This window comes from Frieseomelitta varia, unplaced genomic scaffold (genome assembly GCF_011392965.1).
Source record: "Frieseomelitta varia isolate USP_RPSP 00005682 unplaced genomic scaffold, Fvar_1.2 scaffold_728, whole genome shotgun sequence".
In the NCBI taxonomy this organism is placed as follows: Eukaryota; Metazoa; Arthropoda; class Insecta; order Hymenoptera; family Apidae; genus Frieseomelitta; species Frieseomelitta varia.
Window position 1 is genome coordinate 78,064 of NW_025110510.1, and position 66,810 is coordinate 144,873.

General features: G+C 42.6%; 1 protein-coding gene and 1 long non-coding RNA gene across 2 annotated transcripts; one reads left to right on the forward strand and one right to left on the reverse strand.

Annotated features, from left to right (window-relative positions):
• Nucleotides 1–33,421: 33,421 nt before the first annotated feature.
• On the forward strand, nucleotides 33,422–37,700 carry LOC122535484. The gene is made up of 4 exons (XR_006308176.1): nucleotides 33,422–33,434; nucleotides 34,583–34,592; nucleotides 35,295–35,319; nucleotides 37,507–37,700. It is a non-coding gene; the product is annotated as an uncharacterized LOC122535484 (long non-coding RNA).
• LOC122535483 (fork head domain transcription factor slp1-like) lies at nucleotides 35,346–37,462 on the reverse strand. Its single transcript, XM_043667054.1, has 2 exons — nucleotides 35,999–37,462; nucleotides 35,346–35,941 (listed from the first exon to the last, which is right to left on the reverse strand). The coding sequence occupies exon 1, from the start codon at nucleotides 37,401–37,403 to the stop codon at nucleotides 36,036–36,038; it is 1,368 nt and encodes a 455-aa protein (XP_043522989.1). The 5' UTR covers nucleotides 37,404–37,462; the 3' UTR covers nucleotides 35,346–35,941; nucleotides 35,999–36,035.
• Nucleotides 37,701–66,810: the final 29,110 nt, after the last annotated feature.

The following is a 66,810-nucleotide window of genomic DNA, read 5'->3' on the forward strand; positions in this document are numbered from 1 at the left end:
ACGGAGCTAGAGGAGCCGTGGACCAACGGGAGAGTAAAGGCCGCCGGACGATGGGAGTGAAACGGAAAAAGGAGAAGGAAAGGCGAGCATTAACGTCTTTGATGTGCCGCAAAGTCGAAGATGAGTCCTCTCATACCCCGAAGGCTCGCCGCTTGTCACTCAAGTTCTACGCTGATCGCCGGACGAACCATCGAACTGTACAACCTCCGATACTTGGATCCTTCCAACTCTTGCTCCTCTCCGTCTACCTGCTATATCCTGATATTCGCGAGCCTTTCATTCCAATTTGTTCATTCCGATTCATTGACCTGATTGATTGCTCCGTTTGACAAATTTCAATCAACAACGTTCAACATTCTACTTGTCTGCACATGTGTATATATCCGTAAATTAAAACGTCAAATCTGTAGACGTAGACGTATAAACGATTAAACTCGCGTTTAATTTAACGAATCGTAAAATACGAGCAAATGCACCTGGCCATAGGTGCACGTATCTGTATGTACAGGGTGGAAAGAACACTTTGTCCGTGGCTGTGCATGGATGAAATTTATGGTTTTGGACGCGTGGATGTATAATGTTTATATTTCGAATAATGTTAGTTTTTTTTTTTTAATTTGATTACTTGGATTCTCACTGATGCTGCAACTACGATAAATCAAATGTTAGCGAAACCTAATCCAAAAGCGGAGAAACTTTTTTGCCATTTCTCAAAACAGCTATCTTTATCTTCACGACGAATAGAACAATTTTTGAATCTTGAAATTCAAAGTCAAGATCAATTTTCCATTAGTAGGATTTCTTTACACGTATGATATTTCCATCAAATCAAAGGTATAGAATTCATCTGTAATAGCCACGGACAAACTTGCCTACGTACAAGGTACATATGGAAATAATTTCGAGAGAAACGCGTGGTTTAATCGATCGTCCTTTAATCGATCGCCTCCGCAGGAAGCGGACGCGACGCGCGATCGTGGCGAGGGAATTCGCAGTGGTTGAAACGCGGGAGTGGTTCCAGCAGGAAACACGAGGGGGTTAGGGTCGGAGCGAGCAGGTAACACGATGATAATTGGGTCGTAATAAATTAATTCGCTGACAAAGCTCGCGGGACGAAAACAAGGAGCAGCGGGGTAACGGGGCGAAACACGAACGCGAACGGGAGCACAAACACGAGGATTCAATAGAGTCTGCTGGGATAAAAGTTTGTTGGTCTGGGTAGAAACGGAGTAAGCTGGTAAGCTGGCAAACGAGAGCGAGAAGTGAGAGCGGAGAGGAAAGAGGATGAAGAAGAAGGAAAAAGATAGACATAGAGACTCGTAGAGAGAAGCAAAGAAGAACAACTGCTTGTTGCCTGTGGAGGTTGTTGAAGAGGCTGGTTGGTTCGGGCGAAGGAAGGCTGCTAAGGCTAAGGCTAAGGCTAAGGCTAAGGCTAGTAAGGCTAAGGCTAGTAAGGCTAAGGCTAAGGCTGAAAGCTGAAAAGACGTCGCGTCGGCCGCGGCACGGGTCTCCTTCGTCAGGGATATAAGGTTACTTGTGGGAAAGATGCCTACGTTTTATTATGGCTTGTTTTGAGCTCTACCAACTCTTTGGTACTATAATTACGCGGTTATTGATAAGTCGATCAGGTTACCGTCGTCGCGTCGTGCGAACCTCTCCTCGGACGCGCGCACAATGTTCCCTCCGAAACGTTCCTTGCTTCGTACGCCGGAACAATGAGAGAGCCAGCAGCCTCCTCCTCCTCCTTCTCCGCCAACCGGATGATGATCGTCGCTCCGCTCGATCGTGCCTCCGCTCCTACGTATGCACGTATGTACATACGTAGTACATATGTACTTACTTTTCCCCTTTCTTCTTCCTTTCTTCTCGCTTTTCGACAAACTTGGACCATACTTTTCAGCTGTTTCATCCCTCGAGAATATTTACTCCGAAGCATCGGGTCGTCCAACGAGTTCGTTCCAACGCTTTCTGTAACGCTCGTGTTTGCGGTAATATTCGAAACGTATCTGCAAGTACGTGATCGTCCTCATTTTACAACCTCTTCTCTCATCTTTTCAGAAAAGACGCGACGCCGTCGTTGTGAAATTTTTGTACATTGTCGTTAAAATATTCCTTGCTAGCTAAAAAAAAGTGTTGCAGCGATAACCTAAGGAGGGAGGGATGAGTGCGACAAAATTTCCCAACCAAATTCGCGTAATTTTCTTTTTTTTTTTTCGCATATTTTGTATCACACGTAACCTGGCGTTATCGCGATTTTTTTTTTTTTTTTTGTCGAAGAACTTGCAAGAATTTTCTCCGGAACATTTCTCTTAGTTCGTCCAGCTAAGCTCAGTATTTCACTGAATTTATTGTTAACAATTAAAATTGAAATAAAAATGTGACGGACCTCCGTCCTAGGAGATCGGGCTACCTTCAGCGTGAGAAGGGCATGATCGTACGGATAGAAGCGGGTTATCTCGTTCGTCCATCTAAATATGTAAGCTACCCAAAGCGACTACTCATCTTCCTCTTTGAATATTTTGTCGTTGAACGCTTGACCGTGTGTAACCATCGTATTAGTAGTATTTCTTCTCGAGTCAATTCACCTCTGATGGATCGAAACGGAAAGATTGAAAAGAAAAAATAAAGATCGGTATGAAATGCCAAAACGAAGAAAGAAAGAAAGAAAGAGAAAAACGTGTGTATCGATCGTTATCGATCGAGTTTTATTTCTATAGCTATTTTTAACGACAGCGACTTAACCTTCAGATGTAAAAACCTCCGTGGCTAGGTACATAATTTCGTAAGAAGAAGAAGAAGAAGAAAGGCTAAAAATATTTGGATACTATTTTGTTGCTTGTAACAAAACTGCAGCAACGTCAAAAATCTGCGATTGTAAAAACATTGTTCAACATTATCAATCCAGTGAGAATGTACGCGACAATTGTGTTGCGTCGCTGTCTATGTTTCTCGAGTCTTTCTACTAAATGCAGCTGTTTATCGAATAGTGAAAGCCAAAGAATTATACGAGAGTCGCCACAACAAGTAGAAGCTTCACACTTTCAAACGAGATCAAGTAGATCGTCACGCGATCTTTCTTTACAAAGTTGTATCGTAAATTTTCTTTTCTTCGAAAATTGTAAAAATTCAACTACAGTTAGAAAAAATGTTTCAACACGCTCTTCAATGTATTTATTAACTCGATGGAGTGCGTACTGCTGTAGGTATGTACGCACTCAACAAAATAATAGCAATGGGAGAAAGCACACGACCCGAGATGAATATGCACGTACAAGACAGAGAGAGAAACTGTTTCGAAACAGAAAGACAGATAGATAGATAGAGATGAATTGGAAAACAGGACGAAGGAACCGCTGACCTGTTTCCGGCAGTAGGCTCGAGACAAAACGGTTTCCAAACGAAAGGATCATCAGTCACTTGGTAGTCGATTTTGTTCCCGATAAATTCATAAACTCGTGTCGACAAGAGGAACTGGAACTTCGGGACGCCACCCGCTGTCCACCATCTACGAATACGATCTACGCTATCCAGAATCTAAAAATTTGAGCGTACTATCAAGGAAAGTATTCCAGCACTTGTGTCACTTTTGCAGCTCTGTTCCACTGTACACAGCCACGTACTGTATGTGCGTACCCTTGCCACTCTTTTCAACGCTTTCCCGGCGGGATATTTGAAACGACAGTTGCCTGTAAGAAATATTATTATTCAATACTATCATTGCAAATAACTGGACAATTTTATTATCCCAACGCTGTAACAATGACCAATTTCAGGCTTTCGTTTTTTTTACAAGTGCTTAAAATAATACAGATACTCTCGTCAAATTCATGTATTTCAATTATCATCTAAATGATAATAATTTATCATACGTAGACACTCTTGATACGATTGGACATTTTGCACGGTTTGTACATTTGTGTATTAATATTTTTGCCAACCAACCAAGGTCAAGTAGCTATAAAGTGAAAATGCTAATTTAAGGAAGAAAAAAAAAAAAACAGACGACAAACGGTGACAGATAAGCGGAAATATATGAAAGATGTTCGAGTTGCTAAAACGAAGAGTCTTTCATAAGAAGATGTGTGTGTGTGTGTGTGTGTCGCGTGATATCGACGTCAAGTTTAAACGTTCGAGCCTAGTCCTGTGTGCACCACCTGTGCACTAAAGAGGCTTTTGTAACAGGCATTTCTTAAGGTGCATTCGATCCCGACCTTTCGAACCGTTAACACGTGAATCCCGGATAAAAAGAAAAAGAAAAAAAAAAGAAAAAAAAAGAGTGAGTAGCGAGCGATCGGCACCTTTGACACCTCGGCTCATGGATGTTCGCCGTGGCAAAGTCCTGCTTTCGGAGCACCGCTCCTTCTCCGTTCTCGTCTTCTTTTGCTCGCGGCTCGTCCGCGTAATTCTTCACGAAAGCTTATGAAGCGTTACTCGATAATTTCAGAAAAACAAAAAAGAGAATCAAATTAATAATTATTAAATTTAACAATAATTAAATTCCATCCGTTTCTATCGTAAACTTGCACGAGGTGTTGTGCCCGAATTTCGTGCTTGTACCTAATTTCACTCACCCACAATTTTGCAAATGCACATTTTTACAGAGGGGAGGGAAAGACGTGGGAGTATAAGATGGTAATTTAATATATATCTTTAGATATGATGTCGTCGCACAGTCTAAAAATGTCTGTTTTATTTTGCATACTTTTGCATAACGCGTATGTCTATTTTGCGCATATCTATTTTCAGGTATTTTCGTATGCAAAATTATCTTGCACACGTTTATCGTACTTATTTCACAAAATTTGCAATTAATTAATCTTAACTTTCGAGTAAATTTATTAGATACGTTCGTGTTACGGTGTTGTTAATATATATGTGTTATTAATCACTGCGAGAGATTATCGTCAGAAGATCAAACGCTTTTCAGATGAGAAAACGTAACGTGTGGAATTTCAAAGATTGAAGTGAGACCAGAAAATTTATCAGTAGCGAGAATCCAGATTGTTTCAGACGACTAATAAAAAAATTGCATGTGATATTTATATAATTGTGTATGCTGATCGATAAATAAAATATTTTTCAGACGCACAAAAAGAGCGAATAAAACGACCGGAAGCAAGGGCACACTTTTTTCTAATAATCTAAAAATGCCAAACTAATCTAGAAAACCAAATTTTTCACGTACTTTGACGTTTTCTTTATTCGTAACGATACATTACGCAATCACAATAGCAGTGATCGTCAAATAATAATAATAATAATAATAATAATTTCAAAGTGAAATCTTTCAGCAAAGATTAGAAAAAAGTCAAGAACAAACGTTGAAAATGGCGGAACGAAATTTGGGCACTCTGCCCTAACGTGAACGATCAGAGAACGATCAAGGAGCAAGTATGAAGTAAATAGAGAATAATTTAGAAGTAACTAAGTATAAGTTTTTCCAAGCTTCTACACTGAAGCAACAAGGAGGGAAAGAAATTGTTTCTCGAAGAGGTGAATCGAGGAAATCAGTGTTATTATAGTAGAGTTAGAGTGAGAGACGAGTAGCAGGGTTAATTCGATGATGATGGTGGATGAAAGTGGATTTTACGGGTCTGTAGGAGAAGTGACGTCGGTGGTGAGATAGCGGTGGGTAGCTTGTCAACATATTTTTCGTTTATAACTGCGCGGGCAAAGGGAGCAGGGGTGTCGCGTCGCATAATGCGCGCTAAAGGGGCGTCCGAGGTGTCCAAAGGGGGTTGGAGAAGATGAAAGAGACCGCTCGCTCGAAAGATCCCACGGCGGCTTTCGCTGTGTGACACAATAGTTGTGCTACTCGTAATTTCAGAACCTTCGTCGAATCGCCGGAAACTGTCGGTCACCTGCTGCTCTGCTCGTGACTTTATTTGCTCCTTCGTCATTCATACTCTCCATGGCCCTATTATCCGCTTCCTTTCGATTATCGTTTCGTTTGCAAATCGACGAAAGGGACGTTCGATATACGTACGTAGAATCGATACCAGACCTATTACACTTACATTTGCTATACGCGTGTCTGAACGTGTACCCGCAAGTGTTGTCCATCTTGTTTAATTTCGCCACTATCCTTTGCCACGTTCACGATGGATATTTATCCGGATATAACGACGTTTGTTCATTTTATCAAGAGACGCGACACGGATACCGAATACCAAACACGTTGAGATACATGTACCATGCATAAGTCTCGAGACAAGAGAACATGGGTTCACGGTTTACGGCGATGTTCTGGCAAAGGTACGATAACCCGAATGACTCGTCACAATTGTTAGCTACGTGATTGAGAGAGTTTAGACAGCGAAAATCTACAAGTTTCGTGTAAAATTACGTCCCGGAGTAATTAGAAAAAAGGCATCGTTCGCGTTCGAATCGGCTAGTTACAAGCTGCTCCGAGCTGTAAAAAGAAACACACGCGACCCGTAGCAACAAGGAGGATGCATCAAGCCCGAGTATTGTGCATCCGAAACAGGTTTCGTCCGACAGTTTTATTGGAGCGTGAGCGACTATCACGCGTGTAATGGAGGCATTGTAACGGCCCGTGAAGGAATAATGCTGTTCAAAAGTCTACGTGACGCAACGTCCTCTTTCAGGATTCCTCTCGTTTCGTTTCGTTTCGTTTCGTTTCGTTTCGTTTCGTTTCGTTTCGTTTCGTTTCATTTCGTTTCATTTCGTTTCGTTTCATTCCGTTTCGTTTCGTTTCGTTTCGTTTCGTTCTACTCGGCTCGTTTTCACTTCGGGCCGGGTCTCCACGGTGATCGGCAACCTCCACGTGCGAGCGACCACAAAGAACGATGCGGGTGTCTGTCCCGTCTGATAATTCCATTAGCCTGATGTCGCTGACGCTGGTAGAGTAGATTGATTCGATATCGAGACGGTATCTTCTTCTTCGTCTTCGTCTTCGTCTTCTTCTTCGGCAGAACGAGAAGAGTCACGCGCTCGGGGCACAACACCGAGATTCGCCACAACGGAACACGGCTCTCAGTTCTCTCCTACTCCTTTCCAACCTTTTCATCGTGCAATTGTTAATAACTGTTAATAATCTGGTAAACTATTCTAGTTAATAATCTAGCAAATTAAATCTGAGAAACTAGTAAAGAGATACGTTGATGAATTTTATAGCTTTTCGACACGATTAAATACGATTGGCCGAAAAATAATTGTGTTCTTTGTTTTTCGTGTGCGCAAATGAAACTTTTCGCGAGAAACAAAGGTTCGATTAACATATGGTCTATTTTGTTCGATCATTTGCCGACATTTAGGTTGAAAGCGGTCAACAGGTCCACCAGATCTAAATAAAAATATCGAGATTGAACACGGAATCTAAATGTCGAGATTTAAATCGAAACAGCGCTCGAAGACGAAAACACGATCGAAGTATTAAAATTTAAAACAAATCAGCAATCCAAGTCATATTCTAACGGATGCACGTTCTTTTCGACTGAAACGCAGTTTCAAGAACGATTCGATATCCTCGTCGGCAGTGAAATTTAACAGATCAGTTCCGACACTGTCGTTGTTTGAATGTTTCTTCGCCATACACGTTAGATAACACGTTCTTCTACGAACTTTCAGCCAAACAAACAACTGTTAACGCGAGATCGTGCATTTTGCTTGTTTAAAACAAGCTTGAACAATCAGGTATCGTGTCACAGATCATGAAACAAATTGCGGTTTGAAACAAAGTTGGTTACGTTTTCAGATGTACATATGTACGTACGTATCTGTTAGAAAAAAAATCGCAATTGCTTTCTCGAGGCGAGCCAAACACCTCGGATTAAACAATGGACGAAGAAGAAGAAGAAAAGAAAAGAAAGAAATTTAAACGAGCTCGAGAGAGGCACGATTTTTCCAGGTCGCGTTGACGTTTAAAACACCCGTCACCGCAGAAAACAACAAATTTCTCCTCTTTGTCACGTCGTCGGCGGAACGAGTTGAAGTTTTTGTCCGTGAAGAATGTGTCCGTGTCCACGACTCGCCGTGAAAGGATAATCCGTCAGCGGGTCTCCTCATCCAGCGAAGAAGCTAAACGCGAGCATATACCAACCAACCGAGGCAATGCTCTCCCTTTTCCTCCAGCCTGTTCTTTTACGCCGCCTCCATTTTAATCCTCCGTGTGATTGCATGCCCGATACCAGCTGAAACGCTCACGTGGAAGGAAGGACGAGCGGCGTGTATCAGAGCCTGACAGACCGTAAACCCTTTACCAGCTGCGGGGGGTTCTTCTTCTTCTTTTCCTTCCCCTCCTACTTTATCCTCTCCTTTGCCTCCCTCCTCCTTCTCATCTCCTTCCTCCTCTTCTCGCCACCTACACTTTCTTTTCTTCTACACCTTCTTCATCTTCATCTTCATCTTCATCTTCATCTTCTTCGTCATCATCTTCTTCTTCGTTTATCCTCCTCACCTCGAGGAATCTCTTCTCTTAGCAGAAATGCGAGTACGAATCGATAACTACGAACGCGTAGCAACTGTTTTCAGTTGTATTCACTCTTCGAGTTGACTCTGGATTCTTTCTGAATGAGAGAGAAAGAGAGCGCGGCGTGTGCGTGTGCGTGTGCGTGTGCGTGCGTGTGTGTAAAGGCGATCATTAGCTGGTTGTGACGAGATTTACTAATAGGCAACGAAGAAGAGACGTCAGACTCGGACTTGGTTCCACGATACACGAGCCGAGGAGGCCAGGCGGCTCCTTTGATGGCCTCGATGTCTCTTCGTTCGCTTCACGGAGCCGAAAGCCAGCGGTTGCGACAGCGATACGCTCAACGTCGTGTATCACTTACACACATGCACGCTCGCGCTCTCGAATATTTTTCCAATTCGTCCCAATATTCTCGATCTTTCTTCGAAGAAACCTGCCCGGCGAGAGGGAACGAACAAACTTTGGGCCAAAGTTTTCCCAACGAAAGTTTTCCCGACGAAAAAAATTCGAGAGTTTCGGAGGCACGTTTCGAGGTTTCGAGCCACAAACGATCCTCTGTTTCTCGAAAAGCAGATTATCTGTCCGTGATCTGCGTGAGAACGACGGATACTCGAAAGATCCATCAAGAATCGGACCTATCGATGACAAAAGCTAAACGCACGCGTCGAGAAATCCTCGAGGCGGACCCATCGTTTTGACAGATCTCTCCTCTTTCGGCGGGCTACTCACCGGATACCCGTACGCTCAAAATATTGCACGTTTCTCAATAATCTTTTATCCTTAATCTTCATCTCGATCTTTATTTCACCATTTGTATTTTATATTTTCATTCTCCCTCGCATTACGCGTGCAAATCGACGCACGCAAATTTACACAATCTCTCGTATGGATCGAAGCGTTCATTTTCGACCGATATCCGTCGTTTGTTGCAACGCACAATGTGTTGGAAAATCTTTTCACCGGTAAAATCCCCATTAAACGCCAAAATGCCACTGCCCGAGCCGCTTTTCGAGTCCCCGGCGAACTCTTTCGCCGTTCAAGTAGTGTTTTCGAAAATACAGGGGAAATATTTGTGGATTTTGAACGGCAGAGCGGACCGTCGTTGACAGTCGTTAGAAGCGATTAGCGATTTTTTTTTTTCAGGCTGATATTGTCCCGCGGACGTATTTGCATTATCGGATTTTCCTCCGAGCTGCTTCACCCTCGTTCACCACCGATCAGTCGCTGTTGCTCGCGCGCCGCTCTTTTCCATTCTTCTCTCTTCATTCGTCGACCTCTTAAGCTCGCGTGGCTGCCCATTCGGAGAAGGGTTGGCCCCGCCGGCTGGCCAAATATTTATCGTAATTACCCCGGAAAAGAGGGATTTTTCGTCGTCCTTGGACTCGGAATAATCGCATCGTTCCCAACGTTCGCCGAACTACAAGAGGATTTCCCTCTGTTCGGACATCCGATGCTATTATAGGTAACAAGCTTCTTTCTTCTTTCTTCTTTCTTCTTTCTTCTTTCTTCTTTCTTCTTTCTTCTTTCTTCTTTCTTCTTCCGCCGAACCGGAAGCAGCCTGCTACCGCTACCACTCGTTTACCTACTTTGATTTTTAACATAACATACTTTGCCTACCTACCAAGATGTGCACTTTTCTGTTAACAAAGTTGCAGTTTGCTATTCCTACGTGCATACATACGTGGTATCTATATTTGCGGCGTATGTACTTGCACGTCGATTTCATTACGTCTCAGCTTTCTTCTTACTGTTAGTGGTATATTGCATCACATTGATCGTTCCTCTCGTTTGTTTTCATTTGAAAAATTAGACGATACAACGCACATAATGTGTACAATTGAAAGATTTTCTGCTTATCGTTTAAACTGTAATTTATTAAAAATTGATTTTTATCAATAACGACATTTCCGGAATGCGGGTACTGTGTTGATGTAGAGCTTATGGTTGCATTTTTACACTGACATATTGTCGTGTCATTATAAAAAAAAAGAAAAAAGAAAACGTGTGTTAATATAGCGCTTAGAGTTTATGGTTACACTTTCACAGTGATATATTGCCGTATCATTGTGAAAAAGAACAAGTGAGTCATCATCACTCGCAGCCTCAGACGCAGATCGGGTTAGCCAGCTCGGTTTTTAGGCAGTTGACTCGTCGTGAAATTGTACACAATAGTTGGTAAACGTTATTTTAGAGATTCACGCTAAAAGAAAATTCAACAACGGAGGATTATATGGACAAATGAAGGATCCTTTGACGTCGTAATGATAATTCAAAGTGACAAAACGGTCGTAAATGCGGCATCTAAAGCTGTTTTCTGTGTAACATTATATAAATTTAACGTATAAATCTACTTTCTCCAAGAAATATATATATATATATATATATATATATATATATATATATATATATCTGTTTCTTTAGATATCAAAATGTGATAATTCTTTTTGAAAAAAAAAAAAAAATAGCCACCACTCACCGATTTATCCTGCCTTGCGCCGGCAACTGGTTCGCGGACCATAACGAGTGACCTAAACCGTATGCAATAACGTCGTCGCTTTCGTTTTCTTTTGAACTCGTCTCGGTACGATGTCACTGGATAGAAATTATTAACAAGTAATACACTTGTAATACGTTTGTTTTGCCTGGGTTACATTCAAAAATATAGTTGGTTAAAGCTGAGAAAATGTTGCAATTTGGGACAAAAAGTTCCAGCGCAACAATGTTGAAATGAAAACAACAAAGTGAAATATCTGCGTCGAGCGGATAATCGGTGAATCGTGAGTCGGAACTGGGAATTGGGAAATCGGAAGAGAAAGGATGCAAGCGCGTAGATGATCGAGATGGTGGAATGGTATAATGGAACGGGACGGGGATAGGGCTGCGGCTGGAAGAAAAGGACAGCGTGTCGAAGCAAGTGGGAACTCGCTGGTCGAGCAAAATCAACGCGATCGAAGGATGATCGAGGAGGACAGCTCTAACGGACGGTGGCATCTCAGTCATCGGCTGCAATGCGTGGAGGAGGCGCACGGCGCGCGGCGACGCGCATCGTCCGAAGCAAGGGTTGGCAGTTAAGATGGATCACCGCGCGGCACCGCGTGTGTCGTCAAAGCAGCTATCCCGAGCCCCGAGTCTCGAGCCAACTTTGCGCCGGGTAACGAATAACTCTATACATCCCGGTTATTGTAATTTTATTCGGTCCGAAACGTGCCTCGCCTCGCCTCGCCTCGCCTTGCCTCGCCTCGCCTCGCCTCCACTCCTTCTATACTCCTTCTCTCCTCTATTCCTCTTTGAGCGCACGGTTCTCCTCGGCACTCTTCTCGCGCTATCTTCTCCTACGTTCCTCCATTTACCGCTAACTGTCGCCTTTTATGAGTCGCCGATGCACGATGATCACTTTATTTAACAACGTCCGCAACGTTCCTACGTAGGCACCGCTGCTATTCTTCTTTTCTTCTTTTCTTCTTTCCTTCTTCTCTTCTCCTTCTCCTTTTCCTCCTGCTCCTCTTCTCCCAGATGCGTACTTTTACGTTTATTTTGTTGCAACGATGCCTCTGCGCTAACGCGTCCACCGCCTTCTCCTTTTTCTTTCCTTCCATTCTACTCTCCTCCCATTTCTAATATCTTCTTTTCTATAGGTACAAGGTGCACACACGATGCAAGAATGCGCGTTATTCAACCCTTTGCACTCGACTGCTCCTCGTCGGGGAAACATCATACCTAAATTTAGTCGACAGCTGAAATTCATCTACAATCTTTTTTTTTTTTTTTTTATAAAAATGCTGATAATTACAATACGAACGAAAGTGACGACGCAAGAAATTCTCGAGGATAGAGGCAGCCGTGAGTCAATTGACACTCAAATGATTATTCGAATAATTCGGGATAATTCACGCAAACTAAACTAATCTAATTTTGCCTCTTACGAAAGGAACGTTCCATAAAATGGTGCCAGAAAAATGAAATTGTTATTAACTTTTATATACTATCCTTGGCGATTGCTTTAAACAAAGTAACGTACACTAGAGAAATATAATCAACGAAAATTTCATGCTAAATACCATTTAAACAGCACGATTGTGTATCCAAATGCTGTATCATTTTGTTTGAAATGACTCACCGAATGAATACTTTGCTCATTATTTTGTAAATAAATATCGTTGGTAGATGATACGAAAAATGTTTCCGAGGGCAAACGTGCTGAAATCCGTAATCCACGTTGAGCGTCAAGATCGTTCAAAGACATCGCGGCCATCGGTTGGCTCTAATTATTAGCTGCCGAATCGCGCAAGAACAAAAAATTAGAATTACGACGGAGGAAGATAGCTGACTGCTTTTATTTCAATTACAATTTATTACTCGGGACAACCGCATGTTTCGTCGGGACAACGAAAGAAAGAGGGTTACGTTCTTTTCCCGGCCTATTCTCACGGATGTTAAAGCTTCTAACGTCCGTGTGACGCGACGACAATTGGGGAAAGGTGGAACGCTGTTGGTACGCCAAATAGTACCTCGCCGTAAATGCAAATAGCTGTAAAAAGCAGCTATTTCTAATCGTCTGGTCGTCGAGAGACACTCGAGCCGGGGAGAGAGTAGTTCCAGAGTAGTCACCGATACCTTTTCACCGATCGATTCACCGATCATTGATACCCAATCATCCGTTCACGATCGCCTTATTGTCGATCGAAAAACAGTTAACGCCGGTTTTTCTCACACTCCTTACCGCAATCTCGAAAACTCGCTCGACCGTAAGTCTTTAATGGTTCAGCTCGACATAAATTTTTCATGAGACGAAGCCTCGATTGAGAGAGAAACGCGTTTCGACTGTACGCGTGTACCTACATACGTGTACATACGTACCGTAAGGAAAAATACTTGGTACAAAGTATGAAACGCAAAGTATGCAAACAGGCACGCGATTCAATCGTGAAGCAATCGCAAAATTGCTGTTTCATATTTACTGCAAGAACACATTTTTTCCAAGAACGGATTCACATGCGTGAAATCTGCCTGTACGTCGAGCAGAGGGGTATATCGATGTCACTGTAAAGGAGCATTACGCGACAGCGAACTAGAAAAATACCGTGTGACATCTTCACCGGACCAATTAAATGTCACACTCGTTATTGGTAGCTCTATTGAATTAAATCAAGCTAATAAACGTCGCTGGACACGTCGTCTCCTTTGATCCTACGACGTTTGTCTTCCTCACGGCAATTTGTGCCGTTTAAATAGACTGGAGCTTTCTTCAAAAAAAACGTACACTTTCCACCCTCACAAGGCTTGGAACGCTTTTTTTATTTTGAATATTTAGTACTTGTCGCGGATGATTTTCGTACGATACACGACGTTGCAACGACATGATAATATATTAATACGTACAATCAACAGAGTCTTTCTTTATTTTGCAATTCAATGTAAATATATTTTGTATAATTTTAATATTGCGTTTATTTGTAATTTATTTATATTTACTGTGCCATTTTTATCATGATGCTTGTAGGATTTCCGAGCGGGGGTGTAAATACATAGTACGTGTAAATGGCGCGAGAATCGGAGCGGAGAGGAATTCGCACGATCTCGTTGGCCGTTCGACTCGAAGAAATCGCAAGCGGAAATTCGGACGTGTGCCGTGGAGCGGTCGCGGAATCGATTAGGCAAGGAATAAAGGCAGGAATAAAGGGACGATTAGGCAGTAGCCTGGTGGAGGATAGAGGGCAGTCCTCCATTCCGATCTCAGTCAGTTTTCGAGGCTATTCGGAATCGTTAGTGCAAGCCACGTCCCGCGGTGTTCCGTCAGCGGGAATCCAACGCTGTGCAACAAGTGGCCCCCGAGGCCAAGGGTTCCTTTCATTTCCAGCAAATCGTTCCTCCCGAAATTCCCTCTCTCTCTCTCTCTCTCTCTCTCTCTCTCTCTCTCTCTCCTCCCTTTACTCGCCGAGCAAAGCGCGCGCGCGCTCGCGCCCGCGCCCTACGCCGCCTCGAATACCCTCAAACTACCCGGTGTTATCCGAACAACCGGCGATTTAGCGCCCTTTCTCACCAGCTGTTTTTCCTCCACGCTTTTCCATCCCCCGGTTTCATTTCTCTCTAGCAAATTTATGTCGCATTTCCATCGGTGCAGCTAATGCTACAACTAAAGCTACGTCCGCTGTGTGCTATCTCTATATGTACGTACATACGTACAGGGTGTCGTGAATTTCAATGACGTCAAACGCTTTGTTACAGAGTTACGAGCAAATATTGCACACATGAATATGTAAGCGACGCATTTTCCATTGAAGAAAATTTACACGCACGGCATCGTTAAATATATGTTTTTTCTTCACGCGTTCGTATCATTAAATGACCAATTTATAATTCTTAGATGTAAAACAGTGTATTTCTAGAGAATTGAATGATTTTTCGTAAAATGTATAAACAACAGCTTGTGTCCCCCATTACAAGTATTACAAAGGTTTCTACTTTCTTTTTTTTCTTTTTCTTCTTTTCCACCTAAACGTCTGTGATGGAAGTTTTACGTTTCAATCACCAATCACTTCTTTGTGATATTGTTTTCTGATTACAGCGAGAAAATAGTGACTCTTTGTCACAAATTTCACAATTTGTTGATGACAAATACGATATGCCCTGTATGCGTATCTGTATTTATTGCTCATTTGTTGTCTCAATTACTTAACAACGATTAATCACATCACGTAACGATTAGATTAAGATCAACGAGAATCGATAATGAATCGGGTCACAGTGAAACGTGATAATAGCGACCGTGGTTCTCTCACTTACAATTAGCTGTTCGATCAATTTAGATTCAGACGAGAAACGGCTTTCTTGGCCCGAACTGACCCGACCTCGCGACGAAAATGTCAAATGCCACGAGATCCGACCCCGTTGATCCACATTCCCGTAATGAAAGCCAACCTCCATTCATGATTCTCAAGCTGCCCCTCAAACGTCCATTAATCCTCTACGAGTCGAATTTATCAACTCCTCGCGCCAAATCTTGCGTCGTCCATTCTCTTCTTTTTTTTTTTCTTTATTAATTTAGAACTAGTTTAGAATTATAGTCTTCTTTATTAGTTTAGGGGTGGTGGCCAAACTTTCGTGCCTACCCTGCGTGCCAATTTTTTCTCAAGTAAGCTAATAATAATAATATCTTGCTCCAATACTTACTCTATGCGCCACCAAAAATCATGAAATACGCCACGGTTGGCCACCCTCGGCTCGACAAACCAACTTTTTCGTTTTTCTTCTTTTTTAATATTTAAACGCTTTTCTTTTATTTATCAATCACTGCGAATAATCCGAATCAGTCAGAATTAGTCTGTGCAACATTTATTACGTGTTGAAATTTAAGGTATTGAGAAATTACTTTGGTTGAATAACAAGCAACCACATTCGATCCACGTATATGCCTATAAATAGTCGTAGTTCCATTTGAGAAAACAACATTTCATATGCCAACGTACCAGGACATAAAAGGACAAACAAATGACGTTACTTGCAAATGTCTTTCGTTAAGTGATTCCAACACACACAAACACACAAACATCTACATATCTGTTACAAATGCGTAACTCTAAATATCACAAAGTAGTCACCTTTATCATTCAAATTGTTATTGCGTAAATATTTTCTTCACGTCTGTTCAATGATTTTTTTCAAGTGGAAATATTTTATGTAAATTTAACAGTACGTGCTGCAACTCGAGTGTTTAAACGCGAAGAAATATCTTCCCGCGATACGCGTGCGTTGCAGTGTAGTAGTGCGTTTAACACTAAATCTACCAACACTAATTCTACCGACAAAGTGTAAAATTTGTAGAAGAGAAATGAAAATGAAAGCAAAGAGCACAAGCTTTTGTTTAGGTATTTTCCAGTCTCTGAGAATACACTGTGATCAATATATAAAATTTCCATGAAAAATTCTAAAATTGGTCCTTTTTGACCATTTTGACAGTTGCAGTGTTAAGAACCTCTCACTTAAGCGTGTAGGTTCACGTTAGGTATCTATGAATTAAAATCTATGAATTGTCTGTCTTACCGTGTAACTGTTAGGTACCGATTTATTGAGTTGAAATTTAGGTTAGGCAACTTTGAGGAAATTCAGGTTCGAATTGAACGTCAACTCGTGATCTTACGATCGATTGAAACTTATCACAAACACCTCGCAAATTCCGCGCACGATTCAAAGTTCTACGGTGAATGTTGCTCCACGGAACGATTTCATTTGTTCAGCTGCGTGGAAGCAAAAAAAAAAAAAAAATACAATGAGAAGTCTACTTGCGTTAGAGGGGAGGAACGCGAAAGAAAGAAAGAAAGAAAGAAAGAAAGAAAGAAAGAGAGAGAGAAGGAGTTGAGCAAACCGAATAGCGAGAGGCAAGTGGAACGATTAGTTACAGGCGACGCGACGTTCAACTTTCTTGTCTTTATTCCAGCGACACATATTCGTATGCAAATTCATTTTAGACTCGCAACTACACTTTGGTGACCGAAAAGAAGAAAACAGAGAAAAAGAAAAAAGAAATAAATTATCGTTCAACCGCGACACACCGACGGAGATTGATTTCGGTATTTGTCGTCGTTTCAAAGTCTGTTGTGATTTTCAACGACCAAGTTGGGTACCTGTTAGAAAAACACGCGGCACGTAACGAAACTTGTACTCTTTGAAACGTAACATTTTTATTTTTAAGCGCTTTGCTTGCCGCGTACCAACACGCTTGCCTGTTCATATTCCACATATTCCACCGTATTTCGCTATTCGTAAACAGCGCATACAAATGATCGGGTTGTGCGTCATCTCGCCACTTTTTCTAAGTACACCCGACAGCGAGGTTTTTCCTCTCTTTTTCCGAATGCATAATTGTCCATCGTTAATACTTAGGGTACTTAGGATATAATACTTGTTAGGATAGAATACTTATTGTCAGGGCGTATACACTTGTACACATTGTGTCGTTGACGAAGAAAGAGAAGAAAACGATAGAGGAATTTACGTAACAAGGGGGCAAAGCCTTTGCTTTCACCTCGATCGATAAATCGATATTTTCACTCCACGAGAGTTCTCCTCGAGAGTCTTTTTTTTTTTTTTTTTTTTTTTCTTTTGCTGTAGAAAAATCCAAACTTCGTTTTCAAACTTGAAAAACATTTTCACAGACTGGCGAAAACTCAATGTGTCGTCTCTCGTCGTTGTGTTTCATTGAATTCTTTTGAACGAAGAGTATGCTGCGAATGCTACGCGCTTTAACGAGATGGCTACATACGTACGTGTATGCATGTATACATCGTAGTCGGACGACACGAGGTCAGACTTGTACACTCAGTGTGGGTACATTCTTCACACTGACACGATCAACACACAAATGCCAAACGTACCAGTGTCTGTTTGAGTTTGTTGAGAAGCTTTCGAAAAAAATGTATCCCGTCTTGTATAATGTATTGAAATAAACTTATTTTGCAAAGATACTCTGGCAATAATTACTAGTCCATCGACTATAGGGAAAACCCGGCAGAATTAATTTTTTGCCCATGTTACTGATTCGTCTGGTAACCAGGAAGAAGAAAAAAGAGGAGAAGAAAACGGAGGAGGAGGAGAAGGAGAAGAAGAAGAACGAGTAGAAGAAAGAACAAGACAAATTAATATATCCGCTTTTTAATCCCAATGTAGAGGTTAATTCTAGCAAAGGGAGACGAGTAAGCGAGATAACGTGGGGGCCACGCGACAGGAAGACGGTGGCTAGTCGGTTCTGTCTGCCGAAAAACTCGGCCCTCTCCACTCCGTCCCTCTCCCTCCTCTTGGAGACTTCTCTCGAGGAGTTAGGATAATCACGTAATAGCGCGAGCGATTAATCAATTAAAAACGACAAAAGTCACGACCCCCCCTCTGAATTCCGCACGCATTACCACCAACCATCCTCCCGTCGCAGGATGCTTTCACAGCAAACTAGCATCAAGAGATTTTTTTTCCCCTCTCTTAAATAAAAGAGAGCAGTCTCTACCCGCTCGTCATCTCGTCGTGTCGACGACAGCTCGTAATTCTTAAATACCAGACGCACGCTTTCTACCTTGCTCTCTCGCAACAAACACGAGCAAACGTCTTTTTCCCTCGTATCGTTCAGCGATTGGACATTTCAATTTCGCCGAAATTCCGATTGAAAAATATCGCACGTACGTATTTCAAAAGAGATATCACGAAAGGAGATAATTTCCAGTTAGCTTTTTCATTCGCACTCACGGAGTCACGCAGTCTACGATATGTTTCTCACGATACTAATTGAAACGAACACGTGACTCTATGCATTCTTTCGGATCTCGTGTTCCAAAGTCACGTAAGAAGAAATTAGGCCACGAGAGAAATTGTCACGGATTTTCTAAAAAAATATTTACATCTCGACGAACGATGTCGACCAATGTCTCGAATGTAAATATTTGCAATCGAGAAATGAGAAATCAATTATTATTGTCCGCGTTTTAGTAAAATCTAAAGAGAAGATTATCCAACAAACACTTGTTTTATATATATATATACAAGAAGCGTACGTGTTCTATGTATCGCGAACATAAAAGATATCAAGATTCTGTTTTCTGACAACACTTGTTATCTATAAAAAAACGTACACATTTTGGGTAGCGCTGTATTTCAAGGCAAGTTTGATTACCGATTGATTCGTTCGAACGTTCGATCGCGGTGTTCGGGAAAGATAAAGGCGGACAGAAAATTTCGGTGGACGAGAGTTTTGAGCGCGAGTTTTTGCTCGGGTAGGGTCGTCGGCGGGCGCGAAACAGCCGCGCCGTAGAAAAGAAAGAGTCGCTCCTAGAGGTTGAAGCACGCGTGGGCAAAACATTATAATCAAAGGTCATAAGAGCAAAGACGTCGGGGAGAGCAGGAGGATTTATTTTATGGCATGTAATCCCCCGTGTCGAGGTGCGAAAGGTCTGTAACTCTTTTGTTGGCACCACGGGGTGTCCACGCTTCCAAAGCAACCGCTAACTAATTCCTCCGCTGAATGCTCGCCCCTCCACCATTAAGCCCAGCCAGCTCTACGCAGCCACCATCCGCCTTCCCCCAACATTCAATCCCATTTTTTTCATTTCGCGTCAACCACGCCGTTTCCCATCGGTGCGTGTCTTTACTTACACTGCCCTGACCAAACGACCAAAATTAAGCCGAGAGTGTAACACGCGTGTACGTATGCACGTGTCTTGCTTTACGTACTGATGCACGATGCACTTATGTGATACAGAATGATATCTCCGGAATGATAGATATTTTTAAATTTTTGTCTCCTCGCGTGAGAACTGTGTGCATTAATTTCATAGAAATTGAAAACCGAATCCTGTGAGAGATTCTGTGAGATTCTGTATTTTCATCAAGTACGCAGTAACAAGTACGTGGCCCAGTCTAGACAAGTGCACCGTCCCTGCCTAGGATAGGATAAAAATCTCCCGGAAATGTTTTCGACACCGACTGAAAACAGAAATATTTTGAGGTTGAGTATTATACCGTTATTTGCTCCCATTTGTTATCATAATATAACCGCTATTTCGGAAATCAGTTTTAATGCCGGTATAAGACGGTATTTTCATCGGTATTTGATGCCCACAATGGTAAAAATACCGAAATATATACCGGTACGGTACCGCTTTACCGACGAAAACACATTTTTCATTTTCTACGTACAGTGACTCTTGTTAATATTCGGACATCGTGCTATTCAAAATATTGAATCGTGGATTTCGATTGTTTATAATAGTAAATTTGGATTAATTTTTTAATAATATAATAGAACATTCATTATAGTTTATACTAACGTAAATTTTACTTATTTATTGCACATACTTTTTTTCATGTCAAAGAATAAACTGAACCATGTCGAAATGTAGCGCGGCAAAAATATTCGGACATTTGAGGAACTACGATATTTCAACCTGAAAATTGTCAACATAAACGATAATGAATATTTTGTTAGGTAGTTCTTAACTTCAATGATATATCGCAGACGCTTGGGCATATTTCCAGTTCCAATTTCTTTGAAGTAATTTAGCGGAATATTCTTCCATTCTACGATTAATCGTTCTTTCAACTCCTCTACGTCAATTAGTCATTTTTCACCGAGAAAAAGGAAAAACGTATCTAGAAATCGGTCATCTTTTAAAATTAAGTAACAGTATCGTGGCTGATATTGCATGGAGATGAACAACGATGAAATTAGTATTAGAAATAATAAAGGATACGTGTGTAAGCGTCATCAAATTTACTATCGGCAGCATTATGAAAACATTTAATCATTGTCTCCTTTTCCTTTTCTAATGTATTAATATTTTATTTACCGGTATTACACCGGTATTGTATCGAAATACATCTAACCGACCTAACATCGTTTTGATAGCATCATACCGGTATTCCCACCACTTCCGTTTCATCAAACGTAATCGAATAGTAACCCGAATATTTTCCCGGTATCCGTAATACCGATTCGGTCTCTGGTTTTCGATGCGTCGTCGCGTCGTCGCGTCGTCGCGTCGTCGCGTCGTCGTTGGCCGAGGCCACCATTATTAAGCACGGAGACGCATTTTACAGAGTTGTTTGTACGCAGAAATTGCTCGGGAGGGACGCCCACTCGCAAGACGCAGGAAACGCAGATACGAGGAGGACGCGAGGCACGCGAGTCGCGACGTCACTGGTAGCGATAACGCATCGCCTCGAATAGCGTGCACGCGCACGCATAACGCCGAGAGGCTAAACGCGTCCACGTTTACCAACGATGACCAACGCGATCCAACCGTGTCCACGTGCGCTTCGCGTCTCTCCCGGCCGCGCGCGCCATCCTTTAACAGCGATAGTGAGTAACCGAGTAAGCGAGTGATCAAGTGCGAGTACAAATATTCGTGGTTATCAATCGACTACATATATATCGGGCCAACATATATACCGTGGCGCATTCCGTGATTTCTCTAGTGGCGCACGGAACAAGATGTAAAAATATTGAAATTACTTGGTCGATTATTTATTTTCCGAATTTAATCGATATATATCGCCACGATCAATTTCCTTTGGTTTTTCAAAAGCAAAATTTGATATCCTCCCTCCTGTTCCAAGTAATGTTGATGAATTTGAAAGTATCGATAGACGCGAACAAGGAAAGTACCCTTCTCCTCCGTGAAATTAATCAAGAGTAAGCACCGATGAGACTTTAAAGAGTTCAATGATACTCGCTACAACAGAATGAACCCCGAACGTGAATAATTTGACAAATCCCATTAAAAAGTAAGTTATTTTGTCCTTTTCTAATGTCCTTCTCGCATGTTTACTATAGACATTTCTTGTTAAAATAATGCAATTAGCTCGTAAGCTCGTAAGCTCACTTTAGAGAGAAAAATTGACACGTAGGGTACAAAAGTTTGGCCACTCCTGACAAACTTTTGTACGTATCTGTCTACCAGATAATATAATTTACCAACAAGGCAAAAAGTTGCGACGAAAAGTTAGAAAGAAAAAGGCAGACAATCCGGGGAAAACCGGATAAGCTCTCTAAGCAATTGCGTGGTTAAGCGGGTAATTTGAAGCGATTATGACTGGCGATTTGCGATCCATGGAGACGCGAGGTCACGGAGAACTTGTCGAGGCTGTAGCGCGTCGTATCGCTCACCGTCAGCCGCATGCCGCGTACGACAAACGCCTCTGAACCTAAACTAATCCGTTCGGACGAAACGTAAAGTCACCCTTCGAGCGCGCACCGAGCGGGTACCGTGACTAATCGATCACGACGCAACCGGTCTTTCACCCTCTCTTCTGTCTCCAGTCGAGTTTTAATCGCCCGTTCATCATCACCGCGTCGACTTTCACCAGCGTGATCGGTGATCTTTCCAACTCGCAAATACTCGGCCGTCTCTAAACGGCCGTCGCTCTCGAAATCGATTCAATCAACCAATTGGGAAATATTTCACCCGACAAAGATTTCACGGTCGATGGAGAAAGAACGGAAAGAACGGAAAGAACGGAAAGAACGGAAAGAACTGTCTCGATCCGAAGCGAGAGAGCAACTTGTTATCGTCAAAAAGTTCTGCTCGATCGCGAGATACACCACCGTCGGCCCTGGATTAGACGAGTCCGTACTAAGTAACAACGGTGAGACACAATGTGCAAGAAACACTGACAAACTGAGAGACGAAACGTGTCGTTTTCGAGCGGGGACCAACCCGTCAGCGGTCACCCCAAATGACGTCCGTGCCAAGAGACGCGACAACGTTTGTAGAAAGGGAGGACGAGCCGTCCGTAAACAACGGCGCAAATAGAGTTGCGTGCACTTTTGGCCCAGAGGTTAGCAGCATTGAAAATGCGTGACGAAACAAGAATGACACGTGTACGCGCGGCGGGCAGAGAGCCGCAGCGCAGCTAAACTGTTGTGAGTTGTGAGTCACGTGTTACCAGGATACGCGTACCACGTATACGCATCAAGGATCTCGAGAATAACCAACAGCCCCGGAAGAGAAAACAGCACCGAGTGCATCCGAGTGGAAGAGGTTTGGGCTTTCCCATGGTGACTTTAATTTCATCCATTGTTCCCCGGCCCGGCCCGGCATTGCCCGTTCACCACCCTAGTTTATCATCCACCAGCAACGATTGCTCTGCTTCCCGAAAGCGTCATTTGCCAGCTTTCGCATCGTACGCTTTATCGTACGCGCTTGGAAAGGAACAAGTTTTCAGTCCGGACAACAGCAACGACAACAAGAAAGAAAAAATACAAAACAAAGCAAAGCGATCGGCTACTGTTAGCCGAAATATGAAATATTATTTGTCAAATAAAAGTTTAAAATCAATGCATGTACAATCCGTATGATTCCATAACTTGCTAATTTTAATACAATTGCCTGATGATCTGCCAGTGATTTTCTAATAATTACTACACTCTTGTCCCAAACAAAAGCTACCACAGCAGCGTTTGTTTACATCTGGTTCTTCGTCCACTCGTTGAACGACTATAGACGACTAACCTAGATACGTATGGCAAGCGAATTAATTAGTTCGGTAGGTCGAGAAGAAACGAGAAGAAAAGAGAAGAAAAAAGAAGAGAAGAGAAGAGAAAGGGGGGGGGGGGAAGGGAGAAAAAGAGAAAAGAGTGAGGGGGGGGGGGAGGAACATCGAAAGTCGTCCGTTGGTAAATTTTCGCGAACGAAAGCGTGGTTGGTTCCAATTGAATCGGTCAATTCTGGGGAGAAAAACGGTGGCATCCGGCGCGCGCTGTGAGGTCAAGTAGACGACCTCGTATCCTGGGTCTTGGTTAGACCCTTGCCTCGTTGACGGCTGCGCCCACGGGTCAAACACTTTGACTCGCGACTGCTTCCAACTGCCCCCTAGACAACTTGACAATTATTCTTATCGTTATTGCGTGCGTGTTCCGCGGTGTCCATCTCGTAAATACTCCACGACCACCAACTCTGACTTCATTCATAAAATTCTACGATTTCCGAGAACGACCGCGGCTTCAATGAACGTAGCGACACGGCTACCACCTTTGACCTTCGGTTCAAAAGTTGAACCTGTCCAGGCCAGGAGACCAACGTTTTCCAATGAATTCCACGATCGATCGTTTCTTTCCTTTCGCAAAATATCCAGTTACATCCAGTTCAGTCTGATATTTTTGCAAGCCAAATGAGACGTCTCTTTTCGATTTTTAAGCTCGAAAACGGAAAATGAAAGCGGAATGAAAGCCGAGCGAAGTAAGAAGGAGAGGAAGAAAGGAAACAAACGGCGGCAAAGGTATCGAAAATTCTTCAACTTGGAAGATCAATTGGAAGAACGAGCGCTCGGCAAAACCTGTGTCGTTATACGTGAAAAAAAAAAAAAAAAATACTTGTCGTGCTTTTACGTTAATCGCGACGGTAAACGCTGCGTATAGTAACATGATCGGTGTTGTAATTTTCAGCTGAGGGATGAAAGCGTGCCGATATAAAGAATAAAAATAAAGACGAACGCGAAAGGATATCGTGAGCGAGCGAGCGAGCGAGCGATCGCCGAGGGGTGGAGAATTTACTCTTGCGTGTACGTACGAGTATTAACGGCTGATTTGATACGGAGCAACGTTCGCATAGGAGGGGGGATTTCGAAACGATCAGGAAAACGTGTCTGGATACTCGATGTGTTAACCCGTTGCCCATTTGAACAGCACTCGTGACCCTTTAAAACAAACAGGACTAGTCGCCTGGGGAACAAAGATGCGAGAACGAGTAGCGGAGAAATGAAAACGAAGAGAAAAAGACGAGGAGCGAAAGGGCGAGCGAAGGAGATTTATCGGGTTTAACCCTCTGATGCTCGATTTCGTAAGTGGCGCGTATTATGTATACAAGTGGCACAGCTGTGGAACAAAACGGCCCCCATTATTTCTCGGTACTTGCGCCGCTATTAACGGGAATCGATGAAACTACAACTTCAACTACATTTGCTGTTCGATAACAATTACCCACCTATCGTACGATACGCGTCCATTGCTATATTCGTTCCTTCCACCGAATGATCAGACGACATATACATACGTACATACATACATACATACATACATACATACATACAATACTATCAAGAAACGATTAACCCTCATCGACGATTTCAAACTTTCAGTTTCTCCAATATTTATTTCGTCGTTGACAAAAATATTTTGGCACATTTTGTTTTTGATAATTACAATCTAATCTACCATCTACTGTCATATCGATGCCTATCTTTAACAAATACACATTAGGTACCTAACTGTCTAATATATTAAATCAATCGATAATTTCAAGTTTAATTCAGTCTTTGATATTTATTTTATTACAGATAAAAATACTGTGTTTTTTGATCGTTGTAACCTTACGTTACGTCAAGAATCCCGAATAAATATTAGATAGAATTTTTTTTTAAAACTTGCCTATTGAATCAATCGATAATTTGAGACTTGTCTCTGATATTTATTTTATTGTTGATAAAAATACTTTGTTTTTAATTACAATCTACTCGTGTAATACTCTTCTGTCGTCGAATAAATAATTAGCCTAGAATTTTTTTTCAAGTTTTTTTTTTATAGTATTAAATCTGAATAATGGTCGCTACTATGCGAGTATCCAAGTACAAATACCAAATAGCTTATGCCACAAACGTCGACGATTGCAGCGAGGAAATAGTCAGCGGAGAATCGTCACGCTACTCGCTTAGTACCAACTCGCTTAGTATCAACTGTACATGTATATTTGACGAGATATTTACACATTTACGGATTTACGGATCGTCGCGTGCATCGCGTGGTAACCTACTCCAGGATGGGTCAAGGTAAAAAGGGGAGTGAGAGAGAGAGAGAGAGAGAGAGAAAAAATGGTTGGCAGAGAGAATGCAGAGTGTGGTGGGTGGCACGCGCCCAGTGCCGTAACTTTAATATATAAACGCTTAACAGGCTCGGTGTAACACGAGACACATCGGAAGGGACGTCAACCGAGTGTCACTCAGTCATTCAGTCAGCTCCACTCGTTTCGTGCTCTCTTCCCTCTTCTCTCTAGGCAACATTCGCCTCCTCTCGCTCTCGCTCTCGCTCCGCCATTCTTGCGGCAACTATTCGCGCTAGTACAACACGCAACGCGCACGCGTATCCGCACTCACACTCGCATTCCTATTCCCAAGGAGGATGAGATCGAGTTCCGAGCGAACCACGATAACATCCGAGGGGAGAAACAACACGACCCTTATCTATCGCTTATCGTTCCTTCCATTCTGTTCCATTTTCCCTTTCTTTCTTTCTTTCTTTCTTTCTTTCTTTCTTTCTTTCTTTTCCTTTGCCAAACTCGACCGAATCATCCGAAACTCCATTTGCCACTCGTTGGAAAATTTTCCAATCGTGCTCTGATTTTCCATCGTCCAACTAGCCAACTGTACTATGGAGGAAGAGAGCGAAAAAGAAAGAAGGAGATAGGGGAGGGGAGACAATGGCAAACTGAATGAAGGCTAAATGTCACGAGATTTAAGTACCGCTGAGCTACCGGTTTAAATGGTCATTCGTTAGAGGCGCGGCGGACAGAATGGGAGAAAGATGCCACGGTGGATGTAGCAAAGACAACGTCGTTGTTGCTCTTTCATTCCACCTTCAGTCCACTCGACATTCGAGCTCACCATTTAAGCAGCAAGTGCTCGGTACCTACCGACGAGTTTTCACTTTCGTCGGCCAAAGTGGACTCTTTGCCGATTCATCTGCCGCGCCTCCCTGCCCAATGACGTGCAATTATTATAGATACCTATTTGTTATTAATATTATTAATATTAGATATCGATTACTAGCCTAGGTATCGATATATGAATACGTATTCCAACATTACGAGCAGTTTTATTTTCCAATCGCAATTTTGCGAGCAACAGTGACGCGAAGAAAAGAAAGAAACGGAACAAGTCGGAAGCCTGTCGTTGTACAAACAACTCTCAACTCTCAACTCATCTATTGCGCCAAGCAATTAACCTTTTTCGCTCGTCAGGTCCTTCTAAGGTTTCTTTCCTTCTCCTCGTCTACCGAATAAATCGAAACGTTTCTAAATTTGAATTCATTCCTCTGCATCATTTCATTTCATTTCATTAATTTGACTTTTACTGACAGTAACAGTCGATCGATTGAATAAACGAATGAATAACCTTGTACCTTCGTTAATGATAATATTGGTTTGATTTATAAAAAATAATTGCGTTTTTTTCAAATAGATGTATACGTATACCTTAAAATACGTATAACTTCATTTTAAGCTAATTGTAAGCAAATTTATTCTGTAATCTGTTGTCTAGTTGTTCAAGCTTGTGACTGATTCATTATAATGAACGATATAATAATTGTATCAAAGTTTTTTGCTTCTCGTCAAAGTTCATTTGCAATTAATTACTTTTTGTCCTAGTAAAAAAAAAAAAAAGAAAAAAAAAAATAAAAGACCGATAACATTTTCATAGAAGATGAACCTTTCGATTTCCGATTTCTCTTCTCTCTTCCTCGTGGATCGTTCGTAGAATATGGACGCGTCACCGTATAACGCGCAAGCCAGTAGGTAGGTAATCGTAAGCCGCGAGTAATTCCGCGGCACCACTGCTCCAAGATGCTTTCTGCGAGAATTCTCAAGAAACAATTACCGGTCTAAACGAAGCTAATTGAAGTCATTCAAGATCATGGCGAACGGTGGCGGTGTTGGCTGGCGTGTCGCAGAAGAGGACAGGGACAACGCATTGTAAATTGCGTTTTGCCCCCGGGTTTGAGTTTACTCGGTGCGTAAACGAGCGAGTGCTCGTTTCCACCGCGTCTAATAAAGTTGAATGAAGCGCCTGCGAGCGTCTTTCTCGCGCCAGCGTCTTCTCGGGCCACGTGCTCGCTCTTCGTGTCTCGTTACTCCTTTGCGACACGACACGCTTCCGGCCGTTATCGTTCCGCCGCTCCGTCGCTTCTTTCGTTTATAATCCCTACCATACTTCCCCTTCTCGCGACTCCCTTCTTCAAACTCACTCACAGTGTTCCTTCAACTGACACGAGTGACAGCACAGCGTTCTTTCAACCCCCGTCTTCTACTTTCCTATGACAGACTTCTGTTACTTCTGTTACCTTGTTCGTTTCACCTAGCATTTACGTTCATCTTGCTCGTTAATATTGCGCAATCCAATCGTGGAAATTTAACGCAGCTCTCCTCGATATCGATTACTTTAGATTCGCCGAGCGAAACCGAAAAGAAAGAGGGAGGCCGCCGGCGTTTCCATCTACTTCAGCCGGATCTTGGAACGTTCTCTCGGCTCTCCTCTTGCCAACTTCCCGTCCGTTTCCATCCTTTCCACGCTTTCGTTTGTTCGCGCGTTTCTTCTTCTCCTCCCCCCCCCCCCCCCCCCCAAAGCTCGAACTCGTCTGTTCCGCTCGAACGTTGACAGAGTTTTTTCGAACAGCCGACATACGAGCAGCCGCTCATTCATTCGGCCATCCGAACGCCGCACCGCTCGTACATTCGTTCATTCATTCGTTTAACACTTTTGTGCTGCTACACGAAGATACGGGTTGTCTGTCGCGGCGCGGCGCGGCGCGGCGCAGCGGTACGCGCCTGGGAACCTCTTAACTGTTTTGTATAACGTGATTACTTCAATCCCGTCTCTCTACTACAATCCACCGTCTACCGTCTGAATCCGGACTAGCTTTTATTGAGTTTCACGCATCGACGCCGCGCACGATCCTCCCTTTCCTCCGTCACTTCGTTTAGATATACTCGTATACAAGTATGAGATGAAACAACCGCTTGTCTTTTCGTTTCAACGCTAATTTCTAGCTTCCCGTTAACTGTTAACCTGAACGTTAAAAATGTATAAATTATCGGACATAAAAATCGCGTTTCGCACGCGATTGCCCATTAAAAATTTACCTACTTGAAAAAAAGAAACGTTTGTCACTTGGTTAAACGTTACCAACCGACATCCACTCGCACGAGCGTCAAGCTGAGATCTTTTCTTTCCTGTTCCAATGAAAAAAAACATACATCTGCAGCGTCTAACGAAAGTAAGTAAACAGTCGATATTTGCAGAGACCGAATCACTATTACAGATACCGGTAAAATATTAGTATTTTTAGGTTACTATTCGATTACGTTTGATGAAACGGAAATGGTGCGAATACCGGTATCAAAACGATGTTAGGTCGGTAAATGTATAATACCAGTATAATACCGGTAAAATATTAATATATTAGAAAAGGAAATGGAGACAATGATTAAATGTTTTCATAAAGCTGTCAATAGTAATTTAACAATTTCTATTCAGTGATATCATACCGACGAGTTCAAAGGAAAAAGAAAGCGACAAATTGTTGTATACGATTCGGTCACTCGTTACGGTCCGCGCAAGAGGTTAATAAACGTTGGCCGAAAAATTAATAGTTTCAAAGTTACAAACCATTTTTTGCTTCGAAGAAACGAATTGTATACCGGGTACACGAACCGACGAATTCGTCAGACACTGATACAAATAACCAATGTCGGACAAACAGCCAATAAATAGTCGAAGCTAGTTGTCACGAGCTTTAAATTAAAAATTCGGGGAAATCTGCGGGGTGAAGACGTGGATCGGGACGTGGAAAGAGGAAAGAAAACGTCAGAGAGTATGAGTGATTGCGTTCGTGGAAAGTGGGCGTCCGCAAGAGGTCGAGAGGGAAGGAGAGGAAGAAGAAGAGGAAGAGGAAGAGGAAGAGGAAGAGGAAGAGGAAAGGGCGACGCGACCGAAAGCCCGCAAACTGGTTCGCTCCAGACGAGCAATCGCCAGCAGCTCGCGCAATTGCTACCGAGCGTGCGGAGGTGGCGCTGTTAGGAACATGGCACTGTTAGCGTCTTCTCTCCGGCTTAACCCTTCTTCTTGCTCGCTTAAATAAATCAACCGAGTCATCATCTCGCGACGAGAGTACGAACACGGCTACTTACATAGGTACGCGCGGCCTTACGTCACTCGCGCGTGGCCGAATCACCAACATGCTACATTGTACTTGATACTATCCTTGAATCTTACTCGAAATTGACCGCAATCAAAGTGCCACGTCAACATTCTCTGCGCGGTAACCAACCACTCGTCAAGCACGTATGCGTCACGAAAAATCAAGCGGACTTCCGCTCGCTTCCCGACCATTTCTCGATCGTCTCGCCTTGCGCGTTCCTCTCTAATTACTACAGTTCACCCGTTCTTCTTCTTCTTCTTCTTCTTCTTCTCCTCTTTGCAGAAAATTCAACAAGAATTCGTCAAAAGACACAAAGTGAAATTGCAACGAAAGGAAGGATCTGTACGCGACGCGTTCTGTGCGCGGAGAATTTGGAGAAACTTTCGAAAGAGATCGGGCGAGACTCGGACGCGGACGGTTGAAAAGAAATGGAAAGGTCGGGAAGCGTAGCGAATAAACCGCAAATCGGCCACCATCGCGCTCACGGCGCATCCCCATAGGCTAGAAATTCGGAGCCCCTGTTCTTCTTCCCCCGAGCTGCCTAGGGGACAGAAGCTACCCCTGCGGCAAGAGGAAACCTTCTGCTCGAAAGCAAAACCAGTCTATTCCTTTCACTCCGTGGAAGAAAGAGAGGGGAAGCTGGAAACTGCGCGCAACAATCCCCGCAACAATCTCCGCAACGCGTTCCTAGATACATACGTACGTACGTACACACACGTGTGTGCTACGTGGTTGCTTGCGCGTGTATGCACCTACGAATGAAAATAATGTAACACGCTCCCATTGAAATCTATTGACGCGCCAACCCCAAACGCGTCGGGCACATGTGCGATGCGCCTATTCTATTTGGACCAATTTCGTCCGAGAGAGAGAGAGAGAGAGAGAGAGAAGACCATCGCCGTTTATATCGTGTATCGTGGATACATGCTTATTTACCCATAAGTAACGTGTGTACGTGTGCCGGTGACTCTTGTGAGAACGCAAAATGGCGATGTCAAAATAACCGTAGGCAATTTCGAAAGAGAACTCGAGAACCAACCGGCCGCGCCGAGATCGTCGCGCCGCGTCGCGTCACGTCTCTATTCGTACCGATAGATACGTCCACTAAATATGTATGTATGCATGTATGTACGTACGTATGTATCTCTGTAGAACTACGCCGGTTACGCCGATCTGCGTGGTTCGATGTGCAAGGCAATTTCATCGACGGCAAGGGTCCGTCGCCCGTCCAACGCGTGCAACGCGAATACCTTTTTATCGCGCGAATCACGCGACAATCATCTGGCATTAGCGAAATGGTATTACAAGGGCTCCGAAAGGCATCGTCGCGGCAACCCTAGCCCAGTCGGCCCGACTCTGGCTCTGCGACCAGCGCTGACGACATCGACAATAATGTAATAGCGCAAAGTAATTCAGCGAGTTACCGACTACTTACTAAAATGCCACGAACACTTGTGATCTTTACGCGTTTTGCACGCCCTGTTTTGCTCGCTCGCTCGCTCGCTCGCTCGCTGTTGCTGCGTGCCTCTGCGTATGCTCCAACGCGTCTATGCAGAAATTCAGATTCCGCGCACGCTCGAAATCCACTTTCTGCTCGCTCTGCTTTTCTGAGCCAAGTTTCGATCTTAACAGCCTCCCCATACACATTTCTAGATTTCACGACGCGTGCGTTGCAATGAAACTGACTCTAATCGACTCTGATGCAAATTTCACGAAATCTGAAATGCTCAATGCACGTTTCAACGCGTGCGAGGATGACGTTCGCGACACTGTGAGTGAAATTGCTTGCTCGTACGTTGCGTCGATCGTCCAAAAGATTTAAAAGAAAAACAAACTTAATTTCGGACCGACATTCGTCGACGAAGATAAAAGCAACGGGGGATCAGATAGGTAGAGACAACTGGCGCTGATTGAAACGAATCACGTTGAAAGTAAAGGATCGTTGTACCGAGAAAACGTGAAAGAAAAAAAAGGGCTAAACTACTTTCGCACGCACGCGGATAGAGAAGAACGTCTATCGCACAGACGGAGAAGTAACACGCCCATAGAGTGTACTCGCCACTTGGAGCAATTGACCACGCAAGTGTTTATCGTCCCCTTCGACTACGTGATGCTATGCAACATTCGTTCAATCTTGCTTTATACGCTTACTTAGCCGCTGACAACTGTTATCGGTTCGGTGATAACGCGCCATCCCAGCGCTAATACATTCCTGTAATTACCAGGGAGGTTAGTTCCGATTCGCGGCCGGTCTGTGTCGACGAATCGAACGTCTAAATCGATAGCACGACGATACCGAGTTGAAAAGCCACAAACCTAATGGCCATTTGACCCAACAACGTTTGAAATTCGTCTAGCAGTACGTACTATATATATATATATATATATATATCTTTCTATTATACCACCGAGAATAGCATGATTTACACAGATGGCTCGATACTGGAGATACTTTGCGTTAATTGCTTCATTGGTCGGACAAAGTGATGGAAAATATAACTAATAAATGATAAATAGTCGAACGAAAAAAATGGACGGACAGCTCGAAAAGAAGACGAATATAGATACGCAAGTGTACATTGGACTGACATCTCAAAATGCAACTAATTCCATTTTAAAATTCACTGTGCAATCTGGCAGCTGATTGTTCAAGCTTTTAGGAAAAGTAAATCTCGTTAACAACCGTTTGTTTCGCGTCGATTTCAAAATGGAAAATCAGAAAGGAACAGTTTGCTGTACTTTCGACAAAGGAAAGGAACGTTGTCTAAGCTCACAAAATATTATCTAAACTGCAGCAGCATCAGAATTGGTTTGCTAAATTTCACTATTGAACGTCAAATTATTCTTCAAACACTTTTCTTTTTTTTTTTTTTGAATGCGAAATAATAAAGTCATTCGAATAATGGCAAAAGGTAATTGAACAAAATGGTCGATATATTGGTAAGTTTTTGTTTCTCGTGAAAAATTCGCATTTTCATTTGCGCACGCAAAGAGAAAAGAAAAACAATTTGCAGTTAATTTTTGACCAACTTAATAATGCGTCTGCCACGAAGAATTAAAGAGAGAGAGAGAGAGAGAGAGAGAGAGAGAGAGAGAGAGAGACAGAGAAAGTTTAAAGCGGGAGAAGGAATGCGAAACGCGTGTTGGAGCGGAGAGGCCGCGCGGGTCACAATCTCATCTACAGATCCTAATCGGTCGTCCGTCTCTTTCTCCTCCTCCTTCTCTTCCTCTTTCTGTTTCGCGTGTTTCTCGGCCCTTCGTTTAAGCGCTTAAACCCTCCGTTCGAGCTACGCGAGAGCGCGTACGCTATTATCTTATTTACGCCTCATTGTCTCAATGTATCATAGCAATATCCAGCAGTCACTCGTACCGAGCAACAACACGCTGCCGAGTCGAGTCGCTTCGAGTCGAGTCCACGTGAAAGTAGCTCGTTTTAGAGCCATCATCCGTCCTTTTCGACCAGAGACCGAATCGGTATTACGGATACCAATAAAATACCGGCATTTTTTAGGTAACTATTCGATTACGTTTGATGAAACCAAAATGATACGAATACCGGTGTGATGCTACCAAAACGAGTTAGGTCGGTAGATGTATTTCGGTATAATACCGATGTAATACCGGTAAATAAAATATTAATATATTAGAAAAGGAAAAAGAGACAATGATTAAATGTTTTCATAAAGCTGTCGATAATAAATTTGATGACGCTTACACACGTATACTTTATTATTTCTAATACTAATTCATCCTTGTTCCTCTCCATACAATATCAGCCACGATACTCTTACTTCATTTTAAAAGATGATCGATCACTCGATACGTTTTTCTTTTTTGAAAAATGACTAATTGTCGTACGTCGATAAATCGAAAGAGGAGTTAAAACGATTAATCGCAGAATGGAAGAATATTCCGCTAAATTACTTCAAAGAAATTGGAACTGGAAATATGCCCAAGCGTCTGCGGTATATTATTGAAGTTAAGAACTACCTAACAAAATATTCATTATCGTTTATGTTGACAATTTTCAGGTTCAAATATTGTAGTTCCTCAAATGTCCGAATATTTCTTCCACGCTACATTTCGATATAGCTCAGTTTAGTGTTTGTGTATTAAGAAAAGTATGTGCAATAAATAAATAAAATTTACGTTACTGTAAACTATAATGAGTGTTCTATTATATTATTAAAAAATTAATCCAAATTTACTGTTATAAACAATCGAAATCCACGACAATATTTTGAATAGCACGATGTCCGAATATTAATGAGTCAATGTACGTAGAAAATGAAAAATGTGTTTTCGTCGGTAAAGTGATACCGTACCGGTATATATTTCGGTATTTTTACCGCTATGGACATCAAATACCAATAAAATACGTATGAAAATACCAGTAAGACCGTCTTATAATGATTTCGCAAATAGCGGTTATACTACGATAATGTGGGCAAATACCGGTATAATACCTAAGCCTCACAATATTTCGGTCTGTCTCTGGATGTAATACCTAAACCTCAAGATATTTCGGTTTTCATTCTCTATTTTCGGCAATACTCTTCTCGCTAAACGTTTCTACACGCGCGATAATAGGTAATATTAACACGACAATTTATAACTCGATTCTGAAGTACATATTGTCTCGATTGGACATTTAAAAAGGTTCCCATAGGGCAAACCCCTTGTTGCAACTGTAACTGTAATTTTAGATGCGAAACGGTATTTCATACTTTAACTAATACAACTTATTAACATTGGTCAATTTATACCTATTGATGTTCAATTTGAAGAAGTTAAGTTTGATGTTTGAATTAAAATTCAAAGCAGGGTTGCTTTCCTCACGCGGAATGGTTTCTCTAAATCGAAACCGTAAGCTGCACCACAAGCGGTTAAGAGAGAAAATCCTCACGGCGAAAGAGGAGAGTAAAGAGACGGAAAGAGAAGAGAAGAGAAGAAAGGAACGGATGCTGAAATATGGTTTATGGCTAAGCGTTATGGTTAAAGCAATTTCCTATTTTTCGTAGGTCGACCTTGCTTCGCTAGGTATCCACGGTATTCATTGACTTTGCCCCGAACGAAACTTTTATTCCGTGCCATGTTTTGACAGCCGTTGGGTTCTGCCTGTTACTTTTACGATGCCTTTATTGCATACTCGATGAAATTTACGACGCCGAACGAGAAGAAACAATGGCTCGTACGCAATCGCCGGATTCCACCAGGTCCCTGTTTTATAAACTGTTCAAATTTCGATTGTTTAAATCACGACGGGAGTAAGAAGGGGTCTCTTTACTCTTTACTTTAAAAACGAAACGAAACCTAGCGACTGCTACTTTTGCTGACTGTAAAACAGATAAATAAACGAAACAATCTAGAACGAACAAGATGCACAGTAGAGTAATGGAAAAAGAGAGAGAGAGAGAGAGAGAGAGAGAGAGAGAGGCTAAAGGTAATTATGAGTCACGAGATAAGATATTTAGAAAATTGGAACATTTATTTCAACAATTATACGCACGTTGCTCGTGCAACATATATCCACGATCTTTGGATGTATACATTACATATATACACAAAGACGTCTATATCTTACGAATAACAATTATTAACTATGTACATAATTTAACAACGTCGACGAATCTCGATTACCGCAGGCTGCCAGATGTTACACATCTAGGTGGGTGTGCCGTGGGTCCTGGAGATCCGGCGATTCAGAGAGAGATCATCTAAACGAACCTTGTGAATATTTACAACGACAATATATTACTCTGTTACAATCGATCGATCACATTGTCGCGACAAGGTATCGATACCTACTTTTAAAAGTTCAAAGTCGCAAGTTTTTTTGGAAAGAATTTCCATCTCGGAAAAGAAAAGGGGGATGAAGACGCTAGACACATAGAATGGTACCCGCGATAACGGTCGAGACGGGTCGTCGGATGCAGAGTCAACTGCAGCTTTCTCCTCCTCCTGCTCCTCCTGGGAGAGAAAGGGAGAAACCGTGGCAACGTGCAACGTTGCGCTCGGTACATTAGGGAGGAAAGGGTAAGGGGCAAAAAGTTAAAGCAACGAGAAGAAGGAGGAGGGTGATGTGGAGGTGGTGGAGGTGGTGAAGGAAGAGGAGGAGGAGGAGGAGGAGGAGGAGGAGGAGGAGGAGGAGGAGATGGTTCAGCTTTGCCTTCCGGTGAGAACGGTAATCGGTTTAAGCAGCAACTGAGGCGGATTGTGCGTAAGAGATCTCGGCTGTTGTTGCACGGCGACGGAATTGCAAATGGTGACGGGCGGAGAAGAGTGAGGCGACATCGGTTCGGGACTGCTGCCCGGCGAGGCGGTAGCGGACGCCGGCTGTCCCAAAAGAGGCGTCGACGGCGGCTGACTCACGTGGTACCTGGTGGCTGCTGGCTGCTGACTGTGGGCAAACACCGCCGCGTTGCTCTGATGTTGCTGATGCGCGGCCAACGATCTCAGGGTCGAGTAAAAGTCGTAGGGGTTCCGGCATTCCGGCAACGGGATGCCGGACGGGGTGATCCCGGCCGGATATCCAGCGGCGGTCGGAGGCTGAAGCAACCTCTCCATGGAGAACGGGCCGTGTTGCGGCGGAGGCGCGGCGGTGGCTGGCAGCGGCTGCGGTTTACACGGCAAACTGGCGGCGGCCGAGTTGGTGGCCGCGCCGGGTAACAAACTCGCTGGATAACCGGCGGGAGTGGTGGAGTAGGCGCCGGTCGCTGCCGGATAACCGGCGGCGGCTGCCCGGTGCAGATACGGGAGCGTGTACAGCGAGGCTGGCCACCCTGGCGGCCCGTACGCCGATGGGTACAGACCGCCGAGGACGACGCTCCTCTTGAACGCGGCCAGTCGCGATCTCGACGCGGCCGTCGTTCTCCTGCGGAGCTTGCCGGTCGTCCCGCCGATGAACACGTCCTCCGAGCTCGGGTCAAGCATCCAGTAATTCCCTTTGCCCGGGTCGTCGTAGTGCCGTGGAACCTTGACGAAACACTTGTTCAACGAGAGGTTGTGCCTGATCGAGTTTTGCCAGCCCTGCTTGTTGTTCTCGTAGTACGGAAAGTGACGCATGATGTACTCGTAGATGCCGTTCAGGGTCAGCCTCTTCTCCGGGCTCTGCCGAATGGCCATCATGATGAGCGCGTTGTAGCTGTAAGGCGGTTTCTCGCACTTTTTCTTGTCGTCGGTACTTTGCCGATCTTTCAAGTCTTTTTGCTCGGCGGTATTCGCCGTAGCCGTCGTCGCGGCTGGGCTCGCGTTGATCGCCGAATTGACCGCCGAGTTCCTCGAGCAGTCCAGCGGTGGAGTCTCGTTGCCACCGTCCCCGGTCACGTCCAGATCGCTGGAATCATCGCTGTCGTCAATATGTCTCGTGATCTCGGGCGAGACCGATCGACTGACGCTTGGCGCTGGAGTGCCGGCGCACGCCTCCGGCAGGATGCTGCGGATGCTGAAGCTGCTCTTGAGGGCAGCTCGCGGCGGCGGCGAGGCTGTCACCGTCTGTTCCTCGCTGGATCCTTGCATATTCACCATTCTTCCGACACGCGTCTCTCTTTGAGAAACTTTTCGCGAGCACTTTCGAGACGAACGCGCGCGCGCGCGCGCGCACGCGAAAGAGAGAGAGAAAGAGAGAGAGACTGGCAATGTCTTTTCTCGAGTCTGCTCTCCTCTGGAGGAAGAACACGAACGATAACGTCGAGATTCACTGTATGGACGCAAGGACGGTCTTTTGCACGAACACAGCACTCGTAACTCTCTTGGAAGTCTCGTCGTAAACCTCTCCGGTCCTTTCTCCGTTGATGGTGAACGTTCGACTGCGGTAAACGACGGGATGCTATGTTGCCCCGACGGAGCTAGACCGGCTATTCGCTGTCATCCCCGCCACCGTTCCTATATATATCGTCTCCCTGACCACGCCTCCCGAGCCCTCGACTCCCTACACAGCCACAGATCGGACCAATCGGCGCGCCTTCCACCGACCACCTCTTCTCTCCCCACCGTGCTGCTTTGCGGCCAATGTTTGACAGTAAACTGTGCAAACAGCGTGCGGAGTTACGACGGAGGCAGGGATTTCCAAGGTGGCCGATCGTGCTAGGTACTCTCTCTCTCTCTCTCTCTCTCTCTCTCTCTCTCTGTTCGTACTCGTACTCTGTACGTAGTCGACCTGCTGGTCGTGATAGTGGGGAGCGCAGCCGCGACTAAACTCCAAGCCGCCAACTCTCGTATACAAACAAATCCAAACGCTACGATATCTGTATTTCTACGCCCTCGGTACGCTGCGCCGCACCGCACCGCGCCACGCCGCGCCGCGTATCGCTCCGCGTCGCACCGCGCGCCGTTCGTTCGAGCAGCCAACTCTCCGCGGGAAGCGGGTACCACGTTGCTCGTCCACGCGTCAACACACCGACACCAAAGGGGGGTGAATGCCCTTTGTTGCCGCTCGTCGCTCGCGCTCTTCCAGCCTTCCACTGCCAATCCTCTTCGATCGAATCGTCCACAACCTTCGAAATCGATACCCTCCTCTTCCGTTCCTTAGTTCCTTGATCTCTCTCTCTCTCTCTCTCTCTCTCTCTCTCTCTCTCTCTCTCNTCTCTCTCTCTCTCTCTCTCTCTCTCTCTCTCTTCGTCGACCAATCCCTCTTTTCTTTCGTTTCTCTTTTTCTCCTTCGCCCGCGTCACCCCCTTTTCTCCCCCTAGACAGGTACACACGTACACGGTACTTTTTTTCGCATCAAACTTGCAACAACCTCTTAGGGGGTTCGCGTATTATTTATTTTTGCTTTAGCAGCAGGAATATTTCTCGAAATTTGTGAGTTTTGTCAACAAAAACAAGTGTAATCTCAACGGCCTTTTTCACTCTTGTGTTCAAATCACCGTCTTGGGAGATGGACGTACAAAAAGGGTTGGTCATTCGTGACCAGTCAACTCGAATAAATTTTGCTCGCTGTTGTACCCTACTCGTAAGCAGAGGAACAGAAGACATCTTATTCCCGGATTCCTCGTCATTGTCCTCAAAATTCAGGGTGGAGACGCCACGCACAAACAACACCTCTCTAATTCGCACGCTCGTTAAAGCAACCGGAAATCTCTCAGGTAGCAGCTATTGGTCTTCCGGACGATCGAGTCGTTGGATCATCTCACGTGCAATTTCCATTGCGTTTCGAGGAAACGTTTCGTCGATTCAAAGTGTTTCGTCGAGCGTACGACGTTTCTATAAACTCTCGTGATTGTCAAATTTTCGATCGATTTGGCTGTGGTTGCGCCTCGTAGATCACTCGGATTTAATTTAAACTTATTTACATTTATTAAACGATCGATGTAAAACGGTCGCCCACAGTTGAATGAAATTGGACGAGATAACGGCTACCTGTTGGTCTAATGTCCAAAGATGCGTCTAGCCGCACTATGTCGGCACGTTTTACGTGGGCAATACAGATAGGTTCAGCTACCTATCCGTATATCGTTTTAGTTATCGAGAGCGACAACACGCGTGCCAGTTTTCTCGGGCAAAGCTCGTTAATTGTGGAAAAGGAAAGGTAGCTCGTAGATTCCATCTCGCGATGAAGAAAACGAAAAACTGTTTCCTGGTGGTCCGGGAAGAACGCTTCGAGTTCCTTTTGAAGGAACCGAAACGGCTCAAGGTTCTCCAACTATGTATGTGCCTACGTGAAAGCTGGATTATCGTTTCAAACGTCGTTCTGGCGAAACTCAAACGACGTACAGCTACCTGTGTTTTCAAAACTGTCGAGCTGGTTTAAAAGATAATCAGCCCGTAATAAATATCGTCGTTTGCGGTATAATCGTTTGTGAAAGATCTACGTAGACATATCTATCTAGACATTAGGTGTATTTACGTGCGCGTACGTGAGTATTGGAGTAAGGACGTGTCGCAGGGAAAAGGCACGTGACAAACGTGAAAAAAAGGAACAGGGGAACAGGGAAAGAAAGACGGCTGGCTGTTATTCGGCCATTCCTGGCAAAAGGAATTGGTATCGGTAGAGAGCATTTGGTTAGAAAGAGCATCTCTCCGATCTGCTCTGCCGGCAGACTGCACCGCGCCGGTACGATATCTTTATACAGCGCAGACTGCACGACCCCCCATCGTGAAAACGTCGTCACCCCATGGCGATCCACAGATTTAGTAGCATCCTTGCTTGTTTGCCGTGCGTTTGTGCTTTTCCACGATTTTCCTATCGAAGGGCTCGATCGCTGCTTCGCTTCGATCGAACGATTCGGCACTCAAAAACTTGACGTATTTATGGACACGTATTACAGGTAATTACCAAGTCCCGGAAATCCTGATTATCCATGATTTTCCAACCGTATCCTGAATTCTCTTTTATTGAGAGGTAAGTAAAGGCTTACTCTAATTCCAAGTCCAAACAACGATTTCTCCCAAGCCAGGCTATTTACTAATGAGTGTGGCCAACGTGATTGAACGCGCATATGGATTTTTACAATTGATAATACTTTGTCAAACGTTTGTACATAGAATATAAGAAGAAAGCAAAAGGCTTTGCAGGACATCTTAATCTTCCGAAAGAAATTTTATGATAATTAATACCTACTAGTTACCATCGCTATTCTGAGAATTGTTGTAACTTTTAAAACGTAAAGCTTCTGTTTTTACTACCCTGAATTCGTTTGTTTCCTCCGAGGTATTTCAACACCACGCAACAAATGGAAAAATGTTCTTTTCCTTTGAAAAAGATTCACGAAAAATTTCGTTTCCGACTAAATCCATCTTGAAGATTAAAGCTTTCCCATTTACAACCATCAGAGTCAAACAACAAAGAAAATCAAGAAAATCTCGACGTTTCATCTTGATCTTCAAAGTTCAATAAAACTGCAAAAATAATCGTTGACAGCGACTATCAAGGGATCGATGTACAGAGGAAAAAAATTGACGTTTGAAAACAATTTCTACAATTTTTGAGAATAAAAGGACTTTTTACTTTCTCACTCGGTACACGATGTGAAATCTTTGGAAAGGATGAGACCACGTGACTCACAAAGTTACAACAGCTTAAAGTATCGACAATTTTTCATCATTGTGAGTTCAGCTGCGTTGCTCGCTCTATCTTGGAAATCGAAATGTAATATAACATAATATATTCGACTAGCGTTTGCACGTCGATCCGATTATCTTTTCAACTTCCGACAGGCAACTTCGCTCAAAGCCTTCAGTCACTACCTGGAAACTTTGGTACCGATTCGCCAAGCGTATCAAATCTTAATTGCCAAGCGTTCATCGCTTAATTATGGTAGGAAAAATTCCTATTCGCCACGGTTGAGAGACTCGGCTGGCTGATGAATTTTTCATCGAGGCATTTGCACCTGCGCTGAAACTCGGAAAAAATCCGTAAGATTGCGTTACTTTCTTTCGACGCTAGAGATAGACTAGTATCGAAATGATATTTTTGCTTGACGTTTGTTCGTAAATTTATCGTGAACCAAGGAATTCAGTCGTGTAACTCACATACATGCATACATGTGGTAAATGGCTACCGTTTCTATCAACTTTCAGAGTCTCTGGAATTTGTTTTTCGGAGGATGGAGGCAGTTTCGTGCTGCGAAGGGAGCAACCGTGGCGAATGATAGGTAGCCAGGTCACTCATTGCGTCATGATTAGAAAAGCGCTATGGATTGGCAACGGATTGGGAGAACGAGCGCGGTCGGTCTCCAGCTCCAGGACGTCCGACTTCCAGCGGTGTTTGTTCCGCGTGTTCCAAATGCCGAGCTTCGAGCTTCCAGTTGTCCCCTCGACGGTCGTTTTCCACCGGCGCGCCCGTAGGAAATCGCTTTCCCGAAGCGCACGAACGACCACGGACGTCTGCGTTCCCATTATTTCATCCCCTTGTCACGCAGTCGTCGTCTTTGCGCCGGGGCCCCCGACGCGACGCGCAGGTAACCAAGCGGAGAACCAACAAACGAGTATATTTGCTCAACAAAACGGGCTTTCTGTGTTGCTCTGCGCGCGAGTCAGAACCAACGACGACGATCGCCGCCGCCACCACCACCACCACCACCACCACCACCACCACCACCGCCGCCATTCGACCACGTGTCTGTGGATTAGAAACGCGATTCCAAGATCGATGAAACTCTCTCACCTATCCACCTATTGTCGGCCGATCCTACTCCATCCACCACAACGAATCGACGTCGGGAATTTATTACGTTACACACGATACACGATACACACCTCAATCAAGGATCCCTCGTTTCTCATCTCTGTGCGAAAAATTTATTTTACATAACTATAAGTATAAATATCTAAAGTGAACGAATATTGGGTTAGGCTGACGAAAAAGCAAGTGCGTTTGTGCGTTTGCAAAGCTTTTTGAAAATAATACAGCAACGACAATACGACGAATTTTTTTTGACTTGCCATTTTGAAATCGACGCCAAACAAACATTATGAACTTGAAAATTTTCTTTTACTGAAACAAGCTTGAGCAGCCAGACACCAATCTTCAATTTGCAGAATGAATTGTTACGGTGGCATTCTAATTGTAAGATGTATGTTTATCTTTGTGTTTTAGAAAAGAGATTACGTAATTACTTTTTGGCCAATCCAATACCTAATCGGAAATTTCGACATCGCCGTATGCTTTCTTCTTTCGCTCTTCTATTTATTTATAAGTTGTATGTATATATTTATCCCAAGGCTCTTTGGCCTTGAAATTGGCTTTGGTTTTTACATTGCACATTTCGCATTGCATTTATCCTAAATTTTACATGTTATAACATATTTACATAACATTTTTGTATTCTATTTTGCTTTATCCTATACTTATATTTATCTTAACTATGTTTATTCTTTTGTCTACTTGAGTATCTTAACCTAATCCTTTCATTTTATTTCATGTTTATTTTGTTGCTCTCTTCTTTTTAGACCTGCCTTATCTCTTCTTTCTCTTCTCCCTGTTTCTCTTTATCTTTCTTTCAAATTTCTATTCGCCTAAGCCATTTTACCGCTTCTTTCCCGCCTTCTTCACTCAGTATCTCTTCCACACTTGCATTTGTTGTCTCCATCTCTCTCCACAGTCTCTCCAATGTTCTAACGTTCCCTCCCCATCCTCGCACAATTCGCATTTCCGTTCTTCTTCGCTCGCCCAAAATTTACTTTCATTGTCTAAGGTGCCGCATCTTGCTCTGGCTATCACCTTCTGCTCTCCATTTTTCCTTCTCTCCTTCAGGTATTTCTCTGGTAGCTCTCTGGTCTGTTACCAGATACTTATACTTTCAATTGTATCTCGTCTTCTGAATACTATTCCACTGTCTTTGCCTTTGTATTTCTGTTTCTCATTTCCTTAGTATTTTCCCTTCTCTCTACAATTGTTCTACTCCTATCAGACTAAAACCACATGTTTCGAGATGATCTTGTCTTTCCCTCATTCTTTCTTGGTCCCCTTTCTTTCATGCATTCTTTCACACTATTCCTCCCCGCGTTTCTATTTATTTATACACGAAGGAAAGTGACGATGCGTCGTTTCGAGGTTCGCATCTCGACTGAGATATCGGTAGGCTTTGAACAGGTCGTCGAATAAATTCCAAAGCGAAGCGTCTGTAAAGTCAAGGTGCGTGGACAACGGCAGAGCGTGGAGTGCGACGAACGAGCAACGTTCGCTCGGCGTTCGTGTTTCGACTTTCGGGAACCGCCGCCGCGGTCGGTAAGTCAAGCGGATCAACTGCCCGGGGGAAACGTCGGCGAAAACGCGCGGACGAGAGGAACGAGAAGTGTCAAAGATCGAAGGAAATCCGTGGATCTGTGAAGTTAAGCCAACCGTGACCGCGCGAGACGCCGACACGCCAAGAATAAAAGACCAGAATAAGATAAACCAGTTAATCTTCGACCGCCTCGGAGGACGACGGGGTTTTACACGGAGATCATCCACCATCCCCCCCCCCCCAACCCATTCCCCTTCACCCAGGAACGGGTTCAAATCTTAAAAAAAAAAAAAAGAGCAAAAAGAGGGAGAAAAAAAAAAGAAGTTTGAGGACGACAGGGAAATTTCTCGACGAAAGTCAAGGAGAATCTGATGTCAATCGTGACGACTCGCCGTGTTGTGAATTTTTGATGCGATTTGCGCGCGACGTGGAAAGTTAACCATCGCTGGCGGAACAGGTAAATTTACAACAAGTACATGCCTATACTCGCAACTATCGGAAAAAGAAATTCTTCAGATCTAATAAAATAAAATATCACGGCCCGCTTTCGCGAAAATCGCCCAATTCAAACAAACTGTAAATCTATCTGTATCGAAGTACACTGAAGTATATATTCTTATTAACGCTAAAACTACCAAAGCGGTTCAACGTTTATAGTTTCTGTTTGGAATTTTGTAGACGCGAAACGACGTGTTTTTAAAAATTCAAACGATTTTTCGAAAAACGTGTAAAAAATAAAAGCTTGCGTGTATTGTGATAAAGCTTTTCCATTTTTTTCACTTCAATGTTTCTGACGGAAATTTAATGCTTTAATCTCGTCCGTCGGTGGTGTTAGCAAGCAGGATGTACATATATATCGTAGAAGGTACGTCGTTGAGGTATAATAAACAACATAATCGTACGAATAAATATGGATGAGTAAACGCGACGAAGGATACGAATTAGGTACAATATATTAATACGTAGCTGTGACCGAAAGGTGTATTCGAAAGCGGGATTGCATTGCAGTCACGGATTCAGTCAAATTCCAGGATTTGCCGACTAGTTGCCGACCTAGCCTTAATCGGGATTAGTTGGGCCCAAGCGCCCAATACGCGCAGTGGGCTCAAAGTGGTTTATAAAAATAATAATAAAGCCTCGGTGCGAAAGGAGACGATATTGAATGCAGTGCGGGGTGGTCTGTTGTCCGGTTACTTCGGCTTGTCTTCCAAACACGAGGCGACGCGGTTTCTTTTGTAAGAATTAGAAAACTCTTATTCGTTCTCGTTTTCAGACGCTCGCCCCCGGGCTGACATGCCGGCCGCTGCTTCATCGGGACACATCGCTCCTCAAAGCGGCTCCCCTTTCGATTTCCAAAAGGAATCTATAACCCTTTCACCGCGTGTCAGCGCTAAGCCGGTTGTGCATAACGTGAGAATGTCGCTCTTTCGTTCGTGCACTCCTCGATAGCTCGCACCCGATAGATTACATTCGATTCCCAATTTCGACGAACGAACGGCCAATCGGTGCGCTCGTTTTGGCAATAGCTCATTTTTTTTCTTTTTTTTTATTGCCAATCAACAGGTAAGTCGCGCGGTTGAGACGATTTGGAACTGAGGCAATTTGCAAGCAGGTACGTGTTTCGTACAGGTAGGAAATGTAAATAACGCTGTCGACCAGAAGCTACATACGTGATTCTACGCGCGAAAATGTGACGACCTTCGTTTTCGAGAAAATCGAGTTTGAATAATCGATACGATTCTACCTCGTAAAAATAAGTTTAAAAAAAGAGTGTAGAAAATAAACTTTGAACACGCTTCGTCAGAAATTATTTTAAATACTTGATAAATTAAAACCGACCGATATACTCGATATACCAGGAGGATAATAATACTTGATCTTATACCTAATTGTAAGTTAGATTTGGATTAGCTTAGATAATAGTTGATAAGTTAAAGTCGAGTTGATAAATTTTCAGACTCGATTTTCTCGAAAACAGAGGCTTTGACGAATAAAATTTAATATTTCTTCTTCTCGACACGTTTTTACACACGGACGAGTCACCTCCTACGAGTTACGACTGTAAACAGTCTGTGTAGAATGTTTTCTGTTCCTGCCCGTAAAGTAGTGAAAGTGTCTGTGATGATTTTAATTCTAATTTCTGCCAGGTAAAATATTACAAGTAGGAAGGCAGGTAGTTAGATTATACTTATTGTCGGCAAAACAGAAGCCTAATGACGAACCTCTTTTGTTTTATATTGTTAGCGACGCCGCCATCTGGGTGAACGATACTATTGGTTGATGTTGTTTTGTTTTATGGACCTTTGTGGAGTGTGCACGCGGTGTAGAGTTTAATAAAGATTATAATATTCCGTGAATATATAAGTCCCTGTGTCCTACTTTTATCTTATCGTTTCAACACTTCATTTCGGTATTTTGTTGCTCCTCGGTCGGCTGTTGACAACAGAGATGCGGTCGAAACTGAGACTGACGTGAGAGAAGGTAAGACACAAGAATGATCAAGCATCCGCTTTAAAGACCAATGTCAAACACAAACGCGCAATCTTTCACTTGGCACTCGGCTACTCGAGTTCATCAAAAAACGAGCAACGCTACGATTATTGGCACAAACAGCACAATCATTCGCCCGTCCACCTTCGGTTTAGTCTGTGGGCCACACTAGACACTTAGCCTTGATGGACTTTATTGACAGACAAAGCACTTAAAACGAGTCTCGTTGAGGCTATAAAACGATTGATTCTAATGCAGCCAACGGGCTTGACGAAAGAAAGCCAATATTTGCACGCACAAAAGATGGATCATGGAATGTCGTCCGACCGACTGATTCAATTCGCTCAACGTCCGGCAACTTGGTATTCCAACGCGTCTAATATCTCTCCCGTACCTCTTTCGTTTCACCGATGTTGCTACGACTACACTTTTGCCTTTTCATTCCTACGTATTTCAATGCGAATCAACAGAGAGTAACGATGCGGGTGCGCGTTGAACGTAGATATTTACACGAATGAAAGATTTCTAAATTTTACGTTTATCATTTTTTACACTGTTTAAATTAAGCATGAGCCACGAATTCACAGTAAATTCAGAGTAACTTTCTGAACGTTGACTATTGTCATCTCACTATCAATTTGGCTACGCAAGTGGGTACACCTAATACCCGAGTACCCACCTAGCTACGTACATAGCCACGTAAAAGAAAAAAAAGAAAAAAATATCGAACAAAAAGAACTGCAGTTGCTTTACAAGACAGTAAAACGAGATAGTAGTTTCGGGCCGAGTTTCGATTTTTTTTTTTTTTTTTTCTTTCTTCAACCCGGTCGTAGATTGAGTCGGGCTATTACGAAAATAGAGACCTTGAGGATTTCTGCGGCCACAGGTATAAATACAAGCGAACAGAGAAAATTCGAGGTACGTATCTTCTTCTTGGACAAGGGCCACTGTTGAGGTTGAGACTCTGGGCTGATTCGGACGAGCCAATAAATTTTTTCCACCCATAAACCAATGACGTAACGTCGTAAATTTTGGTTTCGGGGCTTGCATCTTTGCAGAGGTTATATTGCTGGTAGCCGCATGAAAACCGCAGAGGATTTTCCGCTACAAACGTGTGTACCAACGGTACACAGCTATAGAGCCAGAGATTTTAGCAGGTGATCCGAGATACGAGTAACATCGTACATCATCACATTCTTACGTGTATTTCCATCAAATCGAAAGTGTGGATAGCCACGGACAAACTTTTCTTTCCACCCTGTACAGCGTTCGATATACGCTGAAACAAATCAAGAACAAACACTTCTCCACTGGAGATATTCCTTTCAAGTAACAAGTGATAAACGAAACGGCGTTTATGCGTGGCTAATGAAAAAGACAGCCACGTAAGAGGAGTAGATGCGGAGGATATGCGATATCACAGAAATATTGCGACTAGTTCCGAGTTTTTTTTTTCTTCTACTTATAAAGCGAATATGAGTCCGGATCGCGCCATAAGGTTTCGTCTTCTCTTCGTAGAGGCACGCGATAATTGGCGTTTGGTTACATCGGTGAAAGGATAGTATGGCACATTTTTTCCCGAATTTATGTCTATGCGTATCGCTGCGTTTCTAACTGGTGTCAATATTTATAGCGTGCCATTAATTCCGGGATGGATCGATTCGACACGAAGATCCTCCCTCTCACGGCGCCGATGTGTCAGCGTTGTGGCTAGTCGAATGTGTATGGAAAGTTGGCGAGAGGGACGAGTTTCGACGCCAGCGAGACTTCGATTTTGCAATACCCACGGACAAACACCCACTGTACTCGATGTAATACGAAGAGAAGCAGAACTGCGTCTTCATCTTCTGTTTCGAGTTTCCAGCTACCTACAGTTGGTCACGAAAAATATTCGGACATCACTATAGATTTGATCTCTATGTTCTGTATTTTATCTAAATGTACAAAAGACTATGAAAATGTACTATGCTATGATAGAGTGCTGTTTTTAGATAACAAAAATGCACAAACCTTTTATGTATTGCGTATCGTTGTTTAAATAATGGACGAAAATCGAAGAAATCGCTGGTTTGCAGGTCACAGAAGTATTCGGACACCGTGGTATACTGTGGTGTTAGTATATATGACAATTTATTGTTTCCGTGAAAGCTACAAGTACAGTGTTTGTGAGCATAATGTTCAGGCAAGCTACAGAGAAGGTTAACAGTCGAATATTCATCAGTTGTATTCCAAATTCATTGAGAAATGGGTCGTAAAGGTAAAAACACTTTTTTCGACATACGTCAGTTAGTGATTTTCTACCGGAAAAAGGGAAAATCATTTCGAGAAATGTTTCAAGTCAATCATTTCAAGTCTCTTAAATATCAGTAAGAGCACTCTAGCGGAGTATACATAATAAAAAGATATAAAAGTGAAGACAGAATTGATATTATCAATCGTCAGAGTGGACGTTCGCGTATTCTAAGTGTTCGCGATAGACGTGACATTGTCAGAAAAATTAAAAAAGAACCACGGACAAGTGCTCCAAAGTTAGCAACAATGCTACAAGAAGAACGCGGTATCATTGTTCACCCAGAAAACGTGCGAAGAGTATTGCGTGCAGAAGGCGTACAACGGCCGAATAGCCAGGAAAAAACCATATATTAATGCCAGCAACAGAAAGAAGAGACTTCAGTTACGCTAAAGAATACATTTCAAAAGAAGATGAGTGGTGGGGTAATGTGATTTTTGCCGACGAGAGCAAATTTAACGTGTATGGTGGCGATGGAAGTGCCAGAGTGTCTCGTCTTCAAATGTGTGCAAGGTGGTCATTTCGAGCATCTTTTGTAAAAGTAATTAAAACAGAGAACTCATTATATCTCATAAACGAAGACAGATAGGACATATATTTATGTATATGACTTTTTTTTATTATTTTTAGGCTTACAATCAGCTCCCGAAGTGGATCCCACAAGTTACGAAACACAGACCCTGTACATACGGGCATCCCTCGCGTGACAGATCGCTTTCAAATAAAACGAATCACGGTTTTACGAGTTTGACGTTTGTTGCAAAGTTACGGCCGGAAATTGGACGAGCAGTTTAGGGTAGAGAGACGCGATTTCCAAGGAAATTTCATTAGGGAAATGGTCGCCGAAACGGAATGGATCGGAGAAAGTCGAAAGAAGAGCAGAGCCGAAGCGGAAAGAATAGGCAGGTAGGACGTATGTATGTATGTATATTTTCAGAGGCGTGAATGCCGAGATGATTGGATAAAGAGGAAGTCCCCGCCAAAGGTTTTGTACGATTCTCAGCTTCTGAAGTTACCGGACAAGCCGCCACAATGACCCACTCGGCGAGTACATACATTGGCGTGCACGCGCGTCCTGCTGCGGATTTTACGAAAAAGAAACGTGGTCGCGCGTCTTTTTCAACGCGTAGAATGGGACCGGCTCGCTTTTCAATGGGGAACGAATAACGCCGTGAACAGCAATGGGAATGACAACCAAAGATGAAGTCGTTAAATTCATAGTTATCGCGCGTGTACGTAACAAACCTTCCCCCTCCCCAGCGCTCCCTTTCGACACCCCGTCGCTGTCTACATCTTCCCGGACATCTTCCAACACTCTCTTTATGTACGAAATACGTATGTATGTGCCAATACATAACACGTTCATCTATTGGCATTGGTAAGTATTACATCATACTTGATACAATCAGTTATCCTATATTTATAATCATAATATTTGATACAATTAAATATCCTATATTGATATCGTGTATTATTAAAAAAGTATGTTACATCCTACTTGTACCGACATAACCGATTTCTTTATCGGTTTACCGTCTTGTAATAATAAAAAATTAAATCTAATAATTCTGTGTAAATAGGCACAAAAGTGAACAATGAATCATTTCTTTTTTTTTTTTTTTTGTTTTCCATGGTATTTCCCAATGTTTACGACGTTGTATCTATCATCCGTATTTACGCAGAAATTGCTAAAAGCTTCGAAATTACGGCATAGTCATTTAGGTCCCGTCCATTTCTAAATGTCGGTAATGAATGGATGAATCAACTAATATCGTCTCGTGAACGCATCACTCCATTTGCAACTCTAATTCTAATCTCGTTAAACAAGATTTACGTTCTACGAAATATGGTCCAAGTATCTACATCCGACACTGTCGTTTTTTACTTGCCAACGTAGGATACTTTAAAGTTTCGACGCAACAACGTGTAAATAAACCATAGACACTGGTTTATTTGATGAAACGAGATGTTTACGAGAAACTAAATGGACGGCTTCGAAGCGAACGATTTCGAAGGGACGCTAAAGCTATTTGCCGTCCACTTATTTTCTAAGCAATTGCTGGCATTTGCTAGTTGGGACAGATGATTAGCGCAAGTTTTGTCGAAACGCAAAAATTAAGACTTTTGCGACGAATGAAAATCCCATCTGTAAAATTATGCAATATGCGATATACGATATAACAATAAATGCAAAACATCTTTTATACAATAAATTGTTGTTGTATTATCATGGCACATTATTAGTTGTACCAAGTACTAGAAATAAAAGTGTTTCAAGACTTTTGAGCATCGTGAATAAACGTACATAGATATATATAGTAGATAGAGAACCCGTGTTCGAACGTTCTATTAGCCATTCAAACAAAAATCACGCGTGTAGAGAAATATTAGTTTCAGCGATATCGATATTGCAAGACGACACTGTTCTCTCGTCGTACGTGTAAAATATTGTAAAATCATGGTTGATTAAAGAAGGGAGCAAGAAAGAAAAAAAGGGAAAAAAGGGCCCGGCAACAGAAGCTCATTTGTCTGTGGATTCTCGCGCGCAGACAAACGGGGGGGAATCGTTGAAGAAGGAGGGCGGCGATCACGCGTACTCGAGAGATCCGAGACGTACGTACAAGTAGGCTAGTATAACACCATCGTATAACTCGGCGAAAAAATGTTCTCGACGCGGACGAAGGAGAAGAAGGTTTATATTGGTTGCTCGCGGTTGGTGGCGGTGCTTCAAAGCGATCGCGTGTTTTGCTAACATCTCTGAAAACAAAGTGTAAACTAACTAGACGTCCACCAGAATGTTTACTCAGTCAGCATGGAGAATCCCGCGGCGCGGCTGAGTCGAGTCGTTCACCGTGCAATAACAACCGTGCTTGCATCTTTTTATCGTATTAGTCGTGACGCGTGCGACCTCGCAGCCTGGAACCGAACCCTCGGCCTGCCCTCCGAATTCCAATTTCTTAACCTGTCCACTTAACAACCAGCCAGCCCACTTAACGAGCGTTCAAAAAATACGTACGTACATACATACATATGTAACCTATCGCGTGGAACTTGATTTAGTTTCACCTTCCTCAGCTCACACATGTCAGCCCAACACATCTCCACGGAGATTGAGTCGATTGCAAGATAATTTCGCGAATTAATAAAATTGCTTCGTCCCAGAGTGGCGGAGAAATCGGAGAAACAAAAATTTTTGTTAACGAGAGAATGAACGAAATAAGCGTGCGCACGTACAGTGTGTACTGTTGCGACAATTTGCGCTTTTACACGAGCGCTTTACACTCGCTAAAATTCGACTGAAATTCTCAATCGTGCGATTTTCATTTGGAATTTTAGACTCCGAGATCCAGAGCCGAGCGAAAATACTTGGAAGTTTGGTAGGAAAAAACGGGACAAAGCTCCCCGGAAGAGGAGGGCTGGTGCGTGTCAGTTGGTAGACCGATCAGAGAGGCGAGCAGCTTCCAGGAACCTCGAGTCCAGCGCTATTGGATCGCTATTCCAATTCTTGACAGGAAAAAACGAAACGATCGAGTAGGCCGCACAACCGCCACGCCGACGATAAACAAACCACGTAGGTACACATGTATTTCGAGGGGTATTCGGCTCTTCGGAATCTTTGAAGATCCGCCGTTCCGTTGATTAATTCCAGTAGGCAACGGTTACCGCCACTCGAGTCCCAAGTCGTCGATATCCGCTTTGAGACGCAATTAGAACAAGAATCAATTCCGCGGATATCAAGGCCGACTTTGTCTTTCGCTTTCCCAAATAAAACGTTTATTCTGAAATTTCTCTCTCTCTCTCTCTCTCTCTCTCTCTCTCTCTTTCTTCCTTTCTCTCGAGAAACAACGAACCAATTGCTTCGTCTCTTCTTCGAGAGAATTGCCTTTGAAAACTAATTCAAACGACAGAAGATTACTCCATATAATGACTTACTAGTCAACTGCTGTAGTGTGTACAATTGTATCAATGACAACGAAACATTGTCGACAATTTATACTGATACAACTTGGTAAAGAGAGATTATATAACGATCCATTTGGTCTCATTATGACGATGAAGTTATAATTACGAATTTAACTAGTACATTTAAATCACTGTACGTAAAGGGAAATGTGGACGGCGTAAGTGTGAAGACGTGTGTGAAACGAAAGTGAATGGAGTGAGTGAGATTGCGGTAATTGAGGAGAAAAGAGGAGGAAGAGAGATAGGGAGAAGAAGAGTAATAAGAGGAGAAAGAGTGAAAAAAGTAAATTGGAGCTAGGTAGCAGAAGAGATAGAAGAATTTGGCAAGAAGGAGGTTAAGGCAAAAAGAGAGGTTAAGTGGAGTAAGAAAATGGCGGCCAAGATGGTACAAGGAACAGAACGAAGCTAAGAGGGAAATTAGGGACGAAGGAAAAGGGACTAGAAGTGGGACGGATGAGCATGGAGACACCTGGCGGAGAAACAGAGGAAAAAGAGGCGACGAGAATAGAATTTAGCGAGGAATTGAGTAGTGGAATGAAGTAGAAGAAAGTGTCTGGAAGAAAGGAAAGGAGAAAGGAATGAATGAGAAAGATACGGCTTGGGGGGGCGAGAGAAGAGAGAGACTAAAACTGTGTTTCTGGAACATAGCTGGAGCATAGATGGAACAAAAGCAAGGATGTGTGAAGGTACCTGTACGCAAAAGGAAAACAATCTCGAGGCTAGTATTTAATAAAGAAGGCAAACTCTTATTTTCTTATTAGCGTTGCAGTTGTGCCGCGAACCGGAAATGCTTTAGCCTCCAGTCGTACAGGAGTTGCGGCGCGCAACAGAGATACTATATTCACCTCGACCTTGCGGACTTTCGGTTGGTCCCTCATTGTTAGCGGGAAAACGAACGAAACAGGATGCAACTGACGCTCAGAATGGTCATTGTGTACAAATGTATACGTATATAGGCTGCCGCGAGACTGTTCATGTAGCCTGAAATTGCACGTAACGCCAGAACCAGAGCCAGAGTCCAGTGATTGACCATTTTCTCGGTTGGTTTACGAGCAAGCGTTTCGAGCTCCTGGCGCAGCAGGATCGCGTAGAATGGACCGACTGGCTGAGCTAGGATACGCCTCTTCCTGCCGACAGCTCGATCATCGCACTTGACACGCGCTTTCAGCGCGTTTTCTTCTCCCGATCTCCTACCTCTCCCCTCCCAATTTGTCGCGACGAATTTGAAATTTCCCCTTTAAACGTAACAAATGAATTTGTCTCATCTCCAATTCAAATTCTCACTTAAAGACTGACTTCCGAAAGACTGCAAACGTTGGAAATATGTACGTGATCGATGTCTTTATCGGTCGTATTTACACGTTTTTAATTGATTCAAAGTGTAATCAGAGTAGTATTAATGTTCAATCTTTGATTTTCATCATGGCATAAAGAAATCGATGGCTGCGTAAGTCGTTATTTGAAAACAAATAAAAAAAGAAAAAAAAAAAAAAAAGAGAGAGAAAGAAGGAAAAGAAACGCGTCGTAGGTTAAAGTTGTATATCTATAGCTATCAAATGTAGGTTCGAAATATTATAGGCAACAATAGATGTAAATTGTACGAAGAGATCAAGTTCATAAATAGAGAGAGAGAGCAGCTTGAGAACTTGGAACGTAAGACTGACCGAATATATAACAATATATATCGAAAATGTCACCACTTGCAGAAGAGAATCTTTCCAGGGAGGATATTCTTCAATTCAGAGGCAATCACACGGCATTCAGAGCAGACTCGCATGCAAATCACGCTTAGAAAGCCTTCTTTCTCCTTTGCCAAGTCCTTTCTAGTCTTCTATGGACCATCCGACGATCCATCACTTTGTACATACGTATGCATGTACATCAAGATGTACTTCAAAGTTGCCCTCTCGAAACTACCGACAGTCTAATTTACTTCTCACGGATTCAATATCAATTTTAATTTCACGAGTCGATCTCGCTGTGATGATAAATCAACTTTGGCATCAACGTCGAAACTATAAATAGTACGGTCTCTTTATTTGTAAAGTAATAGCAGTTGGCGTTGAAACGACAAAAGATCGCGACAAATGAACAACGAAGCTGTCGAACACGTTTCGTTGGACGCGCGTTAAATGGAGCGGGTAACGAGTTTCACGGCGGGCGAATTCTAGCTGAACGTTGGAAATAAGCTAAACCGGAACCAATATATAACGAGCGCCGCTGAAACGTGCGTCACATTTCGTCGGCAACTCGACAAATCCCTCGGATGTACGAGGACGCGGCAACTGGGACGACATCTTCCACCTTGCACGAAAAACGAAACTCGCCCGCTTCGACGCTTGCGAGTTTCGTTTTTACAAATAGCCTTCCTAGCAGACGATCGTACATCAAGACGGTTAATCCCTCCAGGGCCAACGTATGGCCGCAGTTTTTCCTTTCCAGAGTTTCTCCAACTCTTTCCACTAATCCCCAATTTCCTATTATTAGGTCTCGATCGCAGATCGCGGTACAATTGTTTTCTAAGAATACGTCACTCTCGCTTTAAACGACTTGGCCTCACGAAACGCAACAAGAAATAACGCTTACGTTCCACTCTAACAGGATGGTCGTCCATTTCCAATTATCATTTCGAATTTTGACGATGCAAAAATTATTTCTCGCCTAACGTTCACGTTAGGCAGTATAGTAAAGTAGAAACAGTAGAAAACACAACTCCGAAGAATTTCTTTTCTTTTCTTTTCAAGATTATCTTTTTTTCAGAGTTTTCGAGATCATTGACGTGTTTCTTTTCAAATAATGATCTTTTCACACAGTGATGTGAATTTTTTTTATTGCATCGTTTAATAAACAAGCTGATAAAAAAAATACGTTCAGATGTGTAAAGAACATGAGCGAGACGATACCGATCTGTCTAAAAATTTAAGTTTTTCTTTCGAAGAATGAGGCGGTCACTTTCGTATTGCTGCGTAAACCGCCTGGCACTGTAGCTAAACTATAATTAGTTTATACAAGTCAGTTTCAACGAGCAGAAACACGTCGCACGAGTGGCGTGTCATTCAATTTATTCGCGCGCATATTTCTTTTCCCTTAATTGCCATGTGAGAACGATCTCGTTTGTTAATCTGTTATTTGTTCTTCGATGCGTCCTTCGCGAAACTACGCGTGCTTGAAACATTTCCACTACCTACGTACTCATCATGTTGGGACTTTGACTTGAAGATTTGTTATAACGAAATATGTACACAAGTATAGATTTACGAGAGGGGCATGATAGGTATTCAAATGCAAAGTACTTAAATTTACATAACTCGCGTATGGTAGATATTCTTCAACGGCTTTGTCACAGAGATATAGATACTTTTGCAAGTAGGTACATTTATAATAGTATGAAATTGATGAAAAAAATTGCAAATTCAGCGAAACTAGTATCCAACAATTGGCAAGTAAGAAAAGAAATCGAGTGCGGAAAAAAAAAAAAAAAAAAAAAAACGAAAGGAAAGAAAAGGGAAGAAGAAAGAAGTAAAACGAAAACTCGTGAGGATGGCATGTTTTTGAATAAGTTGGGGAAATAACGATTCAGCGGTGGGTGTGTTGGTACGGAGACATCTCTCTCGTGGAGAACACGCGGTGAGAGCTTACACCCTCGCATAATGCAAGCATCGGCCTCGTTAGGGGGATCTGCAGCGACGTATTGTCGACGCTAACAAGCGCTAAATAGAGTAACACCGGGTGAAATCGCGTGGACACGCGGTACCTTCGTACCTTCGTACACCTCCGCACCTCCGCACCTCTGGCACACGGCATTCTAAATTGTCGCCGGACAAACGGCGAATTTCATAGAAAATCATCTAGTTTCTAAGCACCGTGCTCACCTTACTTGCGCGTGCGTGCGTGCGCGCGTAACATTTGCCAGAAACATTTGGACATTTGGATGTTGTAAATCGTTGCAAGTTCAACGTCTAGTTGCTCCAATGAGTTCGCAATGCTCTAATTCATCAATGCGTACATACGTAACGTTGTTAATTCCTAGCTACGAGTACGGAACGTATAGAGACGAGCGGGGGAAGTGGCAGTGTCTAGCTATCCGTGAAAAAGGTGCAAACGCGAAGGGACCTTTGCCTGCTACAGAAAGTCACGTACGATCGACTCGCCGAAAATGACATTTCCCGCGGTGGAAGTGTGCAAGTGTGCAAGTGTGCAAGTGTGGAAGAACGGTCGCTTCAAAGGCTCGTTAGCGATGGATTTCCCGATGGGGGTTGTTGTCGGACGGGCAGGTGAAAAAGATTCATACGGCCGGTGTAAAAGTCCGTTTGTTACAGATCGGTCAAAGGCAGCGAACAGATTTGCGTTAGCTACATAGGTACGTATACAGGCAGATACGTATAACGGGGCGTGCGCTCCATTCTTACCACCTCGCACACAGCTATCGTTGCACCTTGCCTCCCTTCTCTTTTCTCTTATTCTTCTTCTTCTTCTTCTTCTTCTTCTTCTTCTTTTCTCGCCTTTCGCACGAAGCGTGCCCACTACCCAGAATAGAGAACGCAAACGATCAACAGGAAGCTTTTAACACCATTCGGCAAACGACGTCTTAATATTGTATCGAACGAAACCAGGTGAAGCGCTTTCCCGACCTCTTTCAGCCTATTCGACAGACACCAGCCTATTCACGACCCCTACGAATTCGAGTAGTTGGCTATCTATTTTAAATATAATCTAATCCGAATTTTCGTCTCGATTTTCGACGCATCGCATCGCGATCCTAAAGCGCTGCATAGAAAAATATAATAAAAGCTGAATAAAGCTTATCAGATTTAAACCATTCAAAATGTAAAGTCAAAACATGCAATTATGGCATGCTTGGAACGCGGAAAAGTGACTCGGTTCAATTTCGTCGTTAACCAAATACCTACGCGCTGTGCTCTAATTGGAAGGGTCGGCTTTCTCGGTAAGGCGAAAATTAAGTTTCGAAAATATATGGGACAGAGAGAGTGAGAGAGAGAGAGAGAGAGAGAGGAAGAGGAAGTTGGGTATTTCGAAATTTAGACGATGAATTCACGTGGCGAGGCATCTGTCGGACAACTTAACAACCACCCTCCCTTTGTCAGCCCTCCCTCCATCCCCTTTTTATACTGTAGCTCTGCGGGATGATACACGCTTGAGACGCCCCGTGGCTTTTTCTTTTGCTTTTTCTCGCTTTATATTTCTCTTTTTTCTTTTTTTGCTGACAAATAAGGGCTACTGTGCGAATATACAAGCATTATGCGCGTAACGAGCAATACACACACGACGCGACTACGTAGCTACGTAAACTACACGTATCGTTCTATCCAAAAATGCGTGTAACTGTACCGCACACGATCTCATGTTTCATACTTGCGAGACACATTATGCAAATGTAAATAATCATGCGAATAATTTTACGTGACGCGAAACTTATTTTCACGCGAGTGTATTTTCGTGCATTTAATTTTTGTTCTTTTAGAAATATTCTTCTCGTAAGACGAGAAATAGGATGGAATAACGCCGGTATTGACGCAAGCAGGAGAATAAAGAAGTTGAATTTCGTGACACGCGTTCCGTTTCGAAGGCTTCCGCGAACATGACCGTCGTTTTCGAATCTTGGATCAAATTTTACGATCGATTTCCTGCTACGTTAAAACCAACTGGCCCGACGCTGATTTATCGCAGTTATAGGGCTGTTTAAAATGGCTCGTAAATGACCGAGAAAGTCATAGAAAACAAGTCGTAAACGTTGCAAGATTAACACATTGTGTGTTTTGTTACTCAGAATTCTAAGCGCGAACGTGTGACGTGGTAGATACAAAACGATTCGACAAAAATTCACCTGAATGTTATATATTTATATATTTATTCGTGTGATAAATATAATAAAAAAATTCGTATCTTTTTCCTTCGTATGCCATCTATAATGTTTGTTCCACATATTAAACACTTAGACACGTTAAAATTTCAATAAAACGTTACACTATTATTAGGTGCATCGCTACGAACTGTAGACAGATACTACACAAGTACACAAATTCTTTGGAAAGATCTTATTAGATTAACGAGACAAGTGTCCGTTTGATGTTCCTTTACTAAATTACGAAGTCCGAAATGAGCTTTGAAATTCCCATTAAAACGTTCGGGTTATTAAAAAGCAATCAAGCGAACGAAACGATCGTAAATCTAAGAGAAAATCCCTGCCATGTCGGGCAAGCTTGGCCGTATAAGTATTTTCTAAAAACAACAATTTTTCATCAATTGTTACAAAAACGATTGTTTTTGCATTTACAATACAGGAAAGAGTCGAAGGCCCACTTTAAACTTGTTTCAATTGTAAAATATTATCTGCCGTTAAAATTGATAACAATCTTTTCACGAGGTAGGGTCCAATCTAAAAGTGCCTTGAGTGCTAGTTTTTCCAGAACAATTAACGGGATTATCGTCATCGTTTGTCGAACCGTAATAAAGGGAACTGCATGTAAGCTGGGTAGGAGTGTTTTTAATACAAAAATAAGGGGGTACTCCGTTGGACACTAACGACTTGGACAAGCACGCACCATTAGCTCGCATCCTTCATCCGTGTGGTACTTGGTTTTGTCTACCTATTTTAACCAATGTAACAGCCGCGTGTCTCTCGTCCATCTTTTTACTGTTTCAACCGCGGGGGACCGAAACACGTCCTACGCCAGGCACGTGTCTCTTTTTCCAAATTAATACCGTCGAGATATTTCTGCTCCGATTTGCAACAACGACGAATCGCGCGTTACAAAATCCAGTTGCGCGCAAACGTGGACAAATTTCGGACAAGTCGAAAATGTTAGCAAAAACAAGCATTTCGCTGCTTTATCGACAAAGTTTCTTTCTAGTGGTTGAAACTTTTACCCTTGGACCCTTTGCACTCGACTGTCCCCCGTAACGGGGACGTCACGCTTAAATTTATCAAACAGCTAAAATTATAATTAATTTTTTACAATTGCTGATCAGTACAACGATCAGTATGTACGATGCTGTACGATACGATATAGTATAACGACGTAAGAAGAATAATAAAATTTCAAAAGAAGAAATTCTTGAGGATAGAGCAGGTTGTGAGTCGATTGACACTAGTCAAATTATTATTCGAATGATTCGGGATAATTCACGCAAACTAAACTCCCTTGTTGCTTCTTAGAAAAGTTTATAAAATGACGAAGGAAATTTTGCAGAAAATTGAAATTATGCATCACCAACCGTTTATACACTATACTTGCTGATTGCTTGAAACGAAACTACATAATAGACGAAAAATATAATCGACGAAAATTTCATGCTAAATATCATTTAATTTAAATAAGATGACTATTTCCAAATAAATAAATTACTAGTAGATGATTACAAAAAAAATGTTTCCGAGGACAAAGAGTTCTCAATGAAATACAAGTAGAATGGCACTTTCCAGAGGAAAATTTAATTCGAAAGAAGAGAAATATTTGAGAAAATAATTTAGATGAAACTACACGTGTGAAAAGTAAAATATCAAGATCTCGAGAGATTTTTTTTTTTTTTTCTTTCGAGACTCGATTCAATCGAAGTTTATACGCTTCATCATGCACCTACAAGTCAATCTCGATTCGAATAATTTTTCCGTAATCCCATTGCAGAATAGTTGTAACGTGTACGTAGTGTATCAAATATTGTGCAATGTTTGTGACAGATGAGTTAAACGACTTTTCCTCATTTTACGTCATTTAGAAGAAAAAGAAGGAGAAGACGTAAAGGGGAAAATAAATTTCGGCAGGCTACGGTGGTTGTGTGTATGTAGGTGAAAATAAAGGAGAGGGAGGAACTTCTCCTGACATTCACGCGTCCAACGCGGAGGCCGAGCGTCGAGCGCCGAGCGACGAGCGACGATGTCATTAAACTCCTCGTTACGGGGAGCCGAAGCTAAACCAACTCGTACCGGGTGTAGCTGAACTAACGGCGAGGGTACGCGACCCAACACGAACCCGGTACCGAGCTTTATAGCCAGACAGATTCACCTCGGTGATTGGTTACATTACCGATACGCGCGTCTCTCATCACGACGATGCTGTTACAGCAATCGCGGTGAAATCTCTCTGCCCTGTCCTCTCCTCCACGAAAACAACACCATAGAAACTAACCGTCTACTATAAGGAATTCCAGGTCCTTCTTTTCTCTCTCTCTCTCTCTCTCTCTCTCTCTTCCTCTTCCTTTTTATTTAGCAGAAATCTTTTCTTTCATCTCGGCAATTTTTCGCAGAACAGATGCCGACAATTTACACATTCTCCTCTATTTCAAAAATCTTTTGCGTAAAAAGTCTGCGCATCCGATATGGTAAAAATTATAATTGTCATCGTATCGAGGTTTATTGCCGAAAGGAACGCCGCGTAACGGAAGATGGAAAAATGAGAACGCTACGGGGGGTAAATGGGTTAGGCCGTGTCCTCGGAAATCTTGGGAATCGATCAGTCCGGATGTCACATTTTGTCGGTGCGGCATGTTCTCACCCTTGTTGTTGGGGTTTCGTGCCCCGTTTGCACCCGATACGCGCGTAACAAACGCACGTGCGTTAAACATACACAGTTCCCTTTCCAGCAGCCCATGCACGTCTCTTTCCCTCTGATTTTCTCCCCCCCCCCCCTCCCTCTCTCTCTCTATACATATATATATGACTCTATTTCACCCTGCCATTCGTCTTTGTGCGGTTTCCGATGCGAAATTGCAACTTCATCTACGCACGACTGCATAAATATGTAATATTCACGCAAATAATATTACGCATATATGTAGTATCTATTATACGAATATGAAAGTTGAAATGCCAATTAAAAATAATAAAATCGATAAGTGTTATCGATTTTTATCGATTGTCAAGTAGGCAATTACCTACGCTGCGCGCAAACGATACGTACGTGTCGTACCAAGCGCTAAGATTCGAGCGATAGTCGAAAAATTTTTGTTCATTCTGAGAGAAGCGGAGCGTAGCGAGAGTTCCTCGATCGGAGCTTTTGTAAAACAGCTGTTTCTACGGTCGCCGCGGCTCGTTACCGACCTTTTTTTTCTCCTCCCTGAAACAAGAAGCTGGCATCAGGACGTCGTTATAACGCGAAGCGTCCACTTTTCCACACTCCTATGTGGACTTTATCCTCTTACCCACCCTGTCATCTCCGAGCCGTCCCGTCGCGTCGCGTCGCGTCGCGTAGTTGTCGTTGTCGTTGTCGTTGTCGTTGTCGTTGTCGTTGTCGTTCGTGGTCCTTGTGTGCTGCAAATAAAGCTCTCCTCGAAACAAACAGGGACAAACTGGACTTCCACTGGACAAATTGACACCCCTAACACACACATGTATGTGCATATACGCCCATATACACACGTATATATATATATATACGTATGCGAGTACGACGTCAGGGGCTCTTCTGTTTTCGACCATTCGACCGTGTTGATCCATTTTGCTCGCTTGTTTAAAGACCAAATAGCATCCAGTATCTGCGCCCTACAATTGTTCGTACGTTCCGTCCGTGACGTGCGCTAACTTTTCTCCGATTCGTGTTTAATAAAATCCGCCAAACGATAGCTATGAAATAGATTGCTGAATAGGACGAAAATCGGTTTCAAGACGAAGATCGGTATTAACGACGAGCAAGTTCGTACACAGCATGCCGCCGCCTCCGCCGCCGCCGCCGCTAACTGAAGCTTGTGCGATAGATACGTTTATAAAGCGACAGTCACGTGGCAGACAGTGATACAATATCAGGATACGATTCGCCACGTGTCACTCGACGTGAGTTCTATAACAGCACTTTCGCTTTATTATAATACACCCCAGTGATCCAGCGTCCCCAGTGATCATAATCGCATTTGGCTTCTGCCTTTCGCACAGAAATCACGTCCAAACACAAATCATGTTACATGGTAACCTACTCGTTTCTAGGTACGTACATACATATGTACATACTTACACGGTACATGTATATAGAACAGATTAACAGTTTAACACATTGCGTTTCCAACCTTACAGATCTTTCGAGCCTCAATGGCCAACAAAAATTTGTTAAAGACCCGCACATGCATATCACTTTATCAGTTCAACGTAACCTACATTATTTATTTAAGAGGATATTAGAACAATTTTTATATAATGAAACAGTACATTGATTGGAAAGAATATATTTGTATTAATTAAAAAAGTATGAAAACTTTTAACGAGAACACCGAGCTTGTTTTTTCAGATACCAGTTCATCGATATCATATCGATTTGATGCCACAGGCAGTGACAATACGAAGAATATTTTCGAGATGCTCGTCTAAAATTTTTCTTCTTATTTTATTTTTTGCGTGCTTCATATGGGGGGAAAAAGATTTGTTCGCAAATATAAGTACTCTCCAAAAGGGACATCGTGAACATTCATGGTTAAAATTATTCAAATAACAAAATTCTTATTCAATTGTACCAATTTTCGTTATATAGCGGTTTGGAAACGCCTGATTTAACAGATTCTGTTTTTCTACTACGTATATATGTAGCATACCTGTAGTGCAGATTTGTCCATCGTTGTTTTTCTGTGTCTATTGCCTAAAATACTAGAGTTTGCTCTGTTTATAAAATTCATTATATCTCATAAACGAAGACAGATAGGACGTATATTTATATTTCTTATTATTTTTTTCATTATTTTTATAGCCGTAATCAGCTCCCGAAGTGGGGCTCACAAGTTACGAAACACCCTTTATAATAACAATATACAAAATTACCTTCAATTGGGCAGGTAACTTGATTTGCACGATAAATATTTTCACCGCAATTTAGAACCTTATTCTCGAGCGAAATCATTTAGAAAAAGGGAAACGAGAATTCCAAGGAAATGAGGGTCCCGAAACAATTTACGAGAAACTTTTGTGAAAAATGGTCACTGCGAAGATCGTGACGCGAAAATGTGAGGAGAAAGTGTCCAACGGCCAGCTATGGCTACCAACGAAATTGACAAATAAATCCGTGTTGCATGATTTACTGCCCTTACAAACAGACAGACAGACAGACAAACAGACCAGAGGAATATTCGTTCCGAATACGCGGTCAATGTTACTGTGGTTCTAAGTTTTCAAAACATCGTAGAACCGAATATTCGTTTGAATTGCGAGCCTGCTCTTGTCCTTCTTCACAGGTTTGCGATTAGATTTACTGCAGACCGTAACAATTATTTTAGCTAATTATATTTATACCCATAGTACAACTTGTTTACTAAGGATAATTCGAAATGGAAATCTTACCGTACTTACTTCGACCCGACATTCCATAACAAGTAAGCGCCTAATAACATAATAATGAAGAATATAACGGTATGATGACGGAAACGCAATATACAACAAGAACATAACTGTATGAAAAATTGTCGATAATTTAATAACTAATATAACTTCGTAAAAACAATGGTCTCGTTTTAAAGGATAAAGCTTGTACTTTGACACTCGTGAACTTGTTCTTTTCGAAAATGATTTTCCACGCGTTTGAATTTTTAGAATTTTCGAAAACAATGTGTCCTCAGTTTCCCACTACTCATTACGTGATGTAAAATCATCTTCGAAAGAAACAAACTATCAAAATAGAAACTTTGCTCTTTAAAACGAGACCAAGTGGATTACCGTATGATTTTTTTTTTACAAAGTTATGTCAATTTAAATTATTCACAATTTTTCGTAGTTATGCTCTTCACTGTAAACAGTGGATAGGTTACCTACGTATTACCTACGTTGCAATAAAGTTGGAGTAATCATAAAACCTTTTAAGACTGTGTAATTAACCAGTATATTCGAAAGAAACAAGTTTGCTCAAGGATTAGACATATATATATATATATATATATATATATATATATATATATATATTTTGTTTTTTTTTTTTAAGTATAAAAGTTTCTACCGTGCGTTTCGTCGACGACAATGATTAAGGAGATTCTGTTCCACGGTTCTATTCTATGGTATTTCGAAAGATCCCACGACCAGTCGAACGAGGCCCGCATCTTGACATCCGCCGCGCCGCGCCGCACCGCGCTCCCTGTACACTATTTAGCAATAATTTACTCGACGTCGTCACGGAATACATACCGTCGAAAAATTCAGAATGGCGTGGTCGTTGACACCGGGGATCGAGCTCTCGAATCCCACGGGTATATTGTTATCCAATGACACGTCTGTATTTACACGTCTCGTATGCCAAAATTGCATGTCCCGGCTGGCTCTGGCGGTCACGGGTAAATACGCCCGTATAAATCCCGAAATCCAGAGGTAATATCGATAAGTGGTTTTTCTCTTTTTCTCTTTTTATCTTCGCGATACACGTATACATAGGTATTTAGAACTTTTACAGATAGCTTTCACAACATTTTTATAAAAACCTAACCCAACTGCACACATTAGGTAGGATCGACTACCTGAGAGAAAAAGAAAGAGAAAAAAAAAAAAACTGTCAAAGAGAGGAACAGAAACAAAAAAGTTCACGCAATCATACAGGTAATAATAGAATAAAATAGATTAGGCGGTAGGTGAAGGGATCAATTTTTCCTTGTTCAACCGCGTTTATTCAATACCATCAAAGCTCTTTTCCGCTTCTTCTCCCGAGTCTTTCTCCCCCTTTTTTAAGAGTATTAAACCCATTCGCGTCGATGGAAAAGCGAGTGCATTCATCTTGTTGCACAATGCAGGCTTTAAAAAAAAAAAAAGAAAAAAAAATTGTCAAGTTCGAAATTTATCAATCGCATCTTACGAATTCCGAAGGCACTCCCAGGGCAAGGTTGGCACCACTTTCTTCTAAAAGACGAACAAGAAACAGGCGTTATTCAGTCGAGGGACATTGACAAATAAGTTGTCCGACGCCTAGTTTAACGCAACACCTGAAAAATCGGAGGATTAGTAACTCCCACGAGAATTTCAAACGTTTCTTTCCATGTCCTTTCAGGACTCTAACTTTTTTTTCTTCGTTATATGTACATATGTACATACGTCGTTGTATGTATATGTTACATTTATGCAGGTGTACCTAGATAGATGTGTGAAAATTAAAGAATTCAATGCAAATATGATTCGATGTAAGAACTTGAATCGTGTATATCCTATCTACGAACACGTGCGTGCCTGTACATATAGATAATAAATAGTTGGCCAAAGAATATGTAACTTTGTATGCAAGGCGAACTTTTCATGAGAAACAAAAACTTTATTCGACAATATATTGTTCATTCAAAATAGTTTTCATCTTGGAACAAAAACCTAGTTCCAAGAACGACTTGATATCCTCATTGACAGTCAAATTTCATAAACCAATTCTGACACTAAGCTTTCTTAACGTAGCTTTAACGTAGCTTTAACGTTTCTTTACCATGACCAGATTATAATTTTCTATGATCTTGCATAACGTTCTTTTCTGTCTCAGAAATAGTTACTTTTTGATTTTCCATTTTGAAGTCGACATCCAACAGACAATTGTGGACTTTCTTTTTTTAAAACAAGAAAACCTGACTGCTTAAACACAATGAATTTGCGGTTAAAAATAAAGTTAATTACATTTCAAGACAAATTCATATCTACTCTTTGACCAACCCAATATTTTACATGTATTAGAAAAACACGATTGAAATTATAAATACCTACTTGCACATAAATTTTCTTTTTAAATAAAGAAACAAAGAAAGAACGAAAGAAAGAATTGAGACGATTGATGTCTAATTAAAGTTTGTGAAAAATGTAAAATGTTCTGTTCAAAGCACAAAGACAATCGAAAATACCGAGAAGCGAGAAGAATGGAAAGTTTCTTTTGTAACATAATTTCCGAACCGATTCGGAACTAATCGTGGCCTGCTACCAGAATTTTCTGCCACTGACGACCGAATAACCCGAATACTTCACGGACGTCTAGTTTTTCCATTATCCTTTATTTTCTCCCCCGATGTGTTTTTCTTCTCCTTAACTTTCACGAAGCTCGTACGGAGAACCGAGAATTTAAAGCGCTACTGAATTTTTCCAATTCGCCTTTCTACTATGATTTACGGAATCCCTTGACTCTCGGTTGGCCATGTACTAGGCATTTTTCAGGTCAGTACAAACAAGAAAGGAAAGCAAGTCGACCAACTAGGCTAAAAGAGAGGAACGGTGGCACAAGTATGTAAGAAGAGGAAGCAAGAAACTTTGGTAAATATATCTTGAACCGACTAAAGACACAGCTAGCTAGCTCTCTCTCTCTCTCTCTCTCTCTCTCTCTCTCACAGCGATGCAATGACTTTTGTTCCATCGCGTTTCTCTTGCTCAACCGGTGCTAGCGAAGATCCTCCTCGAGGCAAAAGCCACCCCATCGAGGCTTGCCACAACAATTTCTCTGTTCACGATATAGGTTACCGAGTCTCGATGCTTTCACGGACCTTTTAGCCTAGTGCTTCACTGCCCTACAATAAATCAATTGCTGCCGGCTGACCGCCAAGGTCGCACGTCCCCCCCCCCCCCCCCCCCCCCCCCCCCCCCCCCCCCCCC

Bases quoted from the DNA above. Each gene is read 5' to 3' on its own strand.
- LOC122535483 (XM_043667054.1), bottom strand. From the start codon at position 37,403: ATGGTGAATATGCAAGGATCCAGCGAGGAACAGACGGTGACAGCCTCG.